Source organism: Haemaphysalis longicornis, unplaced genomic scaffold (assembly GCF_048455015.1).
Source record: "Haemaphysalis longicornis isolate Haplotype H1 unplaced genomic scaffold, Haemaphysalis longicornis Haplotype H1 scaffold_9, whole genome shotgun sequence".
Lineage (NCBI taxonomy): Eukaryota > Metazoa > Arthropoda > Arachnida > Ixodida > Ixodidae > Haemaphysalis > Haemaphysalis longicornis.
The window spans coordinates 164,231,875-164,303,963 of record NW_027526460.1 but is presented as its reverse complement, the minus strand read 5'-3'; the positions used below and the strand labels follow the sequence as shown (position 1 = coordinate 164,303,963).

General features: G+C 48.3%; 1 protein-coding gene and 1 long non-coding RNA gene across 2 annotated transcripts; both read right to left on the bottom strand.

Annotated features, from left to right (window-relative positions):
* Positions 1–20,225: 20,225 nt before the first annotated feature.
* LOC144151821 (uncharacterized) lies at positions 20,226–69,726 on the bottom strand. Its single transcript, XM_077682961.1, has 2 exons — positions 69,671–69,726; positions 20,226–20,546 (listed from the first exon to the last, which is right to left on the bottom strand). Exons 1-2 carry the CDS (start codon positions 69,722–69,724, stop codon positions 20,250–20,252), a joined length of 351 nt encoding a protein of 116 aa, XP_077539087.1. The 5' UTR covers positions 69,725–69,726; the 3' UTR covers positions 20,226–20,249.
* Positions 52,549–58,202, bottom strand: LOC144152110 (uncharacterized). The gene is made up of 3 exons (XR_013319059.1): positions 57,739–58,202; positions 54,192–54,367; positions 52,549–52,676 (listed from the first exon to the last, which is right to left on the bottom strand). It is a non-coding gene; the product is annotated as an uncharacterized LOC144152110 (long non-coding RNA).
* Positions 69,727–72,089: the final 2,363 nt, after the last annotated feature.

The following is a 72,089-nucleotide window of genomic DNA, read 5'->3' as shown; positions in this document are numbered from 1 at the left end:
CCATTGAGAAAGCCGACGGCGCCGCCGAATTCCAGGAACGTCGAGGAGGTGGAGGGATTACCGGCGTCTCCATTGTTGTCGCGCCCTGGTCAGCATGACGCACTGTCGCCGTCTTTCGTTTTGACCCCGCGGGGTCGCTCGAACCTGCTCATCTGCGGGCTTGCCGTTGACCAGGAGGTGACGGCGCCTCAATGAATATTCCGTGGCGTGCTAAGTGACAGCTGCCTACGTGTATTTGGGCACGCCCATACGCGTGTACGAACGCTACAGGGGCGTTCCCGAGAGAGTGTGATCTCGAGGTTATATAAGGCCGAACTTGGCCGTTGGAAATGGTTCTCGTCTGAGCGCTGAGCTGGCAGTTCCCGGCGAGACAAGGAGTCTCGACCGTTAACGCTAGGTTGGGATTTGTGAGCCCCCTAGTCGAGGTTAAGATCGCGTCGGACGTTAAGGGTGCAGCGCCGCACCGGGCAACTAGACGGATCTTGCGGCGAGACAGAGTCTCGGCCGTGGTTTCTCGAGCGGTTTGTGTACGCTTCGAGAGTAGGAGAGTTAGACGAAGTTCAGGAGCTCGAGTGATTTGTGCGCACTCGGAGCTAGCGTCTAGCTGAAGTTTGAAGTTTTTCTTTTTATTTCTCATGTACCCAGTTTTCATACTGTAAATAGCTGTACATAAACGTCCGTTTCACTTAATCAACTTCAACGCCTCGAGTTCGTCAATTCGACCGCCGTCTTCAAGAACTTCAACACCATCGCCCAGCCAGCCTCCTGCCAAATCAACCGGAGCCCGGGCGATTGGGTTCCTGATCGACACCGGACTTCGGGGGAATCAATCTTCACTGTGAGTCTCAGCCCACGCTGATTTACATCCTTAATAGGAATTTTCACTGTCCATAGCCAACACCCGTATACACCCTAGCAATAATACAAAACAGGTGTTTTGCTAGGGTGTAAGGGTGTCATAAACAGCGAAAATTCAGACTGAAGGGCGTAAAGCATTTTACAGCGCCCGTGCACCTTATGAAAATGAGGGCATTTCATGCAGCCAAAGGGGACTTGGAGACGCCGTGAAGGCGAAATAAAAGATTAATTTGTCAAAAAGACTGCTTTGTCCCGATAGCAACCGTACCAACTTCACCGCAACGTTCAGACAAACAAGGGGGGATATTAGGAAGTTGTTGCATTCGGGGTGCCGGGGCAGTTTGGGATTATGCGGTGGGAGAAATTCATAGGAGGATGGTGTTATTTCAGTATGAGCATTGGTCTGGAGTCGCCCCCAAATGCGTGCATCCACCACACCAAGGGATGGACGTGGGGCCCGTAGCGCTTTTCGAGAAGCTCGGTAGCGATGGAGGATGTCGGAGTAGTCTTCTGAATGGGCCTGCAGTGAAGGAACGAAGGGCACTGGTCCGTCTTCTTCCCCTTCTGTGAATGCCCGCTGGATAGCGTGGAGGCCTGTGGCGTGCACCACCTTTCCCAGTTAGGGGTGTGTGGCCCGGGGTCCGTACAATGTCTCTCTGCAGCTGGATGAAAAAGAATACCTTGGGCAGACTTATCGTGTACCAAACATCACTCTTATATCCCAAAATATACATTTTGTTCAGTATTGCCAAATGAATGAATGAATTTATTTAGAAGGGAGAGGTCGCACGCCTCGTGCAGGGGAAGGGGAGGAAGAGGAGGGGAAATAATCCAGCGGGGGTATTGGGTTCAATCACAACGCATGTCCGCCCCGCACACGGACCACTTAATTCAGGTCATTTTCACGAGACCTGTACGTTCAGCAAATGCCCACAGGGTCAGTAAAGTCTCTTTCACGTCGCTCGAAGGCGTTATCCATTCTTGAAGGGAAGTGACGTGAGGAGGTAGACACCTACGCCGTTCCTCGGAGAGTCCGGCACAGTCCCAGAAAAGGTGGTGTATGGTGGGTTGGTCGGCACTGCACAGGGGGCAGGCAAGGGTAGGAGGGGGAACAGGTGTGGAGCCATCTGGTCTTTTTCTGCCGAAACGCCGGTACCAGGTCCATCCGTCGCGGACGTCAGGAGTGACCGCTGTGCAGGAGCGGGCCTTGTGTAGAAGGACCTGGAGGCCTCGCGGGATGTCCTCGGGAACTGGTGGGTCTGGACTTGGGGTCGTTTCCTTGAGGTGACGGCGTCGCCGCATTTTTCGGATACGGCGTTCAACGACGTGGTTGTTGAGGGCAGGTTCGGGAAGCGGGGCGGGCGTCGCATGAGAGTTCTGGGAGGTACGAAGTGACACAGATGCCATGCGATGGGCCGTCTCGTTCCCTGGGTTGGACTGGTGGCCGGGGGTCCATTCTATAAGAATTGTGGTGTCATTCATTTCGGCAAGGCTGTCGATGGTTCGTCTAATTGCATTGGAGATGTAGTCATGCGGATCTGGAGAGTGCATTGTGCTGATTGCCTCTGCATTGTCAGTATATAGGACGACTTTAGAGGGATTGTGTTTTGTCTTGATGGACGGGAGATCCCTCTTAAGTAGGGCGGTGGCCAGTAGAATGGCTTTAAGTTCTGCTGTAAGTGGGTCGATTTCGGATTTCGTAGAGAACGTCATGTACTCTGTCAAGCTCGGATCGTTGACGTGGTGTATCCCGCACGTAAATCGGTCAGATGCTAGTGCGGCATCAGTGTAGATGGCATATGTGCCAGGTTCTAGTAGGTGCTGGATGCGAGATAAGGTGTTTCTTTGATGCTTGTGCCTTTTGCGCTCTTTTGTCGATCTTGGTTTGTGATTTACCGGTTGTGTCCATTGCCAAGGCGGGTTTCGGGTCAAAGAAGGTTCTGCTGACGGGCCAGGTGTAAAAAAGTTCGTGTGTCATCGTAGGCGATGAGATGACGGCCCTGAACGGTGAGTTCGCGACGGTCGGCTCATCAATTCAGCTCGACCAGGCCCGCCACCAGGACCACTATTGCCAAATCGTGTGTTTGATCGTATATTGCATGTATCGAACTTTCTTCTTGTCCTTGCCCCCTTACGTAGTACTTTGACAGGAAATGTAAGGATGATTCACTCTTAATGATTCACTCCAGCAGCCTCAACACAACCTGGGTAGGGCAGTGAGCAGCGGTCATTTCGGCTAACACTGCCTCAGGCTACATGTCACCAAGCGACCAGGCGATTTAAACTCTTAGGCAAACAGGACAAACAGTTCGTCCTTTGGGGGACTAGCAGCCTCTGCCGCAATCATTACTCACTTTGGGGAATAACTGCTAGAGGACGAACAGTTATTCCCCGACTAGGATGGTCCGTTCCGATGCGCCCCAAGGACGAACTGCTGAGAATCGCAGAAACAGAAAAAACGTTGGCACCAGCACGGACCGAACCACCGACGCCCGGAAATACATGCGAGGAACCCGACGCGCTACCGCTGGACCACGCCGCCTCTTTTTTTTTCTTTATTGTCTGCTTGGCGACAACACAAAACACACTGCCCAGTACACAAATTAGTAGCTCCAGGCACCAATCGGCTGAAGGGAGTGGCTTAAAACATCTTAAATTGCGCTAGAACATCCAGAATGCGTAACCACTCAGGTTCTTCTGGCATGACTCTATAAACTTCTCTTATATAAGCAACGCTTTCAATAAAGTACTCTCTCACTGTGCGAGCATCCTCTTCGGCATTTTGAACCGCCATGCGAGTTTTCCACACAGAATGCAGAATAAGGGCCATGAACATATGATAGGGCACACCTCCCTCATTGTTTACCGGCAAAAAGCGAATGTCATAAGGCGTTAATGGTAAGACTTTTTCAAGGTTCGTTGGAGGATATCCCATTGGAACACCGCATCCCAATAGTCCAGAAAGATGTGCTCAGTTGTTTCAAGCTTTTGCCATAATCTACAGTTAAGTCACTGTCCATGTGTGTACATATAGTCCTTTTTCCTGCAGCCAGGGTTTTACCGGTAGCTTGCCGCTATGAAGTTTAGAGAAAAAGATTTAAAAGATAAACGCACTGGCATTCATTTCACTCTTTTTAGAGCATCTTTTCCTGAACCCACTGCATACAACTGACGATAAACCGGAACAGGTAGACACACATCAATCATATCTTTGTACAAACGTTTCCGCGGTACACTACTCAAATACTTCGAGGAAAACCTAACCCTTAAAATCCTAAAAGCGTCCACAACTTCGCGCAAGAACTCACGCACACGTACACATCGCATTTCATAAGTTGAAACTGCATAGTCTGGATAACATCACGTAGTCAGGTTTGTACCACAGTACGTAGAAAGCAATCTCTCTGATCTCTCAGAAACATAAACCTAGAAACTATTTGTCGGATAAACAAATGTGTCAGTCCCAATTCACCACTTTTCACCGAGCGAAACAAATTAGTTCGACTCATGCTCTCCCAACTTGAGCCCCACAAAAACACCGCGAACACTCTGTGGAGCTTTTGAACCTTTCTTCTTGACATATAAAATCACCTGTAGGACATACCATACCTTGGCAACGGCAAACACATTACATACTGATGCACGGGCAAACATGGACAGATCCCTTCCCCCCCATTGTGTCATTTTTTCTCTTTACCTCTATCAGTTACCTCATCCCAGTACTCTCTAGCGTCCTGGTAGTTTTCAAGTGGGATGCCCAGATACCTGGAAGGAGTTGTCCAAGGCACGTTCTCGAAAAACATTGGCCTACTTTGCCAGTCACCGTGCCAAAATCCTGTGCACTTGTTCCAGTTAACTGCACTGGCAGACAACTCGCAAAATCGCTTTGGATCATTCACCACCTCACTCACACTTTTTCTATCACTACAAAAAACAGCGATGTCATCGGCATATGACAAAACCTAACTTCACTGCAGTGCAAACAAAATTCATGTATATTTTCATTTTGAAGAATCTTTGAATAAAAGGGCTCAAGATAAATCGCAAACAACAAGGGACTCAAGGAGCACCCCTGCCTCACCGACGACAGTATATGAAAACTTCCTCCCAATTTTTTGTTTACAATAACACTAGCTGAGCACTGAGTGTACGACATCTTTACACCTTCGAGGATGACGGATCCTACGTTAACGTGTTCTAAAACTGAGAAAAGAATGTTATGCGCAACACGGTCAAAAGCCTTCTGAAAATCAATTTGGAGTATCGCTACGTGGCTCCCTAGAGCGTCACAACACTCTAATACACTTCTTGCGACGTGAATATTGGTAAAAAGAGATCGCCCCTGAATTCCACATGTATGATGAGTTCCAACAATTGTTTTTATCACTCCTTGCAATCTTCTATCCAAATCCTTTGTGAAAATTTTGTAATGAACATTCGTTAGGCTGATTGGCCGATATGAATCTACCGCCAGCAGCTTTTCAGGGTCATAAGTTTTAGGAATTAACACAATATGGCTTTTCCGGAACGAAGGCGGAACGAATCTCATGGATTCGTACGTTTCCATTATTACCCTGTACAAAATTACTGCTATATCTTCTTCGAAGAACTTGTAAAACTCGGTTCCCAATCCATCTGGCGCCGGCGACTTCCCTATGGATAATTCGTCAATAGCTTTATTTATCTCCTGCAGACTGATCGGCGCCTCCATGCTTGCTCTGTCATCATCACTTAACTTTGGCACTGACGGCAAGAAATTTAGCTTGTAATCTTTACTGCCTTGCTTTTCAGTTCCCAGCAGCTCCTTATAATGTTCAAAAAACGCGCACTCAACGACTTCGGAGTCCCTAGAAACCACATTATTGTATCGCATAGCTTTAATGTCATTCTTTTGCGCACAATCCTTTCGTCACTCAAGGAACGTTTGGTTGGCGTTTCGCCCAACCAGAGTCGCTCTGCGCGTGCGCGCACTATGGCACCCCTGTACTTCTCGATGTCAATGACCTCCAACTTATTTTTAACCTGTCTTAACTCTTTTGTAAAAGTTCCAGGCTGTTGAGCCTCAATGCCTAGCAACAAGTGCAACTGGCTTTGCAGTTGTTTTTCCTCCTCCTTTTCTTTATGACGTATGATGGACGATCTTTCTATTGCACTTATCTTAACGTCACTCTTTAGCTGTTCCCAGACAGTGATAATTGACCCACTTTCTGTTCCGATTGCCTGCTCTAATCTCTTCTTTACACCAGTTATGAATGGTTCATGATTTACCAGTTCGACATTAAATTTCCAGGTATTCCAGCTAAAGCGAGTTTTTCTTTGCTTCTGACCTATTGTAAACGTCACCATGCTGTGGTCGCTGAAGGACAGCGGTTTCACGTTGTAGGCCTCACACAGAGGCACAAGACCCCATGATACGTAAACTCTGTTCAATCTTGCGTGACGTTCACGTTGGAAATGTGTGTACTGTGGTGCATTCATATTTGACAGAACACACGCGACGTCCTCCAGGCCAAACTCATGCCCTAGGCTATTTAAAACCATCGCACTCAAATCATGTGTCGGTGGTTTTCTTGCTCTATCAGCGCTGGAACAGACGCAGTTGAAATCGCCAAGAAACACTACGTGCCTTTCGCTGTTTAAATACACTTTCAAACTTTCAAAAAAAAGGCGGCGATCCACTTCCTTATTTGGCGCATATACACAAATCACTCTGCATGCCTTTTCCGAGTACAAAAAATCGCACACAAAAAAAGCGGCCGCGTTCGCAAACACTGACACTTTCATCAATAATTCCCACATAAGTACGCAGAAAAAGCGCACATCCAGCCGACGCCCCTACCGAGTGGGACACGCAAGCGTTATATCGTGCTCTGAAAGTTTGCACCATCCGGTCCGTTTGCTCCTGACTTACAATTTTCGTCTCTTGAACGGCGATTATGTCGATATCGTCTTCCAGAACAAGGTGGTTAGGCTGATACTGTCTCCATTTGACGACAAACCCCTGACGTTAATTGTTGCCACCTTAAGTGCTGAAAGGAGATTCGCTGCCATTCACGTTAATGAGCGTGCGGACATGATGGTGCTTTTATTAATGCCAGAAAGAGTAGCGGACCGCTGTAGTCAGCCAAGTGCACAGTCGAAATGACATAGAAGCTGTCATGTGCCCCATACCAATTTATGGCACCTGTGCCGACCTCTACAATATCCTTACGTAGTCCTGCCCCCCCATACGCTACAGACAGCACCACGGGTACGGGGCGCGGGTTCAAAAGTAGCGCAGAATAAACGACTGCATTACGGGACAGGAGTCGCAAAGACACAAGGATGACCGGCGCTGGCGCACTTGCACACTGGCGCACACCACTCGCGCGACTACGTCGGCGTCTTCCCCGGCGTCGACGCTGTCGCCCTCGTGTCCGGTGGAACGCTACGCTTGGGCTTCTGTGTGGAACGCCGCCCCGGCACCGCTTTCCAAGGCGGTTCGTCGGAAGCCACGTTGTCGCCTTCTGTCATTTCGGCGTTGCTCTCGCGGCCACGCTTTCCGTAGGTGCTGCTATCGAGGTCCTTACTCGTGTCCATATCGATGGTGTCATCGTCAGGCTCCTCCCTACCGTCCGCTTTGTTGGTTTCCAGGATGGCTCCTCCTTGGGCAGCTTGGTTCACTGGTGGCAGTGATACGTCATCCGTGTTGAGGCCCGGCCGGTCATTTTCTTTTCCCAGGGCCTCTTTGCCATCTTGTACGGCGGGTGACTTGGACGTCGGCAGGTCCTTGAGCTCATGCGTCGACGCTGGCTCCTCTCCCCCTCCTCCAGTGGCGACTTTTTCCGCCTCAGCTTCATCCATGAGGTGCTCAGACTTGTCACACCCCCCTGCTCCGGCGACAGTAGCCTAAGTTAGCACTCACTGTGAGGCCTCATGGCCAAAACGGCTACAACGAGTGCAGCGCGGGACACGACACTCCCGTCGAACGTGGCCAGAACGTTCGCTGACACCGCAGGCAAAGCGGCAGACGCCCCGGAACGACTACGAGTGCGTTGTCTCCTGCGATTCGGATCGGGTGGGGCACGTCGTCGGGGGTGACGCCTGCCTTGAGTTTCAGCGATACTAGGCGCGTTGTCGAGCCCTTGTCGCCGCACCAAGACACACGCCACCGATCTCTTGCGACGTCAGTCACCACGCCGTACTTCGCAAACGCGGCTCACAACATGTCGTCGGGCACACCATTAAGAACCCAGTGCACTTTAACTCGCAGCACCTGGTTGTTCGGGTCAATGATCATGCAGCGAAGATCTTTTCCTTTTACGTCGCGAAAATTAACCAACTTTTTGGCATTTTCTGCGTCCTTGAATGTTACTGCCCACACGTGATTCATTTGGAACGCTCCCAACGCTATCACGTCGGGGAGCAGTTGCAAGCGTGCGAGCGCGTCTCAAAAATCTTTTACTCGATAAGGCCTCACTGTGAAGTCAACGTGCAAGAATACTGTGTTCAAAACGAACCGACCTCGGGCCCTATTCTCGAGTGCACAAAGTGCCGGCATTTCGCCCATGTTTTTTTGCGTAAGCACGACGTAAGCAATCAGTGACGTGCTGCACCTATAGCTATGACGACATGCAGTGTAATTTGACGAGTCACTCATAAAGATTGCTACCAAGGTATCAAATATTATGCAAGAAAGATATAAAAACACTTGGCATGTACTATAAACATTAAGACGGTAGCTGAGGCTGACAAGAAAAACACATTTCTGGAGGTCAAATTTGGCGCCAACACCACAAGGCGATCGAGTAACGTTGATCCAAAAGCGAGCGAAAGGCGGATGTCGAGCTAACGAACATCACACAATTTTTTTACCGTATCTGTTTATTTCTTTCAATCTCTTCTATTAACATAGCTGGGCTCTCTGCTTCAATGCAAGCTTTGTTGCGTTATAACCTTCGCTGCCGCCACCGCCGCCACGCCATCGTCTGCTGCTATGTTACAAGTTTATGGCGTGATCACAGAAAAAGACGGCCGCGACCATCGTTTCTATGACACATAAGAGCAGCGAAGCGCTGCGCCTGATAACCGCGCAGCGCACCGATGTCGCCGATTCACTCATTCGTCAAGCTCGACTGCAATCAGCGCTGTAATGAACTAAATAGTCACTTTTCATTGTTATTTTAAGTGCGAATGCACTTCTTAAGCCAGCCTGAAGCGTCCGCCGCCGTCCGCATAGCAACAGCTGCGGGTGCGCGCGCTGCTCGTCTTCCTTGGCAACGGGGGGAGATGGGCGCGCGCTGCCTGGCCGCTGACATGGCACATACCCACGTGGGGGATTGGCCAGGAATCTCCTCGTCTTCCTTGGCAATGGGGGGAGATGGGCGCGCGCTGCCTGGCCGCTGACATGGCACATACCCACGTGGGGGATTGGCCAGGAATCGGGCGTGAGAAGGGCTAATGCACCCGCTTAAAGGAGTACTGACACGAAATTTCAAAGCTGAGATCCGCTCTTGCAATCAAGTACAACGACAACACAAATAGGTGTCTGTGAATAAATGCATCTTTCTTTCTTTGTAGTTGTGTGTGTGTGTGTGATCTCTCTTTCGCGAACATTACCGAACCGCGCAAATTCAACTCGTGCATTCGCACTTTCACATTCTTCCCCTCGGGGAAATGCGGGGAATTTTTTTCTCTTGAGTTCGATCATGTGATCCAACAGCTTACTAGGACAAGTATGGACAAATGCCATGCATTGGGTTCTCTTTGTCATGGAGAGGCTTGTACTGCCCTCTTATGTTGCGGTTACGCCAAACAAATAATTTTTATTTCATTGGCAAACATAAACGCAAAATACTGCATTTTATTTGTATGTTCCATGATCGCTGACTTGGAAGCAGTTGAAACTATAATTTGTTTCGGTAGGAAACAGGCTTTAAACAGCGCGCATGCGAAACTGCGGCGGCTGCAAATTGCCGCACATTTCGCGGCGCCGTAAGCCGGGGCAATAGTTTGCCCTATTTTGCTTGTATTTTGCGACAAAAACAGCCGCCATTTTCAAGCTGTTACGTAGCATTACGTCACTTTTACGCAGCCTGAAGTTGTCAATGCATGACGTAATCGTTCCCGCCAAGTGTTTAAATTACGTCATGCCTTCTCAGACAATCACAGAGGGGGTGTGTATTACGAGCAGTATTGTTGTTGAATAGCAAAGACAGGCTTACGTTGTCATGTCCGCTGTATTTAGTGTGGTTTTTCATTGCCGGCCAAGAATTATGCCCCTTTAGTAACGAGAAAAAAGGCAAACTTTAGAACTGGTGTCCGTAAACGACATGAAACGTCAAAATGACGACAGCACACACAACCGCTTTGTCAACCGGAAGCACGTGACCAAAATTGAAAGCGAATCAAGAAAGACTTCCGGAAAATTTCCTGAATTGCCGGCAATTTGTGCAGTCGAGAATAGGGCCCCTGATGGCAGTTGAGGCAGAATTATCTGGTAGCCCTGAGCTTCGTTTTCCGTTGTCCTGTTTCCGCAGCCCGAAGCCGCAACGACCGCTCCAACTGGGGAGCTCGACATCTTGCGTCCGCTCGCTAGCGCTACCGGAAGCACTCTGGACCACGCCTCCCGGTGGAAGTAGCGGTAAATAAAATTCAAGTCTACAGCGTGTAGCTCTGTGCATAACGCGACAGATCCACTGCAACTGGTGTCCGAATTTCTATCCGTGCAAGCGAACGTCACCGCGATTGGCGCTTAGCGCTTTGCTAACTTTAGGGACTATTGCTCAGTTTGATTTTAAGTACAGCCTCACAAGCATAGTTTTTTCTCGTAAATAACACTCAACTCGTCGTCGCCTAGTTGAGGAAGGTAGCTGGGTGATCGGACGACTCATTTGTTTGCGCACAAATTAGCGCAAACTAGGTGTATTCTTAGTGTTCGATACATATGCTGAGTGCTTTATGTAACGTATGTGAAAGGTGTCGTCTGTGTGAGTGTCAAAATAGGAAAAGAGACCATATTTTCCTGTATCGGCGAAACCAAATTCGGTGTTGCTTAGCCTGAATTGTTCAAGTTCGCGTCGCTAGACGATTGCGACTGAGAAATGCAAGCGGGTTTTACAGCAGTTGCAGCATTGTCATAGATTTGGTGCACTAGGTAATTATGCACCGAGTGCAAAAGATAACTTTGAGACGCTTACCTGTAGCGAAACGTTTTAGGCGCGAAGCTCCTAAAGCCATGGGTCTGTCCATCCCTTGTTTCTCGTGGTACGTGACCGCCGTATGCTTTCGGAGATGTCGCAAAGTGGGCCGCGTTACACGCGCAAGAACCGGCTGCAACCGGCAGCGCAAACTCGGCACCGGGAGCGCGAGCTTGTCTGTGTTCGGCAACGAAGGCGCGAGCGCACGTGCACTGCGAGGAGATCACGCAAGAGATCACGCCACGAACGCAGGTAGTCGTTCTCGGAGATCGAACGAGACGCAAGGACCTTTGCTCGTTTCCTCTCGTCTTGTTCGGGCACAAGTTCGCCCTAAATAAAAGTTCTTTCTTTACCGTTGTGTCCCATCCTACGTGACAAATTGTGGTAGAGGTGCGGGGTAGTCCTCGATGGCGCGGGGTCTTTCACCAGGTCTGGGCCTGGGAGCATTGACTCCGAAAATAAAAGTTGATTTGTTCAATGTACGCACAGAGTCTTACGTCTTTCTTAATGATGTAATGGGTGAACTTTCACGGGAGAGTTACGGTTACCGATGATCTCCCCCTCTCGAGCTTCGCCCCACTTATCATCATTCATTCCGTGGATATGGCGTTATTTTTTATTTTACAGTTGTCATCAGCAACTACTTCGTTTTTTCTCGTCTGTTAAACATATACATATTCATTACGCTTAGGAATTCCCGTTTGCTGTTGTCACTAATTTTTTTGTTACTGTTGACGCGCTTGAAAGCTTTCATTGGACGTTATTAGGTACCTCGCACGAATCGTATGCATAACCTCACCGACAAGCGTCTGGCCATCACGCTTCGCCGCTCCTTGCCACTACCTGGCGCTCTATTAACCCTGAGCGATTTTCTTATAATTAACATCAATAACTTCCCCCGTGGCACCATCTAACGGACCCACTGACTGCAAAGACTTGTGTTTTGAAAATCTAAAACTGCTCACAGACATATGCGCGAAAGAGCAACGATGGCGCCATTACAGGGGATTAACGACGCAGCAAAGAGACTAACTGCATGCGTTTCGTCTTCCCCTTACTCCTTATCGATCGGCGGGGACGAACAGTTAGTCCGCATTTGTGCACACAGCACATACTCTGCCGCAGATACTCCCCTTGAAGATGAACGGTTGCCCCTGAAGACTAACGGCTTTTTCCTATTTTAGCCCTTTTTGACTAAGAGTGTAGGTTGAGATGCTTGACATAAAGAAATGGGCGTTTTCTTTTTCACTTCATTTCCGGTTTGGGCACAAGCCGCTCGAGAGGTCAAAAACACAGTAGAAGGTTACGAGGTAAGACTCCAGACGGGTCCTCCAATTACTATAGTTAAAGAAAAATGCAGAACAATTGCAGCTCGAAATGACTTATTAAAAACCGGCAAAGAAGCAATCCCTCAGCACAAAAAATAAATGAAAACAAACAGGATATACACACACCACTAACTGAAGGACTACCTAAGCAAAACAATGAACACAAGGTCAAAGTGTAGACTCACAAATGCAACAAAAGACGCGCGTTCGACGCTGTGGCGATAACCCGTTCCAAGATAACCGCAAGCTGGCCACTTTCATAGTGATGCAGAACGTTAATTGGACGCGTTGGCATGCTGCGCCCCGCCCCTAAACCAACCTGAAAATTAGTGCTACGCTCCACCGCTTATGCCACGTTCTCTTGGCTGAGTGGTCCACACCCTCCCGCATGGCTCAGCTGAAGAAGTAAAAGGGGATGCGGGAGCTGAGGTCTCGGGGAGAAGAGAAAGAAGCCGGGATTCTGTTCGTGTCGTACTCACCTTCTGCTTTGAGAGCATCGCCCTTGCCTAAATAAATCCTTCCCAGAAGTTACAGTTTGGTGAGGGTGCTGGGTACGCAACGACGACGGAACTCCAAGACTTGCGCTGAAGTCTACGTCTCACGGGCCTACAGCCAGAGCTCCGTACCATGTTCCACCTGGGGCCAGTCGCCTCCCCAACTAATGGCCAGCTGCTATCCCCAACGACAACCACGAACGTTCTCTAGGAACTTAAAGGAGTACTGACACGACATTTCAAAGCTTAGATAACTATGTAAAACGCTTCCTTTTTATCAGGAGATATCTCCCAGCAAGTTTCAACAGCAACCGTTCAGCGAAACATATTTAAAATCCACTTTAATCTTCGCCCGCACGAGAAAGCCGAGAGCGAGCCGACATGACATCATGTGCTACTTGCCCCAAACTGCCGACGTCGGGGCTCCCGTGACGAAGCCGACGAGCTGGCTGTGGTTGGCGCGCGCTGCTTGGGCGTGTGTATACGTCATGGTTTTTGGACTGACGTCATGCTGCCCGGGCCTGTGGGGATGGCGAAAACCTCGGCCGGTCTGGGCGCGCGCGTGCGCTCGCTCGCGCGCGCTTCCAGAGAGGCAGCGATGCGGCAAGAATGGTGACGCCATGTGATACATCCTGTCATGGCGGCCGCTCGGCGTTTTTTAGTCGAAACCGAAACTGGCACGAATAAACGACGCCGTAAATGAATGTTTACGCTGCGCTCGACCGTCTAATCTGTCATTCTATGATTAGAGGGCTGGTAGGCACGCATAGCAGCGACAAAAACGTAACACGAAAATTTCGTGTCAGTACTCCTTTAAGAGGGTGTACAGCGCGAAAAAAGAAGACGAAGGATAGAAAGAATGCACAAGGACAAAGCACTATTCCTCTCGGAACGCTGGGAACGTCTTCCTCCGGAAACGCTGAGGGAGACGTTCAAGAATGGCTCGCACACTACACGCGGGGAGCCGATACAACCCTGCTCATCTCGCCAACGTCGTGTTTTCCTTCAATGGAACAGCGCCAACCTGGTTCGAAAACCAGGAAGACATACTAACAACTTGGGAAAACTTGAAGTCGCTTCGGCGACTCCACCGCAAAAAAACAAAACAAGAGCAGGACGGACGCTGCTTCAGCGGGCACAAATTTCTGGCGAGACGAGTACCACCCACATCGAGGAAATAGTGAAGCTCTGCCGAGTCGTCAATCCGCAAATGGCAGAGGAAGACAAGGTAGGTCACCTGTTGGAAAAAACAGCAGAAGACCTTCTGATAGGAAGAGAGAAACTGGAGCCGGCAGCGGACGCCATTCACCGATGTCGTACATTCTCGGCAATGACGATCCGCCGCATGCTGCCAAAATTTGGCCGCATGGCGGCGGCGTAACTCCCATCGCCAGTGTAGACGCCAGCCCTGAGCCTGACTTGGCCGACACCATCCGCTGTATCGTGCGCGAAGAACCGGCGCGACACCAATATGCCGACCGCGGCCGTTAGCGCGAAGACTGCTTGATAGAAGAGGTGCAAACGAACACTCCTCGGCCCTCCAGCGCTGTCCTCAATGAAAGAAACTTTGCCACCCTGAATGAAAGTTCACGGCGTGGTAGTAGCCGCGAGTCAGCGGGATATAGCCCCCAAAATTTCCGTCACCGTCCCCAACAGTTCGATTATGCTCCACGTTTCGCGACGAGAATAACGAGTGCCTTACTGACTGCGTCTGCGAGCGCCCTGTTTACTACTTCTGTGGCTTTAGAGGCCACATCTCCCGCTACTGTCGTCGTCAACGCCAGGCAACAAGGTACGAGCCACCACGCACGTTCTAGCGCTCTGGGGCTGACGATTCCCGCTACAATGGCCAGTGGCTTAAAATCTCTTTTCCTGGAGGACAGCCGCCGTACTGTTGGAACTTTATTCCTATAGACGAGAAAGAAGTGATCGCAGAAGGTAGTAGAAGAGGACGATTTGGAATGATGGCGGCGATCGGACGTGTTTTGTGTGTATTCTAATGTAGATACAGTTCTTTTCCCGTAACTGAAGGCGTTGTGGTCGCGACATAGTGGTGCCGAAACCCCGCGGAATGAACGAACAACGGTATGTACGCAATGGTTGCGACCAATGCCTGAAAAGAAGTGACAGCGATTTCATCGGGACCGAATCGCGAACGAAGCCTAATAAAGATCAGCTATACCGCAAACGAAGTGTAGAACGCTCTACAATAACGACGCTGATTTATCAAGCGAAGGCTGCCATTTTGAACGCGCATACAACTGATGAAGAACTTTCCGCCATTACCGACCGCCTTAACTATGAGTCGATACAACCACGGAGCACCGACCGCAGAATCGAACCGTTTCAGATGCGAAGCAGCTTATGGTCGAGCCTGTTCCCTCCTCCGTTGTGTCGGTGCCGTTGTGCGGCGTCCACACCACCACTACGCATGCCTGTCCAGGCACCGCTGATGATGATTGTGGCAGGATGCCCCTAACGATTGGACAACCAAAGAATCCATCACCAGGTAGCTTCGCGTTCAACCACCGTCGTCATCTTCCCGTAGGAGAACCCTGAGTAGTATGCGAGGCATTTTTCCTCTCCGGCACTCCTCCTCTCCTCTCCGAAGCTCCTCTCCTCTCAGAGATTTTGCAACGAATGGCAACACCTGTGGCTCCGCGCGCGATAATTCGAAGCAGCTTTGGGCTAGAGACGTGACGGTAGGTAGCCGCTGCATACTCCGCTGGGGGCGCCACTGTAGCTCCGCGGTATAAATGACGCGCGCTCGCCCAGCTTCCCTCATTCTCCTCCCGCAACGCCGCGATAGAACTGAAAACTAATAGGAACTTGAGTCGACACCATGGCTGCTTCGCATTTTCACCTACTACTCAGGGTTCCCCTACGAAAAGATGGTGAAATTTTTTTTACTGGTGCCCACGCTGAGCAACACTTTATGGACACTTTCGAGTTCCAAGACGTCATCGTGGCATGGCAGTCAATCTTAAAGCAAGCGATGCAGTTCCCAAGAAGCGAAGTTTATGGTGCTTGTCTGCGATATGGCGATGTCGCGTCGCAGCTTCTCGCCCGCACAGACTCACGCAACTTCAATTGCCACGGTAGCGCATCAGCGGCCAACACACCTCTGGAGATTCAACCAGCTCTCTGGCTGCCTCCATCCGTATCGAGGACTCGTGCAAGGACAAGAGCGTTGGCTCATCAAAGCAGGACTTATCTACGATGACGCTGACTACGTTGACAGAAGAAAAGAAGGCGAGGCATGAGAATGCGATTTACACGAAGCACAAGCGGGGGTTTCAATTTCGCTCAAACCTGGAAGACCAACGCGAACGAGACCTCTTCGTCGCACAAGCCCTTCCTGGCGGACAACGGCGTCATCGGCGCGACCAAGACAATGTCCAGTCTTGGATAAAAGATAATACAAACGACGACTTTAGAAGCAATGGTTTCCCTACACTTCGTCATTTTTTAGAAGTTCCAGCGCAAAAACAGTCAATGAGGCTGCCGCACTCGCGGAACGACAGGGACAGGACCACATGGAAACCTCGCCGCTGCTGGAAGTATACGCGCAAAGACCGGAGCAACGGCAGTCCGCTACGCGTCCTCCGTCTGTTTTTCGCCGCGGGGGAAGGTTGTTGGAACTTTATTCCCTAGATGAGAAAGAAGTGATCGCAGATGGTAGTAGAAGAGGACGATGAGGAATGATGGCGGCGATCGGACGTGTTCTGTGTGTATTCTAATGTAGATACAGTTCTTTTCCCCTAACTGAAGGCGTTGTGGTCGCGACACCGCACGCCATAATTTACCGGTTTCGGACCGCAGTGTTACATCCCCCCTTTCCGCCAGCAACGTGCGCATTCGCTGATGCTTGAACTCGGGCGGTTCGCGCCAAAACCCAGGATGAATAGCGGAGCGGCAGTGCCTCAAAAAAATTAGCAGGAGTGTTCAAGGCGAAGCGGCAGATGTCGCTGGGTGCGCACCATGAGACATATTGTAACGGAGTGCAAGAGTATCTGTCCAGTCCTCAGTGAGGGAGCCATCCAGCTTCCAGAAACCCTTGTCCTTACGGTTAACGAAAAAGTGAATTGGAACGCAGTGGAGATAGGTAAACGAAGGCTAGGATGTTGTTGGGAAATGAGTAGAGAGCAATCTGGGAAGACATGCGAACAATGTCAGACTAGCACGAAAATTTCATAAATGTATTTTCTTTTTATTTTTTTTTATTTCGTTATTTTTGAATTTTTTTGTCAAGGTGATTGTACAGTGATGTTACGACTAAGGTCGCTGCGGAACGCCACCCCGTTCCAAAGGGGAAGCTGCTAAGCATCATCAAGCATCATCATCGCCAAGTGCGGGGCTGGGGCCCGGAATGTCGTCGCGTGCCTCCCATCGCCGTGTACAAGATACTCGTTATTTCCACCCCCCTTTCCTGCTTGTGCTTTTTATTATGCATTATTTGTTTTCCAGCCGCAAATGTATTTTACATGTTGGGTGGAAATTCAGATTTCAGTCAGCACTGTGGATTACCCTCATTTCCAGTCGTGCGCGTGATTAAAGGACCCATGAAGAGAAAATGCAAGTTGGTTTTATTCGAAAGATTTCGTGTTTTATAGTGCCCCCAGCGCTTGTCCGGATACAAACGGTGCTTTATTCACTGAGAAATTAAACATCTTAGGTTAAAATTTTGATTTTCCCGCTCAATCGTGCGTTTTCGTGGTCCCAAATGACATCACAGCAACCGACCGCTCTGCAGCCTAGAATACCTTCATCCACGCATCCGCAGTACAGGGTAGAGACACGTATACGCTGGCGCCGCCATTTTCGGTTGCTCGCTCGCCGCCGAAGCAAGTCATTGTGTCAAAACCGCGCTAAAATTATCACCGCAACGTGGTTTACTGAAGAAGTTTGAATCATATTGGCTGTTTCGCGTTGCTAGGTCTCGTGGGAAACGAAAAGAATAACGCGTTGAGCCCGTTGGCCCAATTTCGGCGGCACGGGACCATTCAAAGGTTGTCTCCACCCTGTACAGCGGTGTTGGTTTGTTCCCGCGTTTCTTTACGTTCCGTAACCTAGATGGCGCCACCATACCATGGGAAGCGTTTGGTTTGTTTTTGCCCGCATTTAAACCTGGCTTGTTTTTGTTCTGGGAGAAAATATTCGTTCCCTCAAACAGTGCTCGCTCGACAAATGGGGTCATGTAAGACACCGTTGCTTGCGTCAATCGGCCAGAGTCGTCTGAGACAACCCCAAGCCCCGTAGTGCTGTGCAGCTAAACCAAGCATGCTGTGCGCAGTACGAACAGCAGAACGCATCAGTACTTCTATGTTTACATGTGCTTTCGTAACTTCCACTGTTTGTCCCATCATTCTTATTGCTTTGTAAAGAATGTGCCCTAAATTTAAGCGCAAATCGCTCGTTCGTCTAGTTTGTAGGCTCTACCTAATTTGCGTCTGCTTCTGCCAGCCTCCGCCAATCGCAGAGCTTAGCTCATGTGACATCACAGGTTCTGTTGAGGGAAATGAGCTGGTGGGTCGCATGACCATTCTCGTTTTTTCTAATTATGTAGCTTATTTGAGCGAAGTTTACGTTAAAAGTGGTGTCAGTATGATTCTAACGAGACAATCTTTTGAATGAACCAAACTTGTGTTTTCTCTTCATGGCTCCTTTAAAGGCCAACTGCACTCAAGTTTCACCTTGGCCAAATTTACTCTGAACGTACAGTACGTACCACCTATCCGACTGGGACAACTAGCAATGGTCTGCGACGGAGTTAGTTTTAACTAACAACACCTGCGACGCTGTTAGTTATTACAGCGTCGCCAGCGACGCAGCTGGGTTTAAATGTTTCTATAAAAAGGTTTAAAACAGCTCTGTTTAACACAACTCCGTTCAAACTTTTCTATAGAAACGTTTAAAACAGCTCCGTCGCAGGCAACGCTGCACCTGCGGGAGGATCGCGGCAACAGCCATGAGCGGAGGTGACATTGCGGCCGGCCCTGCGCTTTTTCCTACGGCCAGCCTAGAGAACCGGTCGAGCTCCGCTGGGCCGGAGGCTGGGCGCGCTTCTCCTGGGGCTCGACGAAGGTGAGGCGTTGTGTGCGGCCGCTCGCTCACCGACTGCGCCGGCTGGACCGTCAGTTCAGCTTGGCCGTAATGGCCGCCCTCGTCTTGATCTCAGTTTCAAAATCTGCGAGTTTTGATGGTCGTTTGCGGCGCGTATACGCGCATTTCAGGCGTCATATTTTACATCTTGCAGTCTTTTTGGGCATAGGATACGCAAATAACGTTTTAAAGGGTTGAAATTTTGAGTGCAGTTGGCCTTTATTGTGTGTATCTGTGGTAGTTGGACAAATGCTACGGATGTCTCTGGTCTGTGCTGCATCCGAATTCTGCCGATTCCGCTGCTGATTGGAGAATGAGTGCTATTGCATTCATTATTCGCTTGCAATTCTATTCCCGCACGACAAGTAGCTGATAGAGACGGCGAACCTATAGACGAAACACGACGCAGCACTGAGTTGTTTTTCACCTTACCCGCCGCGGTGGCTCAGTGGCTAAGGTGTTGCGCTGCTGAGCACGAGGTCGCGGGTTCGATTCCCGCCCGCGGCGGCCGCTTTTCTGATGGAGGCGAAAAGCAAAAAAAACGCCCGTGTGTACGAGATTTCGGCGCACGATAAAGATCCCCAGGTGGTCAAAATTAATCCGCATCCCTCCACTACGGCGCGCCTCATCGCCTGCGTTGCGTCGGCGCGTTAAACCCCAGAATCAATCAATGTTTTTCACCTTCGTCGCCCGCTGTTTATCTCACCAATTTGCATCGACCGCATCGACATAACTGTGTTCTGCAGTAAGCCGTAATGCAAGCACCGTGCCGAAATCTGTGAGCCGAAAAAAATTACCGTTGACAGGAGTTTCAACCACGAACACGCCGCGTATGAACAGGCCTTTTACACTACAATTTATGTTGCTGTCTGATTGCTTGATTTTGTGTTCATACAGCGCGCGCGCACAGCTGCGTCATCAGCCAAACTGAACTCCTCCGCTGCACAGCACTACTACATCGAGAGCACGAACGCATGCCTCGTAAAGCGCGTAGTAATTTTTATAATTGCAAAATGGAACCCCAAATCCAAACCAACCAACACCACCCTCTCCCCCCCCCCCCCGCCCCCCCAACCAGCTGAAAAACTTAATGTGCACTTGATATTTAATTTGTGGTTTCACCACGCCATCGATGTACAGCAATGGCGCTCGTCGTGAACGCGCCAAGCAAATCGTCAAGGTCTCACACGAAGCCAAGCTCCTCACGAAAACGCGCCCATTCGGTGTCCGCGGGAGCCGCCTCTTGACACCAGGGAGCACGTAATGGCGCGCCCAAGTAGGGCTGTCCGTCATGGCACCTCCTTGTTGGCGACGACCGCGGCGGCCGATTCGGCGTCCGCGCCCATCGTGCCGCTGCTGGACGAGCGGCGCGGCCTCACCATCTTGACACCCGGCGGCACCGTGGGCAGGCTCGTCTGGCTGGGCGCCACCGTGAACTCGCTGGCGGTCGACAGCCGCTTGCCGTCCAAGCCGTCCAGCGCCGAGAACAGGGTGCCGCTGCTGCTACTGCTGCTGCTGGGATCATTACGGGCGCCAGGGGAAGGCGACCGAACTTCGGTGCCCGACGGCTCAGCTGCCGCCGCTTCCTGCCGATGAAGTTATTGTCAAGAAAGTCATAGTGACAATCGAGCATTACTGGTTGTATAATGTAAAAAAAAAACTTTACCATCCCTTCATAAGAAAGCTGATGGCAGCGCGAAAGCGTTCTCACCTCAAAACAGCGTCAAAACCTCCGCTGTAAGTGTGTCGATCCTGCGCAGAAAGTGCGTCTAATCGAACCTTAAATCTTCAAGGTCCCAAATCGCAAACGAAGAACGAACCCATGCGACGATTTTTCGCGTGGTAAGTAAACAAATCTACGAACGAACTAAATGTATACCAATACGTCGTTTAATTTAAGAGATAAAGGTATTGGCGGTGAGCGCGACCACGGGCGGCGCTGCGAAGCCCGCCTCTGTGACGTCAGCTTACGGGCCCTTGAATTTGTCGTCTGCTTCACTCGGGCTCGCTCTCCGTGGTGTTTCTTTGCGCTCGGTTGACTTTTGATGTTTGCTCGCACCAGATTTGGTTTGTGCGTAACTTTTATCATAATATAAAACTTCAAATCACATACGCTAGCTCAGAACCTGATTTTAAAGTACAGTTTTTATACCGCTCCGGAAGAAACATCGCCGGCGTCACCCCATTCCTTGCGAAGCCGGTCCTGTTCGGAGCGCAAAGAGTCCGAGCCATGCGTCAGCTCCTGTATCCAGCAATCTTTCAAACACAGGGAAACGTCAGCTGCTAATAACCGGCAACAGCGAAAATGCAAGGCGAAAACGAATTCCGAGGCCTTCGAGGCTGTCGGCTTGGGCACAAGGCATTGCGATTTGCGGTAATCGTATGTACGTTAAAACAGTTTTTTCAGCATTGCCAAACGCTCGAAAGTGTTGTATCGGGTCAGTTTACGCTGTCATGGCATGAAAGTATGCCGAAATGCACTATGGGCCACTAAAAATTTAGGTTGAGTTGCAGAAAACCTATAGACCTTATGCAAAAGTGCCGCCATCTACCGGGAGAAAAACGAAACGAGCCCTGGACGCCACGTTGGGGGCCGGCGGTCGTGGGATTGCTTGGGACGGAGCGTGTGAGGGGCTTTGTGGGCTTGGCGGTCCTTTTATATTCAGATTTAAGCGCAGCACAATGAGTGAGGAGTGATGTGTGGACCTTTCTCCGTTGCCCACATTTGCGAGCGACTTCGTAAATACGCATTATGCATCGAAAAAACAGTCAGGGAGGCACCGGCAGGGAAGCTTTTGGAGGCTGTCGCGTTTCTTCTTCTTCTTCTTTTTGTTTTTTTTTTTATGTGAGAACACGAACATTGAAAGTACATCCGTATTAGTTCACATCCTACTGGTTTCTCAGGAGGTCGTTCCTGAAACGCTTCGAGCCGATGCGGGCTGCCCCGAGGTTGAAATGGGGGAGGGGGGCACTCCGCGATATAGCTATGCGCTAAGCGTCCTCTGGGACGCAGAGGAAACCTACAAAAAAAGTAAAATAAAATAAACTGCATACCCTGTATTTTTTAACAGCGGAGCTGTTGTAGCTGGCCGTAATGTATAGCACGTAACCTGTGTGGCGTGTAACGCGTTAAACATTGCCAATATATTACCAATATTTGCCAATGAATAATTAATCTAGCAATACATTGCCGAGCACTGGTGAGCGCGTGTCTCGCGGCGACCGCCGAGCATCCCCAGCACACGCAAAAGCTTTAGCAAAAAAAAAAAAAAAAAAGAAACTGCGAAAACCTTAGAGAGCGAGAAAATTCCGAGCGCTCGTGAGCGCGTGCGATCGCGGCGACAGCTGAGCGTCTCCTGCTCGCGCCCTGGACAACAAAACTGGGTGAACAATACCGCTTAGAAAAGTCCGCTCAAAAAATTTGATCTTGGGAAAATAGGCTACGGTCGAACTGCAGGCGACGAGCGGTAAATGACCGATACACGGTTTACTACGCACGTTACTTGCGCTACTCATGGCGCTACGTGAAGGTTGCAACTCTCGCGGATCCCTTATTTCCTGTAACGTTTGGCAAACGAAAGATTGCGTAGTACTTCCATAAAAGGCCACCGAACGTGTAGAATAAAAAGAAAACACGGGCGCGCAAAGCACGAACGGCAGACTCAAAACTCATCTCGATAATGTACGAGCTGCCCGACGCAGTGAGCCTTAACTACCAGCAGGCAGGACTGCTCGGTGGCAAATACAGGGCTAGAAAATAGCTAACTTTGGCACCTTTTTAGTCCTGCACAAATTATTCGTTTCGTGACTATTCATGTGATCTAGCTATAATATCACTGCGCTAAGAAGTCGACACCCGCAAGCGACTTCACGCAGGGCTCGAATTACGCTTCCGTTGACAAATAAAAAAAAGATCTGTACGCTTTTCCCGTGGTCGTCCTCGTACATCTTTGTGCACAGCAAGTTACACGGAACTACTTAAGCATCTTGGACAACGATAAATGCCGACGTGCGCGTCGCTAACCCCGGGCTATCATGTATACTGCGGTATCCGGAGATCCGGGAATCCCCCAACATGGCGGAAGGGCACGCTGTTCCCGCGAGAGGGCGCCAGTTTTTCCACAAGGTCTATAGTGTGTATACGCGCGTCCTGGTAGCAGGCTTCTAACCAGTACAGATCTCTATTGAGCAAAACGAGTCACGTGAACGGTAAAAATACAGTAACACTGTGTTTGTTCAGACCTGATGGCACATTTCGGTACACTTTCCCAAAGCCATATCCTCACAATATTCAGATATGCAGTATATTAAAGGAGCCATGAAGAGAAAACACAAGTTTGGTTCATTCGAAAGATTGCCTCGTTAGAACCATAACGACACCACTTATAACGCCAACTTCGCTCAAATAAGCTACATAATTAGGAAAAAAGGAAATGACCATGCGACCCACCAGCTCATTTTCCGCAACAAAACCTGTGATGTCACTTGGGAATGCTCTGCGATTGGCGGAGGCCGGCAAAAGCAAACGCATGTTAGGCAGGGCTTACAGTTTGCATAGCGAGCTAAATGCCCGTGAAACATACTGCACATTCTTTTTATGACAAAGAACGGTGGAGTAAACGGTTGAAGGTCCGAACGAACACGCAAGCGTGTGCGCCAATGCGTACGAAACTAGCGCCGGCTAAGCTCGACATCTCGCCGTCGCGCAGACGAATGTTCGGGTTGCGCAGACGAATGTTCGGGTTCGAGGCTCTTCGGGGCCAACGAACCGTTCCAGCACGCACAGCCGCGACCTTGCTTCGTATCGTAATCCCTTCACAGGAGGTTGGCCGTCATATCGCCAACCAGAAGGTAAAAATAGAAACGAGGGGAGTAAGGAACAGCAAGAAGCGACGAGATAGTGCCAGTCGTCGCGTAAGTTTCGAATGGTGTTGGCTTGCTGCTGTCGTTACGAGCTCGTTTCCAGTTTACAACCACTGAAAACTTCAGTTTGTTCGAGTACTTTACAATGAAATTTCGTTGCTGCATTTTGAAGTGCCTATGTAGTACGGGCAAATCGTCGAGGGAGTGCGACATCCCCGCCGGTGAGGAGATCTCCTTTCATGTGCTGCCCAACGACGAACCTAGGCGAAGCAAGTGGCTACGTTTTCTGAACTTTGCAAACGGAAGAGAAAGAGAGCTAAAGGAAGTACGAGTGTGCTCGCTTCATTTCCGAGGAAGTGATTACGGCAGGGACCCTTACGTTAGCTCACTCCTGGGACATGCTGGCGCTCGTCGCCGACTTCGTCAAATCGCTCTGACCTTGGGGAAAAAAATGCCGTAAACACCGCGCATTGACGCTCGTATCTTTCTGGTCGAACCAGAGAGCTCGCGCGAACGGCTTTCCATACACGACACCGGCCAACTGGCATAAGCGATACTACTACTGAAATTGAACTATTATTAACCGTAATCAAAATACGGCACATACGTACCAGTCTATATTCGTCCGTCGCGACGGGGCTGACGAGGCAGCGGTGCCGACGGCTGGGCGTTCGTCTGTTGTGGCTATCGCGAAATGGTCGCTTTCCAGTCCATCGCGTATCCCACAACTCTTGCCGCTCGTGCACTTGGAAGCATTGAGCGTTCAAGTGGTGTGAGGTTGTTAAATGCAAGCCCGAGCTCCTCGGCGAGAGTTTTGTTCTCCGGATCAGGCGATTCCATGACTAGGGCTGCGGGTGCACTAGGTTTTACCAGTATTTTTAAAATGGCCGCCGTCTCGATCGACTCCCGCGTGTGGGTGCTATATGGAGTCGACATACTAAGTATCTGTTTCATGGACCGGCTCTATGACGCCATTGTACACGTCACGAAATGTTCAATTTTAGCGGGAGATTTAAAATTTTGGCTTAAATTGCCTTATTTCTCAGTGAATAAAGCATCATTTGCTTCCGGGAAAGCGCTTGGGGTACTATGAAACACCTAATCTTTCGAATAAAACAAACTTTTGTTTTCTCTTCATGGCTCCTTTAAAACCGCATACAAACGGCGGAGGAGGAAGCGGAGGAGAAAACTTTATTTAGCTGTGAAATCGAGCTGATTAGTCGGCTGGGTCCTTAGTACAGGACAAGAGAGTAAGAGGAATTTTCTGCAATTGATAGAATGCCATTCCGAGTAGGACATGATTAGTTCATTAAGCCCGAAAGGCTTGGAAAACAATTAAGTGCTTGTACATATTCGTCGGTTTCTATTCTTGTTATACTGGAAACCGCAACGTATAGCATTTATTGCGTTCGTTAGTGAGTATATCAAGCCTTCAACAACGTAATCATGTCATAAATGTGCGGGTTGAGAGTCACGCAGCACCTTCACACCTTCGTGCACGCAGCCATAACGACAGCCAATTTGTGGAGAAGGTACTGTCTGCTTTGCAACCTGACGAAAATATCCACACGAGAGTTGTGAGCCTCCCAAACACCCCCAAACTTCCTAATAAGACATTTGTGACGGTGCAGAAATATAATACGTTGGGCACAGAAGAAAACATTGTTCTACTAGAAGTCAACAACAACAAAAAGAATAGAAGACAGCTGTTCTACTTCCCGCTGTGCGATGCGTGTGTAAGGGCCCGCTGCTTGGTGCGTAGCATTAGACTGTTGAGTATTCATAAAACCATCTCAAAAATACTTTAGGGAAGCCTACGCATTCGGATACTTATTGGCGGTGAGATGTTTCAGTGGCGCCCCCTTGCTTCGACATCAGCTTAGGGACTCGCGCCGCTGTCGTCTGCTACGCCCCGCTTGTGAGTGCAGCAGTGCCTTTCACGAATTATTGCATGAAAACCGCATTTCCATTGATTCAGTTATTTTTGCCAGCTTCTGACACCTCTGAATAATTTCAAGCTGTATCCTACACAAGTTTGCAACACACAAGAAGAGAGAGAGAACAACCTTCTTCAAAGCATCGGTCAGAAAATCGGCTGTAACTCGTCGTTATTAGCTTATTTGCGAGGTTCAGTGCTCAGAAATCCTCGATAAGTATTCAAAATGGGTAGGCTTCCCTACATTATTTTTGATATACTCTTATGAAGACTCAACAGTCCAATACTACGCACCATGCAGCGGGCCCCTACATGCCCATCACACAGCAGGACATAAAGCGGCTGTCTATTTCTTTTGTTGTTGTTGACTTGTATCAGATAAATGTTTTTTTTTTTTTTCTGTGCCTAATGCATTAATTTCTTAGCACCGTCCCAAACGTCTCACTAGAAGGTTCGGGGATGTTTGGGAGGCTCTCAAAGATAGTGTGGATATTTTCTTCGGGCTGTATGGCATACATTCCTTTCTTCACAAAGTGGCTTTTATGGCTGTGGCCAAGAATAGGCTTATGCTCAGTGTGCGTTGTTTATTCACATGCAAATACGATGAGAAGGTTTTTGCTACGCCCCCGCGATCGCGCATCAGACACCGTAGTCCGAGTACTCGAAGGGGGCTTTTGTGCTCCGTATTTGTATCGTAACCATCGTTATCATAACAAACTGACTCTCAATTTGAACAGTTATGGCATGATTACGGTGTTTAAGGTTTGATATACTCGGTAACTAACGAAATAAATAGTATACGCGCCTGTTTACAGTATCACAGGAATCGAAACCCACGAATATTTCCAAGCAGCTCTTTACTGTTTCCAACCCTTCAGGCGTAAAGAGCAAATCCTGGTCAGTTCGGGATGGCGTTCTATGAATTGAAGAAAATTACTCTTATTACTGGGCCGGGCATGCACTGAGGACCCGGCCCACTAATCAGCTCGATTTTACTGGTAAATAAAGTTTTCTCCTCCGCGCTCTCCTTCTCCTCCTGAGCGCTGTTTTACTATAACGCATATCTGAATATTGGGAAAATATGGCTGTGGGAAATCTACCAAAATATCTCCCCAGGTCTGAACGAACATAGTGTCACGGTATTTTTGCCGTAGACGTGACTAGTTTGGCCCAATAAACCTCCATACTGCTAATAAATCTGGTATAAAACCAGCACGCGCCTATACATACAGTAGGTTAGGTTATTTGAAATTTAACCTACAGTTTTTGCGGCCCATAGTGCATGTCGGCATACTTTCATGCCATGACAACGTAAAGTGATGTGATACAATAGGTTCGAGCGTTCGGCAAGGTTGCAAAAACTGTTTTACATTGCATACGATTACCAGGGATCGCGATGCTTCTGCCAAAGCCGGCAGCCCCGAGTGCCTGGAATTTGTTTTGGTCTTGCATTTTCGCTGTTTCTCTTTGTTCGCTGTTCTCTTTGTTCGAAAGACTGCTATATACAGAAGCTGACGCTTAGCTCCGACTCTTCGCGCTCCGCACAGGACCGGCTTCGCAAGGAATGGGGTGGCGCCGGCAATGTTTCTTCCATGAGTGAAACTTAAAGGAGCCACGAAGAGAAAATGCAAGTTGGTTTTATTCGAAAGATTTCGTGTTTTATAGTGCCCCCAGCGCTTGTCCGGATACAAACGGTGCTTTATTCACGGAGAAATTAAACAATCTAGGTTAAAATTTTGATTTTCCCGCTCAATCGTGCGTTTTCGTGGTCCCAAGTGACATCACGGGAACCGACCGCTCTGCAGCCTAGAGTACCTTCATTCACGCATCCGCCGTACAGGGTAGAGACACGTAACGCTGGCGCCGCCATGTTCGGTTGCTCGCTCGCCGCCGAAGCAAGTCATTGTGTCAAAACCGCGCTAAAATTATCGCCGCAACGCGGTTTACTGAAGAAGTTTGAATCATATTGTCTGTTTCGCGTTGCTAGGTCTCGTGGGAAACGAAAAGAATAACGCGTTGAGCCCGTTGGCCCAATTGCGGCGGCACGGGACCGTTCAAAGGTTGTCTCCACCCTGTAGCGGTGTTGGTTTGTTCCCACGTTTCTTTACGTTCCGTAACCTAGATGGCGCCACCATACCGTGGCAAGCGTTTGGTTTGTTTTTGCCCGCATTTAAACCTGGCTTGTTTTTGTTCTGGGAGAAAATATTCGTTCCCTGAAACAGTGCTCGCTCGACAAATGGGGTCACGTAAGACACCGTTGCTTGCGTCAATCGGCCAGTGTCGTCTGAGACAACCCCAAGCCCCATAGTGCTGTGCAGCTAAACCAAAGCATGCTGTGCGCAGTACGAACAGCAGAACGCATCAGTACTTCTATGTTTACATGTGCTTTCGTAACTTCCACTGTTTGTCCCATCATTCCTATTGCTTTGTAAAGAATGTGCCCTAAATTTAAGCGCAAATCGCTCGTTCGTCTAGTTTGTAAGCTCTACCTAATTTGCGTCTGCTTCTGCCAGCCTCCGCCAATCGCAGAGCTTAGCCCATGTGACATCACAGGTTCTGTTGCGGGAAATGAGCTGGTGGGTCGCATGACCATTCCCGTTTTTCCTAATTATGTAGCTTATTTGAGCGAAGTTTACGTTAAAAGTGGTGTCAGTATGATTCTAACGAGACAATCTTTTGAATGAACCAAACTTGTGTTTTCTCTTCATGGCTCCTTTAAGCGCAAAAGTTTTTCACAGGGACTAGAAAGGGAACGACACAGGCTACTATCGGACACAATAGTAGTTTTTAAGCACAGAGACCGTGCCACCAGGGAACTTGCAGAAGCCTTCCATATCCGGATTAAGGGTCCCAATTGTATAAGTCACCCGTCGCTGAGTATTTTAGATAAAGAAGTGCAACTTCTCAAGGAGAGGGGGTAGAGGATGAGGGGAAGGAGAAGAGAAACGAGAAGGGAATGGGGCGGTTCTCTTGTACGGCCGTACGCATGTGCGAAGGGCACACGTGCTGGGTTGTTCGGTCTGGGGGTGGTATAAATGTGTGTTCGTTTTCATTAAAACTTTCAGTTGATAGTAAGCGCCTGTGTTGTTCCCTTTCTAGTCCCTGTGAAAAACTTTTGCGCTTAAGTTTCACTCATGGAAATTGCGAACCAACTAGCTCGTCTCTCCATTTGCTTCAATGTTTCTTCGGCAGCGGTGTACCGAAAACTATACTTTAAATCACACCTTGAGCTTGTGTATGCTATTGTAAGCCTATTATTATGATAAAAAGTCACGCCCACGCAAAATCTGGCGCGTACAAGCATCAGGCGTTAACCGAGCGCAAAAAAAAAAAAAGCAGGGAGAGCGAGCCCGAGTGAAGCAGACGACAAATGCGAAAATCCCTAAGCGGACGTCACGGAGGCGCGCTCCGCAGCGCCGCCTGTGGTCGAGCTCACCGCCAATAGCGGAGGTCTGAGCACTGAACCTCGAAAATTAGCTAGAAAGGGTGAGTTACACACGATCATCTGACCAATGCTCTTAAGAAAATTGTTCTCTCTCCTTGTGCGCTGCAAACTTGTGCGGAATACATCTTCAAATTATTCAGAGGTATCAGAAGCTGGCAAAATAACTTAATTAATGGAAATTCGCTTTTTAATGCACGAAAGAATCTAAGCGGGTGATTTCTAGCAGAGGCACTGTTTCCCCGCACAACCGGAGTGTAGCAGACGACAGCGCCGCGAGTCCCTAAGCTGACGTCAGAGCCAGGGGGCGCCACTCAAACATCTCACCGCCAATAGGGACCGGGCGACCGCGGTGTCGCACCAGTCACTTCAGCTCAGTAAGATCCCTGAAATTACTAAAGTACCGCCAACTGCTCCCTCCTTCTCCGCTGCCCTCCTCTTTTTTCTCTCTCCTCACCCGCGGCGCCACGGCCCCTTTAACTCCGCGGCGGGGCCGCCATTTTTGTTGGCTTCCTCAGAGCAGACGCCCTCGCAACGCTTCGGGCCGCTCGCTTCAGTTTTTCGTGCAGTTTGCTCTTGTTTTCGTGCCGCAATCGCTCTTTGGTAGCATTAATAGTATTTCTAGAGCCCCGTTTGACCAACACGCATTAAGTGAGGCTGTTTTGTTGTATATTTTTGTGTAGTAGGGGATATTTGCGGGATGGATGCCGCTGGCGCATACGGACAGCGCGGTGTTTGTTTACGTGTGCGGCATGCTCAGGATAGTTCGTGAACGCGAAAGGTTCGAACGTGGACGTTTCAAATTGCTCATTTACAGTAATTCTCTTCTTTCATTTGCGTGATTAAGTTTTGGTCGTGCAAGCGCTGCACAGAGGGCTAGCGCATGCTTCGCGGTGACCTTGGTTCGCGGCAGTTCGAGCGCTGCGCTGACTTTTTTGCGTTCGCGTTTTTTGCGTTAGTTGTAGATCATTAAGCAGCGCTCAGTATGCGTCCCGCATTAGCTACTGACATTCATGCCACCTTTATTCCGTGAACTGTCCGGTGCTTTGACGCTGTTGCAAAATATATGTCACCTTCACGTCATTATAGGCTGCCGTCAGGGTCAAAGTTCTCGCGTCTCCTCGTTGGCCTCGCCCATGACGACTGTACTTTTGGCAGTGCGTCCGTGGCATCCGTGGCATAGCAATGTTCGTGCGATTGGCGTTCACAATTACTTCCAGTAAGGCCCTGTAGGGCATATCTGGAAAAGGCTGGCACAAAGAACGCGCAGTTAAAGAATGCGCTTAGCTTACAATTAGCTGTAGTGCCCAGTTCTATAATAACTACCGTATTCCAAGGCCAGAAGCGTGCTAACAAGCGCAATTGTGAATCCTTTTTATGCTGTACAGCTAACATTGATTCATGTGTGGGCATTGATAAATTACAGCTTGCTACAGCCGAGCTGGCTGTGACTGCACTGACCTTATTCGAGCAGCCGAAGGCCCAACTCGGCATCGCGAAGCTACATAAAGTGACGCCGACGCAAGACTTGTTTGAAACGAGCAGCTGACTCTTCGGTTGTTATCGGTTGTTATACGCTGGCGGCTTCGATAAGGCCTGCTCCGAGGCAGCTGAGCCTAAAATGGTGAATTTAAATGGACAGTGGCGGCGAAGAGAAGAAAAAACAAACAATGGGGGGACGAGGTACTACGTCACTGGCCGTTGGCCAATGGCGCGCGGCGTTCGCCGGCGAAAAAGAAAATGGCAAAAAACGAAAGAGGAAAGGAGCGCGGGCGAGGGCGAAAGGCGGCGAGATCTAAAGATGGCGCTACCTTAGTAATTTCAGGGACCTTACAGCTCAACAAACAGCGCCGCCCGTGGCGAACCATCAGAGGAATGCCGGTGGCGGTCAGCGCAGCGTACTTGTGCATGGATTCTTACAATGCGTAGATAACCACAAGGATTTGTTCAGACCGGTAAATCTTAAACACGTGTATGATTAGCCCCATAATCAGTAATTGCAGATCGCAGGCGACGCTCAAAGCGCCAAGATGGAAGTCTAGCTGGCAGCGCAATTCCTCTCTTTCGTGTAAATGCAGTATTGTTTCCTGCGTGCAGTTTGGCGCATCGAGGAATATATTGCAGCGAAATTCTCCAGGCGTGGGCAGCCGATTCAAGAATGCTTAGGGACGACGCTACTTAACTTTATTACCTAGTGTAGAAATGTGGTTAATTTCACAGAAATACGTCAAGAGCAGCCATCGGGAATCGTTTCCAGAATAAATATCCCATGATAGAAAGTTATTGCTTTTTCACAGAAAAGCTTTGCTTTATGCCTGCAATAAGAATTGGTTGCTGGCTAATGGTTTGAGGGTTTTTCAAAAAACATTTGCTGCGTGGCTGAATGACGGGAAACAGGAGGGTGCCAAAAACCTGACATCAGTTTTACAAGTGGATGCTGTGGTCGGGTTTTAGCCCAAACTGCTCCCTAGGCTTGATTAAACAGAAACTGCGTCGCCAGCGCTGCACTGAAACCGCTATAACAAGTTGTAGGACCAAACAAAGCTCACAGCATAAAAAGTTGCCGAAATTGCGAGAATTGTCTATTAATGTGAAAAACTCTTATGTGGTTTTTCTTCGTTTCAGCAAGCTTGCATATCCGGGCAGCTAATCACGTGAGAGTGCTCAGGATCGGAAAACACGTTGATTTCGTCAGTTCGTCCCCAGTTCTTTTAGATATTACACATGCATGAAAGCACGCGATTACGTAGAACTATGACTCATTATGTTCAATATATCTTTTTTTAATTTTCGCGTGTTTCCTGCAACGGACGATATATTCCAGATTTTCCAGATTAGGCTGTCACTGTCCAAACGAGGTGACTTTTTTTTTTGGGCCATTTGGTTATATTTTAGTTTTTTTTTTCTATCAATGAGTTACATATACTATTAACACGATAAGTGTATTGACAAGGCATTACAAGGTTTGCATTGAGGTGCTTGTCAAAGAATGCTTACTCATTGAAAACACTGGTTGACATTACCGCTCTGCCACATTTTTAACGCTGGCCGTCTATCGATGCCAGCCTTTACTTCATTCAGGTGGTAAAATGAGAAGGGGGGGGGGGGGGTTAAGGTAGCTTGGGCTGTTGGAGGGTTGAGTCACTTTGACTATCGTTGAAAGGACCAGTACAAACTCGGTAGTTGAGCTTCAGCTCTCAGGCTCCCATGCTGTCACTCATTGAAACTTAAGGCGCAAAGCTCGCGGTTACCGAAAAATGGTACATTTCCGCGACATTTAGAGGGCCACACGGTAATTGAACTCGTACGTAAGTAACCTTATTTTCAAAGAACACGTGTCGAGGTATCCCAAGATTAAGGCTGGTGTGTAAACCGCAGCCATTCAAAGCAGTGAAAACGATTTAAGCTGGTAGATTTGAATACTAATGCTAACAATTTTTTTTATTATTAGCATTATGACCCTTATTTATTATTATGAGCCAGGCGTACAGCGCCGCAAAAAGCGCCCACATCAATGAGGCCAATTCCAATCTTTAGAAGCGTCTGACATGTTTACGCAGCACTTACTCCGTCCAAGAACCCAACACATCTACCTAGACTTCGTTTCGCCGCACATATCCGCTCACAACACCACCAGAACATTCAAAGCACCAAACCAAAAACGAAGCAATTGCTCCGGCCCATTCCAGTAAGAAGGGGAGCGCAGAGCGGTAGCGCCACCCGTTTTTATGGTACTTTCAAATCAAAGTTTTTTTTTATTTTCATGAAAAGTATACAAATAAATCGGGGTAATACAAAAGGGGGTCCCAGAGTGAAGCACTGTCCCCTCAGCAGTGTTCCACTCCTTCGTCATGAACGATGCGTGTAGTATTGTGTCATCTAGAGCTGTTCCTTTTCTATGATAGAGTTTCGCACTAATATAAACTAAAGGGAAATCTGCCGCTGCAGTGGCGGGTCGTCGTGGGCGGCGCCATTGCCGCTAGCGACGTTCCTCGCCTACTTGGCTTAGCTGGCCATACGGCTTCTTTTTTTGTCTCGAAGCCAAAATCAACAAAAGAGGATGACATTTTTGTTCTTGTTCATCGTACAAGAAGCGTCTAAATAATTACTGACAAGTTAATCTTTTTGGTGGTTCAATTTTATAATAACAAAACAAATTTCATGAACCTTCTGCAGTAATATTGTTGCTTTTTTCAGCCAGAGACAACTTTTCAGCCTTTTCATGAGCCACGCCAAGGACAAGTGGAACGTGCCTGCCCGGTACGTGACGGAACGCTCGCTGAAGCGCGGCTCCCCTAGACAGTGGCGCCAGATTTTTCTCTAGTGTATATTAGTACGAAACTCTATGTTTTCTAGTAACTGTTGTGACACCATGGAGCAAAGAAAAGTTATGAGACAGCACGACGTCATGTAGCAGCCTTCGCAAGCCCAGCTCCGTTGACGCCGATCCCGCCCTGTTTTCCTTTCCCGAGCCGCCGGAATCGTCCCTGGCACGTGACCCATGAAACGCATTTGCTTGTACGTAGCTCCATGCCGGTGTTTGTTCGGCTGGAGCAGGCACGATCTCGCACGGCGGCATCACGTGGCAGAGTGACGCCCGGGAACGGCCCGATTTTGCTTTTGGGGGGCGAAGAACCTTAGGGACTCGGGCTGTCGGCGTCTCATGTGGTCACGGTATACTAAAATTGCGCGATACTCGCTGACCAACGCCTCGCACTAGAAAGTAACGCGTACTAAAAGAACACAACAAGGCATTCGTTTTCCAATGCCTCGTGCTGGAATGTTTTATCTCTGTGCGCATACACTTGCAACGACGCGCTTCTGAGCACAAGGACGCGGGTTCGATTCCGAGCCGCGGCCGCCGCTTTTCTGATGGAGGCGAAAAGGAAAAACACCCGTTTGTACGTGATTTCGGCGCACGTTAAAGATCCCAGGAGGTCAAAATTAATCCGGAGTGCCTCACCGCCTCATCGTCTACGTTGCGTCGGCCCGTCCAACACCACAATCAATCAAAATCAATCCACAGGGCGCTTTCTGTGTTTTTGCAAGGAGTAATAGAGCCTTCACTCTAATAAGCAGTGTCGCTCCTGTTACTCCGGTGTTTCCCAGTTTCTATAACGTCTTCTGTGAAGGAATTCGTGCAGAATTCGTGCAGAAATTCGTGCAGAACTGCTCGACTTGTCGCAACGGCGCACACCTGCAAGTTTTTCACTTTTTCACAAATTTTATCACCACCCATTGCTCCATGACGATTTCTTTTTTTCACCAGCTTCCATTCTTCCCAGACACGACATCCTTTCAAAGTGAAGCGTTTACCATGTCATACATTGCACTATTCTCGGTCGCTCGTTCCGCGTACAATCACTGACTGGAACGCATTGCCATCCCACATAGCCACCGTCATTGATGCTGTTGAATTTAATAAACTATTACTCACGGAAGTTGTGAATTGAAAACAAAACTATCGCTTTTTATTGTATAACTTCTGACAGATTGTTCTTTTTCTAAAAAGTTTTGTTTGTGGTTGCTTCTACCGAGTTTATTTTTTAGGCATTATTTCGAGCTAACATTACATTTATCATATTTGTGTTCGCACATGCGTTGTCCTTTATATGTTCTATTTCTCCCAGTGTATATATTTTTGTTAGTATGTTTTTTTCTGCTGCATTGACTACTCCCTATGTAATACCCTCCTGCGTGAGGGCCTTTAGGGGTACTTGAATAAATATATAAATAAATAAATAAATAAATAAACATATGCCATACACCTCGATGCAGCCGTACGGGTAGAAAGAAAAGCTGTACAGCTTTCCAAGAAACTTCGCATTTGAAGAAAAATTCGGACCCGTGTTGGAGTCCAGCACCAAAACAAATTTTTCAACTGCGAAGTTTCTGAGAAAGCTGTACAGCTTTTCTTTGTATCCGTACGGCTACATCGAGGTGGATGTGATTTTTTTTTTCACATAAACATACCCCACGTCTGGCATTTCCCCTAAATCTGGTTGATTAACACCTGTCTTTCACTTCGAGTTGTTGATCAATTCACTCTCGCCCTACAAACGGCTAGCCTCCTAGTTAGCTTAGTTGGTAGAGCGACTGCCCTAGATAGGCGGTTTCCCTTGGAGGTTTTCCCTAAATCTGGTCGATTATAACGTCTTCCCTTTTTTATTAGGCACCAAACTTCGACAAAGCGTAACGCCGAGCCGTACTCCTAATATAGCAGAGCATCTGTACATGCGGAAACAGCTTTGATATGAGATCTCTATCGTGTAGCGTGTACACAGAAGTTGCGTGCATCCTTGATCATGATCTTTTGCATTCAGCCCCTACATGCAGCCGCGTTGAGCAATCATTTCGCCTCATCCTACCAGCTATTGCATATATTGCGTTCTTGCATATAGCGCGCATGTGTAAACCTGCAATTGAACCTAACGTGCCACTGCCCTTTGTTGCCCACACACTTTTAACACGAAAGTGTTTTATGCCGGGGTGCACCAAGATCTCACTGATGTCATATCCGTCACGGAAATGACGTATCCAGAAAAAGTGCCATTGAAGCGGCGCCGACCGGATTCGAGCCCACGAACTCTCTCGCCTCTCGCCGCAACGGGAGGTGTGAGGGGCTCTGCCAACTGGTTATAAACTCAGACGTAAACAGCTCTTATATCCTTCCGTACGACTCGTCCACATAGTGCTTCCGTCTAGGACAGGCGGAGCGAAGTAGCGCATCATAACGCTAATGAGCGCCGACAGTTAACGCCTCGATGCCAGCGCCTTCGTGTACGGGAGACGCGTGAATGGAGGCACCTTCCACTGCTTGCTACTTTGGGTGCGATGGCCCCTTGTAAAAAAAAAACTTGCATAAACGCTGCTGAAAGGCAACGACTCTGATGGGTGAATGTCGCGTTCGTGACTGCATTGGTGCGATGAGAAAGTCGCCAGCGGGAAGCAGAACGCGTTGATGCGTTCACGATCCAAACCACGAAGTGTGCCTCTCGCGTTCCATAAGCTGAGCTCGTCGCAACGGAAGCGTCTGCCGAACTCGTCACCACGGAGCAGGACCGAAGTGTTCACACTTTCGCCGAAGCATGGCCGCCAGCAAAACGTCGCTCGCCAAGCACACCCACAAGATAGCCACTGACCCGCAAATTATGCATCTTTCGCTGCAGATTTTGCTGTACATTTCACTTTCGTGTCTTACTGATTCCTATAACAGAGGAATCAACCACAGTTTTTTTTTTGTTGTCGCTATTCATGATATTTCACACATTACACTAATGACTGCAGCGGTGCTGCAACGAAAAAAAAATAAAAGACGCTGCGCATATTAGCAACACCCTAGTCTATGGCCCCTTCAATTTTCATTGCTAAATGAGGCTCAACAACGTGTATCTTAAACTGTTCCGACTCTGCGCTGATATAGCGAGCTGCAACTTGCGATTTTTTTTGTAAGCCGGAACACAAAATATGAATGGAGACGCTGCGCTCTTTTCCAAGGCTGTGTAAACATGGCAGCTTGCCGAACTGCGCTATTTTGTTATTGCTCTTGGTAGCCCCTATCACAGAGACATTTAAAGCAGCCATGAAGAGAAAATGCATGTTTGTTTTATTCAAAAAGATTTCGTGTTTAATAGTGACCAGGGCTTACGCGGCAGCAAATGATGCCGTAATCACTGAGAAATTAATCAATTTAGGTTAAAATTTTGATTCTCCCGCCAAATCGTGGGCTTTAGTGACTTCTACATTGAAGTCATAAGAGCTCGTGTATATAGGAACTTCCACCGCACCATTCGTCTCTGCAGCCTTGTTGCCGTCAAACCGCCCACATGGCGCTAGCATAATCCGCACTCCGCCGTTGCTTTGTTTTTGACCGTATTTACACCTGGCTTGTTTTTGTTACTGTAGAAAGTTATCGCTTCGTGAAACATGGGGTATGTTTGACAAACACGGTCACGTAAGGCTACGTCGCTTTCGCCAATCGGCCAGCGTTCTACAAGACAACTCCAAAGCGTCGGACTGATGTGCAGCCTACCAGCTAAGACGGGCGAAGCAGGCACGTTTTATATTTCTTTATCAACTCTTACATAATTATTAAAAAATAGACGTTTCAAAGTACGTTGAATATTCGCAACGCATAGTGCGCCTAGTACCAACAGCAGTGCGCATCGGTACTTCTTTGTTTCCGTGCTTTTTCGTAACTTTTGTTGTTTACCGCGCCATTCGCACTACTGTAAAGTGGATTTGCATGACATATGCATTAGACCAATATCTCTAACCAGCACGGCATGTAAACTGCTTGAACATATCATTCTAAAACATTTAACCGTTTTTCTTGAACAAGAAGGCATTCTGTCCATATAATATACCAGCATGGTTTTTGCCGGGGTTTATCCACCATAACGCAGTTAACCGAAGTAATACACGACGTCGCGCTAGACATTAACAATCACCGCCAAACCGACATAATCCTACTCGACTATTCAAAGCATTTGACTGCGTTTGTCATACAAAGCTAATAACTAAATTAAGAAGCCTTATCGGAGACGGAGAAATTATTCCTTGGGTTCGAGATTTCTTGTTTAATAGATCCCAGTATGTTATTTTCAAACATTTTGGATCAGACACAGTACCAGTGACATCAGGAGTGCCCCAGGGCTCCGCGCTTGGACCCTTGTTATTTCTCGTGTATATAAATGACATAACCACTAATGTAGATTGTAAAATAAAGTTATTTGCAGATGGCTATTATTTATAGGAAAATTAACAATGAACAAGATCACCACTCTCTTAAAGGGGCCCTGAAAGGCATTTTGAGCGAACTAAAGGAACTAGTGCAATCGTTAGATTGGGTCGTCAACGTCAGCTGTGCCAAGTATTACTCTTTTACGCGCAGCGGAAAGCTCACACTTTTGTTGCAAAGTTTGTCGCTTTTTTCTCACCCTTTCCTTCGTGTTTTTGGACGCCGCCATCTTCACATGTCTACATCATCGATTCCCAGATATTCGTCATGAGCTAGACATCCTGCTATTGGGCGGCTTTTTCACGCACTTCCGGCAAAGAGATGAGTCGTCTGCTCAGCGTCGGCTCGCCGGCTGATCTGCCAGCGGAGTGCCGGAGTGCTTTGACATTTTACGATAAACGAAACAAGTGTAAACAAACGCTTAACCGTTTGTATTGAATGCAACACGGCCATAACACGACGTGGATTTTATCTTACGTGAGTACGTACCATAAAGAAAGTCCCGTGGCACTTCTTTGGTGCAATCGCAGAAAATGCCCTGAGCCGAATGCCCGGGTTTGACGCGTACATTTTATTCAACTTCAAAACAATCCAAAGATGCGTTTCGAACGAACGCAACGTCAAAACATGCTTTGCAAGTCTGAACCGCGATTTACAGACGATGAGTTGCCTCCTCCTGCCCGTCGTAAATACGGCACTCACCTCACACCCGGTTTGCGGGGACGAGCAGCAAGTCACAACTCTGGCGCGCAAGCGAGAAGGCTTTTAGCCAGGCACACTGCACATACCCCATGCGAGGTTGAGTGGTACGTCGTTCGAGAAAGATAATCCAGACCATGGGAAGCACTATCCACCCGCAGAAGTACAATGTCGCATTTCATCGCGAAACGAACGCGTCCACAACACACAGAGGCGACGCACACACACACACACAGCTTCGGTCGCTGCATTGGCTTAGCTGCAAGCTTCGTTCGGACAATCAGCGATGCTACGACGATACAGAGCTGCGTGAGGACGACGTGCTAACCACTTCACGTATTTAAAAACACCGGGGCAAAGAACTAGGTTCATCGGAAGCAAAAAATCTTTCCTCCATTATAGTGCCTGAAATATACTGGCTAGTGTGCCGAGGGCGGGCTCCAGGCGGGCGCCGGGAGCGATGTACGCGGCCGTCTGCCGCTTGGGGCGCTGCCGTGCGGGAGTGTGCGCGTTCATCCGGGCCGAGCAGATCGCGCGGTTACCTCCGAGCTGCGTAGCAGACGGCAACGGCAGAACTTTCCATTCCCGCTTGCGACGAAAGCGAGCGAAAGCGAGCGAAAGCGACGGGAATTCTGTCGCGCAACCAAAATTTGTCCCGACCATTCGACAAAAACGATCGTCGCGCGACAAAGCGACGGAATTCCTGCCGCTCTCACTCGCTTTCGTCGCAAGTGCGAACGGGCCTTTATGCGCAATCTCCGCCCCACATAAAACAAGCTCTTGCTTGTCGCCTGAGCATACGGTTGATATCTGACTACGTTACACTGTGCTTGCCAGTGTATTTAAACGATGTCACTAGGTTTGAAACGTACGCGCTCGGCGTGCAGCTTTGTAAACGCAAGCGGTTTCACGCACGCTATTTTGCTGCTAATAGAGTTTTAGTACAGCGTTTGTGGCCTTTGCATACGCTAAACGCTAAATTTTTGCGTCCCGCTACGTGACACCGCGATGGGAGTTTTAGTAGATCGTCTCATCAGTTTTGCGTAGCGACACACTAATGCATACGGCGCCATCTGTCAAATGTTTTCCGAAATGTCTCGCCGGCTGATCTGCTAGCGGAGTGCCGGAGTGTTTGGACATTTTACGACTATCCAAACAAGTGCAAACAAACGCTTTCCCGTCAGTGTTGAATGCAACACATGGGTGCAGCTTGTCAGAACACGGGTTCTCGCTGATCGAGTGCAGCGTTGGTTTGCTCTTCGCCTTCACGTTCATCGCCGCTGATAAAGCGATCCGATCCGGCGCGTTTTGTGCACGGGTTCTGTGTGGGTTGAAAATGTCTTTTTTCACATGCCGCCGGTAGTAGGAATTACAACCACCGCAAAATAACACCCGGCACCAGCGGGGCCACATCTGAGACCGCGCTTTTTGGATAAACAGTGCGCGGTGCACCAAAGGGAACGAGCGCACGATTCTCCCCACGCGGCTGCGAGTTCGCCGCCGATACCAACTGCAGCTATAGTACACCGCAAAAGGGCAAGGCCAGGCCGCACACATGCGGCCAGGTCATTCGTTCGCTTTTCCAGCCTGTGTCCATGGTGTCTACAGAGATGAAAAAGCCGAAAGAGCTGGCCCGGAGCAGACGGCAGGCTGTGGGAGCGCAATACCGGAAGTACGTCACCGCTGAGGAGCGGAGCATCATGGGAGGGGAGGCCAAAAGCGAAGAAACAGTTGAAAGGAGGAGGAAATACGGGCCGACGATAATTCGCGGTTTTTTATTTACGATTTCTCAGCTAATACTCATCGCTTTAACAAAATTCTTGCAGGAGGAGATTGCTAATACATTGCTTTATTTGGTTACATGTACATCCATGCATCGGCGGAAGGCATTTCAGGACCCCTTTAACAAGTCTCTCAACACCATTGCAGAATGGTGCTCACATTGGCAGATGACAACCAACGTAAAAAATCGGCATGAATGACGATAACACGGAAAAAAGAACCCTCTAACTTACGCTATAACATAAATGGCACTGCTCTCACAAATGTACAGAGACATAAATATCTGGGCTTAACAATAACATCAGATCTAATGTGGGACGCGCACATTGATAATGTTACAACTTCTTCCATGCAAAAACTATTTTTTATTCGCAGATCGCTTCATCCTGCACCCACCTCAACAAAACTACGAGCCTATAAAACATTCATTAGGCCGATCCTTGAATATGGATATACTGTATGATTCACTCATGCCGTGACTAACATAAAGAAAATAGAAAAGGTACAAAGAAGGCCATGAGATTGATACACAACAAATTTAAACTGGACGACTCACCCGCTGCCCTTCTAGCTGTTTCTGGGCTTCCCACGCTCGAAACACGGGCGAAGCAGGCACGTTTTATATTTTCTTATCAACTCTTACATAATTATTACAAAATAGACGTTTCAAAGTACGTTGAATATTCGCAAACACGAGCTACCCGGCACAAACATACAAATACTCTATTAGAATATAAATGTAACAATGATGCGTTTAAATACTCCTTTTTCCCAGTTGCCATCCACGAATGGAATTTGTTAACCCCTTTCACCACTAATTCCAATCATTGTGAGATTTGTTATCAAGAATTGAAAATAACGTCCCTTAGCGTCCTTAATATGTCTGCTTTTCTGTGACATGCAAACCAGCATGCACTCGTACTTGGTGTAGACAGTTGTGCATATAGTGCCTTATGTTAAACTACCATTGTAATTTGTTTCATGAAAATTAGCTTGTACTTGTAGCACTTTGTGTATGGTATGCATAATTGCTGTTTATAAACTTCAAAGTTGCTGATTTTTATTTTTCACGTATTATTTACCTATTTACCTATTTACGATCCTTAAAGTGTTAAGGGTTCTTTGTAACTGTATATTGTAGTGCCCACCTGCTATGGTCTCTTTGGGGCCTGGCAGTATTGTAAATAGATAAATAAATTTAGGCTCAAATAGCTCGTTCGGCAAACTTATAAGCTCTGCCTAATTTGCGTTCGCTTTTGCCGGCCCCCGCCAATCGCACAGCAGACTGGTATTACATCACAGGTTCTGTTGCAAGAAATGAGCTAGTGGGTCGCATGGCCATTCCAGTTTCTCCACACATTATGTAGCTAATTTGAGCGAAGTTTACGTTAAAAGTGGTTAGCGAGGCAATCTTTTGAATGAGCCAAAGTTGTGTTTTGCCTTCATGGCTCCTTTAACATAAGGCTAGCATCCTGGGCACGTTGGTACTCCGTAATTGCACCGAATAATTGCGCAAAAATGGGGGACACGGACCAAATGAGGAGGGACACACACTCCGCTGTGTGTGTTCCTCCTCACTTCGTCCGTGCACCCTACCCCCACGTTTTTCCCACAATAATTTGGTGTAACATTTAACAAACCCTACCGAAACCCCTATATTTCCCGAAGTCAGGGAGCACAAGCCCCACGACAATTTTGGCCAAACGTTTCGTCTACAAGCGATTCAGTAGCTACGTGAAACATATTTGCGAATATATTAACCTCATCCCTATCTTTACTGTGACTTGGTTCTTTTGCAAGCCTTATAGTGGAGCGTTGGGGCTAGTCGGTTCATTGCGTGGATTGAGCCGCGCTACGACGGGACAAAGTGAAGAGTAACGAGCAGCTTGTTATTTGTTAGTTATTCTTCACTTCACCAGTCTCAGCGCTGTTCAATTCCATTAAATGGCTTCAATGGTGTTGAACGGCATTAAAGGCTTCTTAACTGCTTGTCAGTTAGCAATCCCGAAGTACTAGTTTACGAAGTACTAGTACTAGGTACTAGACGAGGATTTCTGGCAGGGATTTGACACCTTCTACAACTACCACGAAATGACAAGTCAAGTAGGCAGGTATCCGTGTCTTCACGCGTGCGAGCGCAGTGCGTGAGAGAAAAGGGCAGATCCCCATCGCGCGCCTTAAGCCCGTTCTACATGGAGCGAATTTCGCCTGCGAATCCGCTGGAACGAACATTCGCACTTGCGAAGTTCGCAATGCCTGGAATTGTCGTCTACATGGGGCCTGCGAACGCCGCGATTTTCGCATTCCAGATGCGCCTTGTTTGCAGACTGAATTAAGTTTGCCGCCAGCAAAGGTTGTTGTGATTTTAACAAGGGTGGTTTTATTTTACTTTCTTGGCAAGTTGTTTCTGCCTGGTTTGCGGTAAATATAAGTTTATTTGCGGTTTTATATAAGAATCGCCAATTCTTTATCACACACAGCAGAGAAGACAAACGTTTTGGTGTGCCCGCGCTTTTGTCGCGCTCATACAAGCAACGCCATCTGGTTTTCAAGCGTGCATGTGGTGCCGAGCTGTGCTCGTATTGGCAGCAGGTCCGGCCCCTCTACGCCGCACACGCCGCACGAGCGGCGTTTGCTCGACCGCTTCAAATGTTTGGCACTTTGCCGCAGCAACGAAAAAAGGTTGTTTTGGCGCACGAGCGGCGCCGCATCAGCGAATTCGCAGGCGAAATCGCTCCATGTAGTACGGGCTTTAGGACCGCAGCTAGTCATTCTATCAGATGGCCTGCTCAACGGGCGCAGTAGCCCTCAAGGCTTGGTATAAACTTAAGGGGCCGCGAATACAAGCTATAATCTCGGTTCATTAAAAAGGCTGTGTTTTTCCCGATAACCACCCCACCCATTTCATCGCAAACTTAAAAAGTACAAAAGATTGCTTGCACCGACATCCTCGTAGCTGCCATGCTGGTGCAGCTACCGGGTGAAGGGCTGCGAATTTGCCTACTGCCCTTCTCTCGAGCTGTGCGGGGAGGCTGAGAGCAGTGCACAGGAAAGAGGTGTGTGGAGATCACTTAGAGATATTAAATAAAAAATATGAAGCCACTTTCCGGGCATTTACCTATGACGTCACAGAATATTGGCTGTGCGATGGGCGGCCGCCTATCTGAGCCACCCGCAAAAACATGACTGGGTGATTGTAGTGGGGCCTCTAGTTCCGTTTGACCGTATCGCGTGAATGCGAACGCGAGGTTAAAACACTGATCGAAATGTTTTTAGCGCTCGCTTATAATACGTCACCCCTGCCCGCTATACGCTACTGCTGCGCGAAATTTGAATGATGTTTAAATTTATGCCTTTTTTTGTTAAAACACCTCTTTCCTGGCTGGAATGGTCCTGAGTTACAAAAAGTTATTTCTTTCAAATTGAACAAAATTGCATTTTGTCATCATGGCCCCTTTATGGACTTTGTTGAAACAAACACGAAAACATGGCTAAGGCCTTGTAACAAGACTGGCAGCATTTGTTTTAAAAAATTGGCTCCAACCCACGGTGTGAACGTGACTGGAAAGCAAAACTGCAAACAACACCCACAACAATTGCCCGTGCGACGTCACTTGAATTCACGCACGTGGCTCTACAAACACTAAAACCAGAGATTATGTCTGCCGTTACCTAGAATTCGCTGAGGCGGTGTCACGAACGCGTCGGCCACGGCCGAGCTAGAGCGGCGGACGCCGCCGCTGTAGCCCGGCCGTGTGTCGGCAGAAAAAATACCGAGAGGACGGTCTTTCGAAGGGTGAGACAGCGGAACCTCCTGATGTGCTAACTCGGGAATACACCACTGTGCGACACAAGCGCAGACACGGAAACAATGCCGCATGTGAGCTCAGTGATTCCCATTTATACCAATTTAAACTAATTAGCTTAGTAAGTTTGAAAATTGCGAGAAACCTGAAGGAACTCTAATAATCGCTATTTATCAGAACCAGTTGCTCCTTTCGCCTTTTGTAATACCTGTTAAAAGACAACCGAATTGGTCTTTACCAATTTATAAAACGGAGTCCCATTCGTGGAAAGCAGTGCGAAAAAGGTAGTGTTTGTCTAGCGGTCAGATGTCTGCATGTGGTCTCTACATTCTGTATTCCCACCCTGCAAACCAATTTTTAGCGTATCTTTGCCGTACGACCACTTAATTCCGTCGTGTCCGGGTTACCCAGGACGCGCTATCCAACGAATCAAGCCCTGTGAAGCAAGCATTAAATGGACACGCGCCTAAACAGGCCCAAATAACCATCGCTAAAGCAGACGACAAAGCCGGGTAGCGCCGACGTGCCCGCCGGCGTCAGCGCGCGGGGAACTCTGGGTAAATTCGCCGCTCCGTCCACACTGTGCTGCGTGCATGGAGGAAAAAAAAAGTTAGGAGACGGCATGACGTCACGCAGCTAGCCTTCGCAAGCCCAGGTCCGTTGAAGCCGCTCCCTCCGCCGTTTCCCTTTCTCAAGCCGCCGCAGTCGGCCCTCCAAGGTCGGTGGGCCGGCGGCGGCGGCGGTCTCCGACTCCGGGGCATCTCTCGTGTTTCGTTGGCGGTAGCTGTTCCCCGTCCTTCCTGCATTTGTCTGCTCGGCGATCTCATGCCCGTGTGCGGGCAGGAGTGCCGCGTACGTGCGGAAGACAAAAGCCGTGGAAAAAAAAAAACATATAGCAGGCTTCGCGACAACGGGCCGCAGAGCAGTTTCGAGCAGACGAAATTGAAGAGCGCGGCGGCCCATACAGAGGCGGTGCGGTGGGGTCACGTGGTGCAGTGACGCCTGGGCCGACTTCGATTTTACTTTTTATGTATAGGCTTCACGTTTCTCCGGCGGCGCGGTCTCCTAACTTTTTCTTCCTCCATGGCTGCGTGAGTGAAAACCGCCCTCCCCTTCCGCAGCCGCAGACCCGCACGCCAGGAAAGAACCGTTGGCTGGTACAGGTAGAAAGCTTTGCTTGAATAATGATTCCGTGGTCCAGCGCCCCTCAGTGCTCAAGTGCACGCGAAAGATCCTCTTCTCCCGTGACCACTGACTCCGCCGCTCTCCGGCAACTCCGGTTCCCTCTTTGGCTGCAACCTGTGACCGCTGCAGGAAAGAAGCGTTCCGCTGGGCGACCGGGTCCCGCTTCCCTTTCGCTCCCCGCATTAGTTGGTATGAGCACCATGATGACGATGACGATGATTCGGCTGCGACTTACGATCGTATACTCCCCACAGGACATAGTTCTTGCACGGCGCCGGCCATTCATCTCATCACAAGATAACATGGCCGTTCTCGCATGGATCCAGAGCAACTGGATCACTACCTTTTAGATGCGACGCTCAGAGCATCTCTTGTCGGCGGCCCTGTCCTTCCTGCGTGCGTCCGTTCTTGTCCGCGTGCGTCCGTTGTTGTCCGCAGCCACTCTCCTGCTCTCCTCTCCGATAGCAAGCATGGCTTGCTTGGCATGGCTTGGATTGGCTTGGCTTGACTTGGATTGGATTAGATTGGATTGGACTAAAGTGGATTGTGTTGGATTGTGTTGCGTCATAGCCGCGGCAGACCCACTGACGCCGGCGCGTGCCCAGGTGAGTGCGTGTGCGGCCCAGTGCGCTCTCACTCCGCCGGTGGGCGGCGCTGCGCGCGGTGCTGCGCATGTGCAGTACTCTCTCTCTCCGCGGTCTCCTCTCCTTCGGGCTCGCTGCGCATATAACCGGTGTGCCGCTCTCCGGCGGCCTTTCGGTCGACGGTTGCTCTCCGCTTGCGCTTGAACCCCCCTCAGCGTAGCATCACACCAGGGTTCCCGCGAGGGGAGGTGGGCGTAATTTTTTGTGATCACAGAAGGTCTGCCTTAGAACGCTTTCCAGTATATTTGAGAGCGTGGTTTGTGGGGCGAGTTAGTGATTCATGACAAGAAAAGCGTTGGGAGGAACGAACACAGCAAGAAGACGGGACACTACACTGCCCCGTCTTCTTGCTGCATGTTCGTCCCCTCCGCTCCTCTGCCCCCCCCCCCCAGCGCTTTTCTCGCCATGTTCCATTACCTACACGTGTTGATATTCGCATATCTACTAACAACTGTCACGCGTCTCACGCGGCAGAGAAATGAGGCTCGGTTTGAAGCATTCGATTTCCACACAATATATTTACAACACCAACACCTCAAACGAACGCGATCAACAAACTCACAAGCATATCACACTATACACAAAAAAATAACCACAACCCCACACTATGAAAAATCTACTCCTAAAGTCACTATAACACCTCAACTGTCTATGCCAAATTCAACCACATCCTACCGCTGCTACCGCGATGAACCAGGTGTGATGCCGATGACGTGGCCCAGTGGGTAGGCTTCCGCGTTGCCGAACGTCGCAGCACGTCGCGATGGCCCGTGCTGGTCGTCAATGGTCCAGATGCCCGCTGTGTGATGCCACGGCTTCGCTGAGCACTGCGGCTCAGCAGGAGGCCAGCAGTGCGAAGCTGCTGGTAATAGGTGGTCCCGAGCTGCCCGCTGCCAGACGGTGCGATGCCGACGGGCGCTGCAGGAGGCCAGCAGAGCGAAGCCGCTGGTAATAGGTGGTTCTGAGCTGCCCGTTGCCAAACGGCGCCACGCCGCTGGTGCGTTTTGGGGCACGGCCCGAACTTTCCAGCGTTCCTCCCAAGACCTCGTTCCACTCTGTCTCCTCCAACTTCGTTGCCTCCTCCTCACCTCGCATTCTATCGTGTGAGGCTCCCACTTGCTGGTCCAGCCAACCTCTTCCTCCTCTTAATCACTCTGTGTATGTTCTTCATTGGACACTTCCAAATACATCTCGCCATCTCAAACTCTGATTCTTCTTTCTCTTCGTCTTTTCTTTCATCTTCTCGGGACAATCCCCCTTCGGGTATGGGCTCTTTTCTCACATGACAATGACCTAGGCCGTTATTCCGAGAGTGCACTCAATAACGCTAAATACACGCTAAATACCTCCTATATGCGCCATCAGAAACGCCGTCATTAATAAAACAATTTCTTCGTACAAAAGTAATCGGCCGCGTTAGCATCAACCACCTATCCAGGTCATCATCATCTACTGCTTGTTATCTGCTCCACTTTTCTGATGGAGGCGAAAAGCAAAAACGCCCGTGTGTACGAGATTTCGGCGCACGATAAAGATCCCCAGGTTGTCAAAATTAATCCGGAGCCCTCCACTCCGGCGCGCCTCATCGCCTGCGTTGCGTCGGCACGCATAAACCCCACAATCAATCAATCAATCAATCTGCTCCAAGACAAAACCCTCTAGCCCTGGTATCCACATGACTTTGGTCTGGTGTTATCCCTGTCTGTTATATTCCTCCAATCATACAATGTGAGGGGTGCCTGGCTCCGAGCAAAATATTTTCTTCATGCGCACGTACATTACGGCATCATCACCACCAGCAGTGTTATCAGCGTCATCACAGTGAAGAGACCGGTGAAAGCACCCGTTCACTGATTCTGAAGAGCCAAAGGCTGAAAACATGGAGCTGAAGGCGTCAAACGCTAAGCTTGAGGCCACATGCGCTGATCTTGCTTAAGAGGTGGAAGAGCACGACAGCAGACCTCTACACGTTGAGCAGTACTATCGTAATTCAAATGCAGACACCGACAACGGCACACAAACCCCACAGATACGGTGATCAAAAGTAGAGAGCAAGTAGGTGTACCACTTGTTGAAGACGATTTTAAGTCTGTGCATAGACTCAGTCCTACCACACTCAGATCCGATATTTTTGAAACGTGTAAATCGCTGTTAACATTTGTACATATTGCCGCGAACCAGACACGGGTTTGTTTATTTGTTGTTTGTTTTTAATGCCCGGCCGCGACCGGATCTGTTATCTGTGTCCCATGCGAAGTGCGTGTTCTATTCTTTATTTTTATTCCGCATGGGCTATCTCATTCAGATAAGCAGAGTGTTTCGCCCTAACGCCGCTAGCCCAGAATATTCTTCTGTGATCTACGATGTTCTGGATGTGAATCGACGGTTCCAGAAACTCTCGCGCCGAAAGATGAAAGCCTGTACAGCAGACGCCGCGGCATTCGATTCTGCTACGCTCGCCGACGCGCGTCACTTTGTTGAGCGCTGCCTCGCCGCCTCTGTATTCTTTTGAGTTGTTAGGGGAGCACAAGTTCGCTCCAATAAACTTGTTTCTTTTCCAAAACAACTGCGTCGTCCTTGGCTTCGTGACATCTGGTAGAGGTGCTGGGTACTCACCCTTCATGCCCACTTCAACCTCTGGAAGCCGCCAAGCCAGTCCAACAAGAGCCAGCCCCCGCCAGCAAGATTTACCACCCAGTTTGGTCTACTACCGGAGAAAGCGAAGAAGAAAGACGTCGCGACCAGCACCATGGTCAACCAAGCCAATCCTCCCGTCGTTCTGCAGCAGCCACGGGAACCGCCATCATTCTGAGGAGCCCCCGCAGAAGACCCAGAAGAATGGTTGGAGAAACTGGAGGGCGTCCGGAAATTCAACAGGTGGGACGACGCAGAAATGTTCCGGCATGTTTTCTTTTACTTGGAAGATTCGGCTCGCACTTGGTTCGAGAATCACGAGAGCTCCTTGACAGACTGGGCTCAGTTCAAAAACGAGTTCACTAAGACCTTTACTACCGTAGTCAGAAAAGAACGCGCAGCGCTTTTGCTTGAAACTCGAACGCAGCACCCCAACGAAGGGGTCATGATCTTCGTCGAGGAGATGAAACAACTTTTTCGTCGTGCGGACCCAGAAATGACGGAGGAAAAGAAACTAAGGTTTCTGATGGGAGGAGTAAAGCAAGAACTCTTTGCTTGCCTTGCCCGCAACCCCCCTAAAACGGTGGCCGAATTCGCGTATGAAGCTGCCGCAATGGAGAAGACGCTAGAAATTCAAACAAGGCAGTACGACCGCCTTGTCAACGCACTGTTCTCCGAGACCATCGGTGCCACCACTGGAAACTCCGATACATTGCGCGAGACCATCCGAGCAGTGGTCAGGGAGGAGCTTCGGAAGCTTTTTTCCAACGACGCCGCAACCTCAAGTGGCTTCCCTGACCGACGTAATCAGAGAAGAAGTCCAAAACGCACTGGGAACTTCTACACCGTCAGAAGCACCCCGCGTACAACAAGTGATGACCTATTCCACGGCTGTTCGTCGACCCCGCCACGAACCAACACGTCGTCAAGAGGTCCCACCCTACCGCCGCCCACTGTCGCCCGCCCGACCCCCTGTAGTGCGCAACCAGACGCCGAGGAACACTGACGTATGGCGAACACCGGATAATCGTCCTCTGTGCTACCACTGCGGAGAAGCCGACCACATCTACCGTCGCTGCCCATACAAGAGACTCGGACTGCGTGGTTTCTCCGTCGACGCACCTCGCCCTCTCCCTGGTCAACGACCACGTGAGATCGACGAGTATCTATCTGAAACCAGCCGTGGTCCAGCGCGTTTCAACCGTTCGCCGTCGCCCTGCCTATACCAATCGCCGAACCGCCGTAGCAACGCTAACTACGCCCGTGGGAGGTCCCCCAGCCCACGCGGGGGAAACTACAAGCACCAACGTCTGGAGGTGAAGTTGCTTTACGGCGAAAAACCGGAAACCCTCCAACGACGCGAGGACGCGCCGAAGATAGCGATTCACGACATGCCCTCATCCCGACGACCCGACCTAACCCTGACGAGACTCCCGAACACGACGACAGCTGTACGGCGCGACGCGTACCCGACCTCACCGAGACGTCCGCTGAGAAGACGTCGACAACGACGACGCACAGTGCCCGACCGTCAACACGCACAAGCCCAGATGCGACGCCCCGACGCACCCGGAACTCGAGGAAGGCGGCATCCGACGTCAAGGTGTCCATCGACGGCTTTGATGTAGTCGCCCTCGTAGACATGGGAGCCGACTACTCCGTAATGAGCGGACCATTTGCCCCTGTCACACGGGCACTTTCAATCGCGATTGAAGTGAATCGCGATCGAGTTTTCGAGCGCGCTCGACGTACTGCCGCTGCTACACGGCACGTTTCAATCGCGATTGAGAAGTTGCACGGGTTGCGCTCGTGTTCGCCAGATGGCGCTAACCATGTACTTGCGGCTGGCGTCTGGTAACTTCGCGCGGTCGTAGGTATACGTAACTATGTAAATATTACCTCACGCTTATTTGGGTCAAGTTATTTGACACAATTTGTGGCGTTAGTTGAAGTTGTCGTTGAAGTTGTCACATTCTGTGCCATTACTGAGCGCGGACGAGAGTATCGCCGCTTTCGTTCGATCGCGCTTGGAAGCCTCGATCGCGCTTGAGAAACGAGGATTGAGTTCGAGCGGGATCGAGCTCGATCGCGATTGAAACTGCCGTGTAGCAGGTGCCCGATCCGGATTGAGCTCGATCCGGATCGACTCGATCGCGATTGAAAGTGCCCGTGTGACAGGGGTATAAGCTGAAGAAAGTTATGACCAGATGGGACGGTCCGCACATACGCACAGCAGGGGGCCACCTCGTGACGCCAAGTGGAACGTGCACATCGCGCGTCACCATAGACGGCATGACGTACCCTGCAGTGTTCGTCGTTTTGCCCAACTGCTCCTCCGACGTAATTCTCGGAATGGGCTTTTTGACAGACAACGGCGCAATAATTGATCTGCAGACCAAGTCGATAACGTTTTCCCCCGATCACTCTATGACGCCGGAACCGAACCCCGAACACCGTAAGGATCGCCGATGATCATGTCACCCTGCCACCCCGCGCAAGCTTCATAATCACCGTCTACTGTGAAGGTGCTGCTCCTGATGCCGACGCTGTCATGGAGAGTGACCAAAGGTTGATTCTCGACCGCGGTGTGTCTGTCGCAAGAGGCATTGTGCGGTTTAAGCAACGCAAATCCCACGTTTTGTTCACCAATTTCACCGAGGAGTACCAGCATTTAAACAAGGGCGCTGCAATTGCATTCCTCGAAGAAACGCAACAAGCAAGCTACGTGATCACAGTCGCCGAATTTGAACGCGCACCCGAAGATACCTTCAAGTTTCCGCATTCCTTCGACGTGAATCCGGCGCTACCGCAAGAACAACGGAACAAACTGCTGCGTCGCTACAGCGAGTGTTTTTCGTCGGACTCGAAACTACGTCAGACACCTCTAGCGAAGCATCGAATAATAACCGAAGATGGAGCCCGACCTACCCGACAGTCACCGTACCGCGTCTCTTCCCACGAGCGGGAAGCCATCCGGACTCAAGTCGACGACATGCTCAGCGACGACATAATACAGCCATCGAAAAGTCCGTGGGCTGCGCCGGTCGTACTCGTGAAGAAAAAGGACGGCAATTTAAGGTTCTGCGTTGACTACCGGAGACTGAACAAAATCACCAAAAAGGACGTGTACCCCCTGCCACGAATCGATGACGCCCACGACCACCTCTGCCACGCGAAGTACTTCTCATCGATGGATCTGAAGACCGGCTACTGGCAAATTGAAGTGGACGAGAGAGACCGAGAGAAGACTGCATTTATAACCCCCGACGGTCTGTACGAGTTCAAGGTGATGCCGTTTGGGCTGTGCACGGCGCCAGCAACGTTTCAAAGAGTCATGGACACTGTGCTAGCTGGCCTGAAGTGGCACACCTGCCTCGTCTACCTCGACGACGTTGTGGTATTCGCCCGGACCCAGACAACACAAACACATCCTGAGCACATCCCGAGGACGTTCTATTGAGGACATCATGATGTCCTCAGTATGTCCTCGTCTGATACTCAATTGGTACTGAAAAGGTCCTATTGTCCGGCCTCAGCACATCCTCAGAACATCCTCAAGATGCAGCCAAGGATGATTACAGTACATTCGCAGGACTACTGTACGACGTCAGGACATTTTGAGGACTACTTTCTAGCCATGCTTTTTTTGCTAGGTGTTATGCACAGGGTGTTTGAGAAAGGAGGGGCCTGGGCTTGATACTGCCATCCCTGAGGTATTTGTGCAATTGACTCTTTGCCAAGGTATGTCACTTTGTGTACCCCTGGAATCTCCACTGGGTACAGCCTTTATGTGTAGCATTAATCTAAAACTAGTACTGCCCAAGCGTCCTCATTATGACACAAGTATGCAAAATATGCTGGAGATAATGATTTATTGCACAAGCAAATGCATCGTAGTGCAATGTGAGGCGACACATGCTGTGAATCGTCACCGGAGTCCACTGGAGAGCCTAGTAGTCACTGGAGTCCAACTGCCCCAACGACCCTAGAAAAATGATACAAGCAGAACAAATTAGCAAAGCATATACACAAGAATTTTCTCTGAACTGGACCCCACCATTTTGTAATTAATGATGATCCAGCTTTTGGGCATTTCTTGGGGACTACGGGGCGAGCAGACGATAGCGCAATCACACCCTGTTGCGCTGTGGCGTCCTTGGTTATCAGACATCCCAGCGGCATCGAAACTCGGTGTCACTTATTCGGTATGTCAACAGCGTGAACTTTAACAGTGCTTAAGGGGAACGTTTAAAGCGACGGGGAGCAGCCAGCTTTGCCCATTAATTCCGTTCTCAACCCGCTAAGGCAGCAAGCGTGCACCCTACGTGTGCTGTCGTGATGGGGGTTGCCTGTGAGGATATGTTTTGCTGTGCCAGCAGGACGAATGCCCAACTTTTTATCACCAATTGACGTTTACTTTCTTCATTGTGGGCAGGTTTCCGTCATTGACTTAACTTGGCAATGCACAGCAGCCACCCGTCCGGGCGTCATTACGCCGTTGTTCGCTGAACAAACTATCGGCATAAGCGCAAAGTGCTCACACAAGAAACGTGTTAAGTGCACCACGACAAAAGAAGTGTCTGCATGTGTGGAGTCTATTCACTTCACAAATTTCCTGCATCCCTCGAGAGCCGCCGCGAATGGGTCGTCGTTCTGAATCGGAAAGTGTTTGAACCTAGCAAATTTGTGAGAGAAGGTACGGTCCTACGCTGCTCTGTAAGCACTGTTTATTTACTGTCATGCTAAATCCTTATCGCATGTGTCTGTGCTCTGGAGGTATTCTCTGTTCATTTCATCCACGGGAAAGTGGTAAAAATCAACCCTACACCTTTGCTGCAGCTAGGGTACGCGAAAACGGCAAGCTGAAAGCGAAATAGGAGTGTCGCGGTGGCGAAGCATGCCCGGTCGTTTCGGTAAATCACTAAAACGCAAAACCTCTTTAAACGTGCAATAAGTGTTTAGCATGAAGGTGAATAAACAGTGCTCCCAAAGTAGAGTACGACGGCATTTACTCTCACAAATTTGCTACTTTTGAAGTCTTTCCGCTTCAGCACAACGACCCTTCGCGGCGGGACTCGAGGGGTGCAGGAAATTTGTGCAGCAAATAGACTCCCCACACGCCGACACTTTCTTTGCTGTGGTGCAATTGACACGTTTCTTGTATGAGCACTTTGCGCTTACGCGGATTGTTGGTGCAGCCAACAATGGCATAATGACACTCAGACGGATAGCTTCTGTACATTTCCAAGTAAAGGCAATGACTGCAACCTGCCCTAAATGAAGAAAAAATAAATATCAATTGGTGATAAAAGGTTGGGTGTACGACCTGCTGGTGCAGCGAAATGTAGCCTCACAGGCAACCCCCATCAGGACAAAGCGCGCGTAGGGGGGCACGCTAGCTTAGTGGGTTGAGAACGTAATTAATGGGCAAAGCTGATAGCTGTCCAACGCTTCAAACGTCCCCCTTTAGGCACTGTTAAACTTCACGCTGCTAACATACCGAATAAGTGACACTTGCCGATTTTCCATGCTGCTGGGACGTCTGATAACCACGCACGGTACGGCCCAACAGTGTGTGTGACTGCGGCGTCGTCTGTTGGCCCCGCAGTCCCCAAGAAATGCTCGCCAGGTGGTGCATCGGTCGCCAGAAAATGGCCAACCCGGCAAAATTCTTGTCTATAAAAAATGAGCATTGCAACTTCGTTGCATTATTACAGACTTTGACAACCTGACTAAAATGCTAAAAAATTTGCTCACCCAGCTGCACGGCTATATTTTCAAAGTTCTAAAGGGGAAGTATTGCCGGTCATGGTGCAGTGCCTTTCAAGGTGTGCTGAATGAGTAGTAGCAATTATTTAATTACCTTTATCCAACTAGCTTAGAATGCAGAATGCATAGACCACGCTCCAAATGTTTCTCTAAAATTTTAAGCTATTTTCTTCCCAAGGTATTGACAGTGCCCTTTCCCTCACACCATCCTCCATGCCAATTAGATCTATCAACATACTCGCAATTCACAGGTGGGCTAAATTTAAATTTAAGTGGATCGCTATTCCTGATCCTGTTAAGCAAAAAGTCGATACTGACCGTGAAGTGTATTACAATAACATTTTAGAAGCTTCAGGTAGCACGAAAACACATTGAAAACCGGTAGCATGAAAACCCATCACTGAGCAGGCACCAGCTGTTCCTTGCAACAACTCCAAGAACCACAATTCCGGGACCCATCACTTTCTTAAACTCTGGGTCCTGATAGGGAGCAACAAGTGGTCCAGAATCATGTGCAATGGACAAACAAGGGCACCTTGTAGGCTTTTGAGGTTTTTCAGATTTATATCCTTTTCCGCCAACCTACAGCACAGTTGCACTAGGGGATACTGGGGCTTACGCACCACCCTCTTTAGTGTCGACATGGTTCTCAAATGGAAACGCACTCCATGCGTCCAAGGGGCCCAAATGCTCAACATCAGATGCCAAATTGCACAATCCATGCACACTGTGCGTGACATTGTGCTCACCATAGACAGCAGCAAAGCCCTTAACAAAATACCTCAAAAGTCTATTTGCATACAGCACATCGCATGCAGGCGTACAAGATGTTGTAAGGATTAGGATAACCACATAGAAAGTGAGAAAGTTCTGGTACAAGTTTTCAGGTAATGCTGTGGAAAGGACTACAGGCCCTTCGTACAGCAAACAAAGCGTAGTTCAGCAGCTTTCGAGTGATCCAGTTCTGGAAGACTTCGTAGCCTCCTATTGAAGTCACACGGAACAAATTCAGCTAATTCAAAGTTTCCTTCTGAAACCTCATTGGTTACAAGTGTCCACAGGTTTTGTCGTGGCTCCCGAAACCACAGAGCAAGTAGTTTGCACATAACACCAAGACAAACATGTTGCATGTAATCAAGGGGAACGCTCTCAATAAGGTCTATAGGTATACCCGCGTGCTGTTCTTCCTGTGCCTTATCACGAAAGCTCTGATCTGTGCGTAACTCCTGTATGATATCTGGGTAACACACCCTGTTCTCATGTTTGCCTTTCACAATGCACTTTGAGCAGCAGAAGAAGTCTGGATGGCCTTTTGTGCACAAAACAAATGCTTTAGCAGGAGTATCACATACTAATGCATGCAGCATCATAAAAAGGGGTTTGTGATCTAACAGTTATGCCATCACCAAACAACACTTTCATTTCATCAACAAAACCTGACAGCGAATCATTCGCGTCACTGGGCTTGCTACGGCCGAAGAAGCACTCACATCAAATAGCTCCTTCTCAACATTGTTCACATGGCCAAGAGTGACCCAAAAGGTAGTTCTCGTGCTTTTACATATTTCTAGGCCGTCTATATTGAAGGAAAGGCTAAGTTCTGCAGGGAGCTCTGGACAATCCTGAAGTATTTTACACAGTCCTGCCTTTACACTGAAGTGCTGGTACAGTTGAAAGCTTTATTACAGTAAACACGGAAGCGAATGCCGCTCAATACATGCAGAGCGCTCTGGTGAGAGGATGGCGTGCTCTCACAGTTTGCGCGATTGGCGGATGCACTCCCTGAAACGCCTTATCGCATGCCTGCCTGCTGCATCAGTTAGTCACGGAGGATAACATTTTTTTATCACCCAATTAGGAAGCGAAAAGAAAACGTTTTAATCCATTCGCGCCGTTTCGCGCTTGATAAAAAGCCCTTCATTGGCACATGTATTCTATGGAATCATGCCAAGGTATCTAACATAGCTACTGCAGCAGCGCAATCAACCGTTGCCAGGGGGTGGATCCGCCAAATGTACGAGCTGCGACAGTTCGCCATCCCATCACTAGACCTCTCTGCATGTACTGAGCGACACACGCTCCCGTGTTTACTGTACAGGGTGTTGCGACGATAATTGGAACACTTTAAAAAAATTTCCTGAGGTAACCACCGCTGTGTTCGCACTGAAACTTACCACGAAGGTCGCATTTTGTGGTCTATTTTGTTTTATACCGCGAACAACGACGGTACTTACCTTTGTATTCTGAAAATAAATAAAAACAATTTTAGCCTACGGCAAACTGGCGGCTGATTTGGACGTGCGAGCCAGCGCAAGTTGATGTTGGAACGACGGAACCACCGGGGGCATGCAGAGCGAAACGCACGTTTGGGATTCAAGGTAGGAAGGAGCCAAATGGAGCAGCAGACGATCAGAAAATGCAACTAGGAATGAACTAGCAGACGATCAGAAAACCCTGTTTTCGGGCTCGCACGCCCAAATCAGCGCCATTTTTGTACAGGTGAAAATCGTTTTTATTTATTTTCCGGATAAACAGGTAAGTACCGTCGTTGTTCACGGTGTCAAACAAAATAGACCACAAAATGCGACCTTCGTGTGAAGTTCGAGAGCGAACCGAGTGGCGGTTCGCTCAAGAAAAATTTTTAGTGTTCCAATTATCGTTGCAACACCCGGTATAAAGCTTTCGAGTGTACTTTCCCCCTGAACGTTGCGAAGTACCATTGGACCTTGGTGTGTGCAGCAGGGCCCTTCCAGACGATGGCAGTGAGGAAAAACACGTGTGGCTGCGCAACACACCAAGCACTGATGTAACTGCGGCAAGGGTCGATTTAGAGTTTACCGCCCTCTCCTGCAGTTTGTGCCGAAACGCCAACGTGGTGTCTCCATCGTCTTCGTTAACAAAACTGTGGTCTGACAACTCGTGATCTCCGCTGGACAGGGGCCACGCAACGCGACTCTCGATGTGGCGGCGGTTTATTACAGACACAGCAGTATGTCACGAACTTTGCTGCTGGTGGTTGCTCGGACTGGGATTACGCCTACAACTCGAGCGTGTGCTAGCATCTAATTAAGTTGCTTCTAAACAAAGCCCACGTTGTTGCGATGTCGACGGCTTGGGCACAAAGTCGATTTGCGCGCTGCCAACTAACGCGGAAAATGCATCGACGTGGTGCTTCCGTTCCCGCCTGAGCTGCCGCTCGCTGCTTTCTGACATTTGGAATCCAGTAAAATTATACAGAGAGCTCACGTTTGTTATTTGCACCCACGACAGGTACTTACCTCCGTGCGTGGCGGCCATCTTTCTCAAGCCGACTGGCTCGTCTTCAACTTTCAACTTGGCTTGACTAGAATAAGTACTTGCGCATGGTGGCCAGCAACAAAATAGAAGTGCTGAAAAATTGTTTCACACAGAACGCATGCACGTACTGAACATTTTCTCTTTTGCATCATTTTTAATTTTAAAATTTGCAGAAGATGTTTGTATTCTTCTGAATGTTGAAAAGGTACCCAGCCAGTAAATTAGAGGCGCTATTTTTTTACCTGTATTACAAACAAACAATGTGGACGAGAACGCTAATCACTATCTGTGTGAAATACCTGCGCATGAAAACTATATTAGCGAGCGTTCCCATTGTCTTCTAGTGACCAAAATTAGCACATCCTGAGAAAGTCCTCAAATAAACGTTTGTAGGACACCAAGCGCACTGACGTACTGAGGATCTCCTGAGGACATAGCAAAATCAGTGAGGACGTTTGGACCTTTTGAGGACGTCCTGAGGACCTTGTGTGTTGTCTGGGGACTTTCGATGAACACCTTGCAAGGTTGGAGTCTGTACTCGAGGCTATTCGCTCGTCGGGGTTAACGCTGAAGCCCGAAAAGTGCCGCTTCGCTTACGAGGAACTCAAGTTTTTGGGACACGTCGTCAACGCCGCGGAAGTCCTGCCTGACCCAGCGAAAACATTAGCCATAGCGAACTTCCCAAGACCCAAAGACAAAAAGAGCGTGCGAAGATTTCTCGGACTGTGCGCATACTGCCGGCGCTTCGTCGCAAGCTTCGCACGCATCGCAGAGCCACTCACGTGCCTGACAAAAGATAGCACCCCTTTCGCCTGGGAAAACGCTCCAGAAAAAGCATTCTGCGAGCTGAAACAACACCTGCAAAACCCGCCCGTGCTCGCTCATTTCGACGAAAACGCCAAAACAGAAATGCACAAGGACGCCAGCGATATATCTATAGGTTTGGGGGCCGACCTAGTCCAAAAGCAAAGCGGGTGCGAAAAGGTAATCGCCTATGCAAGCCGTGGTCTGTCGAAGAAGGAGAAAAACTACTCTGCCTCCGAAAAAAAGTGCCTTGCAATCATATGGGCCATTTCAAAATTTCGCCCATACGTGTATGGTAGACCGTTCAAGGTTGTGACAGACCACCATGCGCTGTGCTGGCTCGCCAATTTGAAGGACCCCTCTGGCCGTCTTGGGCGGTGGAGTTTGCTCCTGGAGGAGTTCGACGTTACAATCGTCTACAAATCCAGCAGGAAACACTCCGACGCCGACTGCCTGTCCCGCGCCCCTGTCGACCCACCACCACAAGACTCCGATGAAGACAGCGCGTTTTTCGGGGTTGTTACGGAGAGCGACCTAACCGCCCAGCAGCGTGCCGACCCCGACTTGCGCGTAATGATCGACTACCTCGAAGGACGAAACGTCGCCGTGCCTAGAGCGTTCAAGCGGAACTTACCAGCATTCAGCTTCAAAAACTCCGTCCTCGTGAAGAAGAATTTCAGCCCCGGAACGGGAACGAATTATCTACTTGTGATCCCCGCAGACCTTCGTGACGAAATTTTGGAAGCGTCCTATGACGACCCGTCTTCCGGACATCTCGGCGCAGCTCGCACTATTGCAAAACTTAAGGCGAAGTACTTCTGGGCCCGCCTTACATCCGACGTCACCCACTACGTTCGGAGTTGCCGTGACTGCCAGCGACGAAAAACGCCGCCGACAAGACCCGCCGGATTTCTGCAACCGATCGCCGTCCCGTCGAGGCTCTTTCAACAGATTGGAATGGACCTTCTAGGCCCGTTCACTACGTCACGATCAGAGAACAAGTGGATTGTCGTAGCGACAGACTACATGACGCACTACGCAGAGACCGGCGGTCTTCCGAGGGGGACTACACAAGAAGTCGCCAAGTTCTTTATAAACCAAGTTGTGCTGCAAAATGGAGCCCCTGAAGACCTAATCACGGACCGCGGAACGGCCTTTAGGGCGGAGCTGATGCAAGGAATCTTACGCTACAGCAACACGGATCACCGAAGAACGACGGCGTACCACCCCCAAGCGAACGGTTGATTGATTGATTGAGGGTAGGGTTTAACGCACCGACGCAACGTAGGTGATGAGGCGCGCCGTAGTGGAGGGCTCCGGATTAATTTTGACCACCTGGGGATCTTTAACGTGCGCCGAAATCTCGTACACACGGGCGTTTTTGCTTTTCGCCTCCATCAGAAAAGCTGCTGCCGCGGCCGGGAATCGAACCAGCGACTTCGTGCTCAGCAGCGCAACGCCTTAGCCACTGAGCCACCCCGGCGGGTCAACGAACAGACTAACGGAACGTCTGAACAAGACGATTACGGATATGCTGTCCATGTACGTCGACGTTGAACATAAGACTTGGGACGAAGTCCTCCCGTATGTCACGTTTGAGTACAATACAGCGACGCAGGAAACTACGCAGATGACACCGTTCGAGCTTATCTAGGGAAGACGGCCGACTACGATGCTCGATGCCATGCTTCCGCATGTAGAAGACGACGACCTCAACGCCGATGTCCAAAGATACCTTCAACGTGCGGAGGACGCCTGCCAGCTCGCTCGAGTTCGTATAATAGAACAGCAGCTGGTGGATGCCGGCCGCTACAACCTCCGACGCGGAGTACCAACCAGGGGATCGTGTGTGGGTTTGGACTCCCATTCGACGACGCGGACTCAGTGAAAAGCTTCTGCGACGGTATTTCGGACCCTACCGGATTCTACGACGTGTTGGCCAATTAACCTACGAAGTGATCCCCAGTGGTGATTCCGGCACATCACGACGACGCAAGCGACCCGGAGTCGTCCACGTGGTTCGCCTCACACCGTACTTCGCAAGATGACGAACTTTTTTGTTTTTTTTTGTTGTTGCTATTTGTTCGGACTGTTGTTTTATTTTAGCATCGGGTCGATGCACTCTTAGAGGGGGGGTAATGCCGCGAATCATATACGGGTTTGTTTATTTATCGTTTGTTTTAATGCCCGGCCGCGCCCGGATCTGTTATCTGTGTCCCATGCAAAGCGCGTGTTCCATTCTTTATTTTTATGCCGCACGGGCTATCTCATTCAGATAAGCAGAGTGTTTCGCCCTAACGCTGCTAGCCCAGAATAATCTTCTGTGATCTACGATGTTCTGGATGTGAATCGACGGTTCCAGAAACTCTCGCGCCGAAAGATAAATGCCTGCACAGCAGACGCCGCGGCATTCGATTCTGCTACGCTCGCCGACGCGCTTCACTTTATTGAGCGCTGCCTCGCCTACTCTGTATTCTTTTGAGTTGTTAGGGGAGCACAACTTCGCTCCAATAAACTTGTTTCTTTTCCAAAACAACTGCGTCATCCTTGGCTTCGTGACAATATGAATATGCAGCCAGCACGCCAAAAATAAGATGACATGTATTTTTATAAACGAGTTGGGGTTTTCCTTCTCGGTACGATGCTGACTACACTGATCATGACGTCATACATTTAAACGGTTATTGAGCCGTTGCTTGGAACAGGAAATTGAAACGGGATGGCGGTGCTTATAGTTTAAAAATCAGGGCTTCACCTGCGGCTTCATCGATTACTTTTCTCGGTTCACAACGGACATTGAGGTAACTTGTGCAAAAGCGACAATTTTGCGTTCGCTGTAGTGTAATAATAATAATAATAATAATAATAATAATAATAATCAATCGTTTATAATGTGCCCAGCAACAGCCGGAGGGCCTTTGTGCTGGCGCACGAAGAGAAAAAACAGGCAATGTAAGATGCCCACACCTGACAAGTAATGCAAGTAAAGGACAGCGATACTGAACCACGCACACAAAAACTACATAATGTCGTACTCCAGAATATACATGCACCCACAGAAAACACAAACACACACATACACGCAAAAACAAGTACAGTGCCTTGCAGAAGGCATGTGACGTCACGCCAGTGGTCGTCATACACAGATAATTTCAAAAATATACATAAATGTTAACAAAGTTTAGTTGCACGGAAGCGGAATGAATCAAGTTAGCTTATAAATTAGAAAAGGAGCATGGAAGGAATGTACATGTAGACAAAACCAGACATGGAATAAGGGGAATATATAAAAAAGAAAGTCTTGTATTGTCATCACTTCATGATCAAGTGACCGCGTGTGAACAGAGGATAAAAAAGGTGACTTACATGACAAGCTCACAGACATGTTTGCGGAACTGTATCGAGGAATTATTAAACATGTCTAAATATTCGTTGTACTGATTGTACGTACACTGGAGGCGAAACATGGGGCTGAAGCCTCGCAGACAGCTCGAATTAAAAAATGTGTCGTGTCTTCTGGTGGATTTTTGCAGCACATGGAGTGGAACATGTTGCAGCATTTCATCACAAGGCACTGTGCCGTGAATGATTTTGAATAGGAAAAGCAGATAGGCCTTAATACGTCTGGAGTTTAGGCACTCTATCATCGGTACAGAGAATGACCCATAATTGTTATGGCTAGCAAAGCGATGATTGAAGATATAGATAAACTTTTTTCTGGACACTTTCAATATGCATACAGAGTGTTTTTCATTCGCTATTACATACCACGGAAGCATACTCGAGCTGCAGACGACAAATAGTCGTGTACAGCTTGAGAAAAGAGCCCGGCTCCTTGAACTCCTAGGCGACATATAACGCCAAGAGATCGAAGGGCCCACCGAAAGACCTCCTGGATTACGGGGAGAAGCTCAATTTACTGTTGAAATTAATACCAAGATCCTTAACCTCCCCAACTCGTGCTAGTGCTTCACCGTTAATGTTATAGGAGAACAATATGCTGTCAGTTTTTCTAGTGTAGGTCTTAGTTTTTGATGTATTAATAAGAAGTTTCTTGCGTGAGCACCAATCTAAAAAAGACGTGATCGCTAGCTGGAGAACGGAACAGCTTGGGTTGTTTTAAACAGCCTGAAATATTTTGACATCAGCATATAAGAGAAAGTGACCAGCATGAATTACTGAGGAATCGTCATTTGTAAAAATTGAAAAAAAAAGTGGCCCCAGAACAGATCCCTGAGGGACACCACTTGTGGCCTCAAAGGAGAGGGAAGGGAAGACTTCCAGTTTGCATGCACGAAGCATGACCTATCCGATAAATAATTACATAAAAGGGATGTGATGGATGGTTCTAGACACAGCTTTCTAAATATTATATCATGGCAGACGACATTAAAACCTTGCTCAAATAGAAGTAGACGACGTCGAGTTGTCCTCTTGCCTGCACAGCTTCCGAAGCATGCAGCATAAAACTTACAAGATAAGTGGTGGTCGATCACCCAGCGAGAAAGCCGTGTTGCTGAGGTAATAATATAGTTTTTACGCTGAAAATGAGTAGTGTATCTAGTACAGTCTCAAAGAGTTTTGAAGCAGCGCAGAGAATAGAAATCGGGCGGTAGTTTGTGGGGTCTAACTTTGACCCAGACTTAAATATAGGAACAACCCGCGCAATCTTCCAACGAGTGGGGATTTTACCGGTATTGAGTGACGTTCGAAATACACGCGCCAAGACCGGAACAAGAAGATCCCCGAACGCCTTCAGTACTGCCGAAGGAATGCCATCAGGGCCGCCCGACAATGACGGCTTAACTCGCTTTAGAGCTCTTGATAGAAGACTTTCCGAAATAAAACATTCTGAGCTTTTATCATACCCCGGAAACACTCTAGTAGGGGGGGGGTGGGGCAGGCTGCTCTTTTCTTGCCGAATACTGAACTGAATTGTTGAGCAAAGGCATTAGGAACATCGGGAATGCTGTCACCCCTCTTGTCAATGAGGTTAATATCTCCTGGGTTGTTTTTGGAAGTTTGTGCACGGACATGACCCCAGAAAGCTTTAGCATTGCGTGGCGCATCAGCTTCAACCACGGCAATGTAACTGGACCGATCGCGTTTAAGGAGATTTTTACATTGCAACCTGAATTGACGAAACTCGCTCTGCCACCTCTCTTGGACAGTTTTTTTTTTTTGCTTGTTTGTGAGCTCGATTCTTTCTACCAAGGGCCTTTCTTAGTTCAGATGAATACCAGTATGGATAATTGCTACTTTTTGTAGTTTTTTAGGTACAAATCTGCTTAAGCCATCGTGAAGAACTTCGGTGAAAAAATCAGTCATTTCGTCAGCGCCCTTGAGGGTGTCCAATGGTGACCAATCCGTCTCAGCAAGGAAGTGAAACAATCCAATATAGTCCCCACGAGCGACGTTGTAACCACATACACCTGGTGTGTTGACGGGAGGACTGTGGTGGGCAAGGGATACATTAGAAATTGAAATGAGTAAGGGGGCGTGAAACCTCTCAGGCTTTACGAGGTCAGTATAACTACGCGACACCTCAACGTGTTCTATGTTAGTAAAAGACCAGTTCAAAACGTTTCCACGCAGATGCCTAATGAAGTTTCATTGCTGTAACGAAGTGAAAGAAATAAAATCTAGCAAAATTTCACACTTCTGTGATATCGGATGGGACGCCCGATCAACCAACTGAGTTTCCCATGCAATGCCGGGTGCGTTAAAGTCGCTAGTTATCAGGAAATTGTGATCACTGTTAGAGGTTACAACATTTTCTATTGAATTTAAGTTATGTTTGAAGTCGGTGGCGTTTGTCTCGGGTGGTATGTAGTAAGTGCATAGTAAGAGGCGTTTACCCCGAGAGCAAAGCACCTCTAACCAGATAGACTCGGTTTCCAATTCGAGGTCCAGGCGCTGTTTACATTTAATCGAATCGTGTAGGGCAACCAATACGCCACCTCCCCGTTGTTTGCCGCACGAAGGGTCACGGTCATGCCGAAAGACTTGGTAGTTTGGGGGAAAGAAGGAATTAGAGCTAATGTCCGGGCACAGCCAGGTTTCTGTAAGAATTATTTCTGGAAAGCAAGATACATGGTTCGTACACGCTTCAAAGACAAAAATTCAAGGATTTTCAAGGACTTTCAAGGACCAGAAAATGCATTTTCAAGGACCCCATCTAATGGTCTATCTGGGATTATTTATAATATAACTTTTTCAACACAATGCAAAAGTTCTTTTTTGCACAACACCTAAGAACATTAGTTGAAATAAGTGTAACGAGTTGTTGAAAGCACCCCACCCTTTTTTTTAGGTTGGTGTTTAGAAATAGTTTTTTTTTTGTTTTTCCTGTTTTTCTCAGGCGGTTTCGTTTCACAATGCATGCCATGTTGCTTGTATCACATGCTTTGTCAGCAAAGGTGTCAGCTAAGGTAATAAATAAGCAACCGTTGCAATCATGTTGTCAATCTAATCTTTGAGAATACGTCTTTTTGTCTGAATTTTTTTTTGCAAGCTGCTCTTTTTTTCAGATTCAAGATTTTGGAACATTGATTTGTTTTGATATATGTCATAATTAGTGCATTCAACAAGCAGGATGACGCAAGCCGCTTTTCTATATCTCCCGCTGAGTGGACCAAGAATATCATGGCAGATTTTACGAGGGCAGGTTGAATTAACAAGTCCACGCTCCTAATATTGCCTCGTTCTAAAAATATGCTAAATGTGTTGTAAAGTTGTGCGATAACACTGAGACTGGATTGTTACAATATTTTTGCATTAGCTAAAACCTACAATCCACAATAAACACTTTACATGGTTAGTACATGCTCCAAAAGCAAAAATTCAAGAGTTTTTAAGGACTTTCAACGACCAGAAAACAAATTTTCAAGGTCCCCGTCTAATGTATTATCAGGGATTATTTTATAACTTTTTCTACACAATGGAAAAGTTTCTTATTGCACAATACCTAAGCACATTAGTGCACATTTAGATAGGTGCTAACGGGTTCGTGAATTCTCCCCCAGCTCTATTTTTTATTTCATGGTTGGTAGTTAAAGGTTTTTTTTTCTTGGTGTGTTGCTCAGGCTGTCTGAATTCAAAAGTTCGTTAATGTTACCTGCATCTCCTGCTTTGTCAGCAAAGTATCAGTTGAAATGAAACCCGCAAGTGTTGCTGCAAGGCAGGATGAACAATGTGCACGTCCACAATTTGCACGTAAAAGCAAATGCAGATGCAGCGTATGAGGCACACCAAACATGCAAGGAGCGAGCGTCCACAGACTAGATGGAAGATGCAAGATAGAGAACAGAAGCTGGCTTTCACTGGATTGTATACTGACAAGGATTGGATTGACAAGTGCCTGCTCTCAGTTGCCTTGTAATAAAAAAAATCCACCAAACTTGTCATTTCACGCAATACACTTAATCTTGGTTGTTATAATGTTTCTTTACATTAGTTAGCACCTGAAATCCGCGACAAACACTTTAAATTCTTGTGAAAAGACAGGGCCATTGATTCTCTCTGGAAAAATCAAGGGTTTTCAAGGACCATGTAAAAATTCCAGGACTTTCCAGGCCTTGAAATTGGCACTTCTAAATTCAAGGGGTTTCAAGGTTTTCAAGGATCTTGACCGATTCAACCGATTTCGTACGTAGCCCACGGACATTTTGGTAGAAAAAATCAAAACTGCAGTTACTCGCAATCGAAGCGCTGCTCCTCGACATAGAGCATTTGTTCAGACAACTCACCGCAGAAGGGTTTAAACGGGCAATGCCGCGGCCAAAGCGCAGGGTCTCTCAGTTTATCGAAATGCACGTCGTCCACGGCGACGTAGAAGGAAGCGTACGAGTCGTGCATATCTTTTTTGCGACAAGCCCACCGACTCGATCGGGGGGGAGGAAGCGGGGGGGGGGGGAGGGGGGGCTTTCCTTTGCTGGATATAAAAGCAAGAAGAGCACATGTAACACTGAGTGATCTTATCTCGCCGTGAAATCGGCCTCCTCCTCCTCCACCTCCGAGTTGGTTCCCACAGATCCGCCTCCCGCCTACACAGGCTGGGCCTCGCAGACAAGGCTAGCTGTCACAACTGCACAGCTGAAGGGACGCTGCCACATCTTCTAGAATACCCGCAATACTCTGGCCCACGCTCTCAACTTCTGGCAACATTCGTCTCATTACGCCTGAATCACACAACGCCCACGGATCTCCTATTTCCCAAGGCCCACCCCTCAGTACAAGAAAAATTTCTCCGGTCCCTCATCACTTTCCTAACGAAAACGCCCCTACATACCATCCTCTAATACACCCCCTCCACCCCCCTCCTCATTCCTTTCTAACTATCCTATCCTTTACTTCTCTCTCGCCATTTTCCTTTCCTATGCTCTCATTCTTCTCCTCCCGGTTGATGTGTCATCTTATGATAGACAGTTAATGGGAGGTTTACTTTCCTCTTCACTTATATATGTATATATATATATTCAGTAAGTGTGTACTACTCCCTGTACTGCTTTCATCCCATGGGTTTTCTTGATAAATTTATTTGTTTTCAAAGTGAATTGACTGTTTGTGTTGAATGCTGCGCGCTCCGCCGATTCACATTGCCACGCGTAGCTGCTGCCCTGACCACACCCTTATTTTAGGGTGTTAAGCAACCTTAAACCCTTTTGTTAGGGTGTTCACACGAACACCCATTTGTCATCCGTACACCTTTTTTTCGCTAAAACACTTTTTAAAGGTTTTCGCCATGGGACAAGATTCGCACACCCTTTTCGGCCGAAAAGGGTGTAAGAACGTTTAGTGAGAATGTTGCGAAAATTTTAAGGCAAGCTAAACGCAACTATTGCTTTACTATTTTCAGCGACATGATTCATGCCAAACAAATGTGACAAACACTAAAGACAGTTATATCTTCAAGTAGACGAGCGCTCGGCGTTTACGAAGTTACCATTGATAACTATAAATAGAGAAAAGCATTAGCCAATTAATTTATTGGCTACTTTAAGGCGTTGTCAGATATTACTTATGAGGGAAATGCGTTGCGTTATTTACAAACACCCACAGCCCCCTCGCTATTCATTAACCGTACAGAACAAATCCGAGTAACAAAAGTTTTTGTTTGTTATGCTAAGATAGGACATTGATGGCATAAAAATGGAACCCGTTAGTTTTGCTATTGATCTGTTAGTACCCTGTCTGGCCCACATGTGTAATATTGTTTTAAGCACAGGTTTTTTCCCACAGCGGATGAAAAAAGCTGAAGTCGCCGCACTTTACAAAAGTGGCAACAAAAACGTCATGAGTAATCACCGTTCAATACCGGTATGGCCAATATTTTCAAGGCTCTAGAAAAAAGAATTTTCACTGGACTGTATAAAGTTTTGGACTTGCATTCTTTAATTAAAACGCGCAATACGAGTTCAGATCTGGTGTGTCGACAGAGGCAGCACTATTACATCAAAAAGATTTCATACTCGGCAACATTGAAGCAAGAAAGCTAACATTAGGCGTATTCGTAGACTTTAAAAAGGCGTTTGGCGTGATTTACCACCGAACTTTGTTAAAAAAATTGTCTTATTATGGTGTTAGAGGTATACCGCGCCTAGTTTAATAGGTAGGAGCTACCTTAGTGATCGGTACCACTGTGCGTCCATAAACAGGTAAACATTTACTCCCAGTTAATTCAGACATGGTGTAGCGCAGTGAAGCATATTAGGAAATCTATTTTTACCATTTATATTATGACATTTTTGAAGTGGGTCCATCAATAACGTACTTTATTTACGCGAATGACACGGGCTTATGTTGCACGGGAAAGAATGTTGACGATTTGATACAAGCAGCTAATTAAACATCAGATAAATTATAGAAATGGTCTTGTCGTAATTCGTTACAAATCAACAGACCTAAAACCAAGGCCGTTCTTTTCCGCGCAAGTGTAGTACGCACACACAAAAAATGTTGCTAAACTATTTTGAAATTTAACTTTAAGAGAGTGCCAATAACTGAAAGTGCCATCTTTAATAGACATATGTTCTGTAATAACAATTATGTATTTAGGCTATAGAAGCCTTTGGCATGCAAATGAGGCGTCAGTCGTTTCTGTCAGTCCACCAGAAACTTCTAATTCTCAATACGCTTTTTTGCTCTGGCCTACCTTACTGCCAATTGTATGAGCATCTCGTACTCAGGCACCAAAACAAATGTATGCATCTCAAAAAGCGCATTGCGGGATGTGGCAGATTTAGGGTGCCGAGACCATACATTCCGTTTGTTTTTTAGGTTTAACGTTATAAAATTTTGTGTAACGTACGAACACAAAATCCTAATGCCTCTGAGGTGTCAAATTCGATTAAATAGTGTAAACCTGAGAGGCTTAGCGCATTTACAGGCCAACATTTAGTTGCGTCACCAGTGAAGCTCTGAACACCTCCACATCCCCGTATCACGAACAAATTATTGACTTTAAATTCTAAAATTCTCCGTTCCACACGTTCAAGCACGCAGAACAGCATTTACGGCTGCTTACAGGTACTTACTTATTTAACATGTTCATATAATGCACTACAAGCCTAGAGACATTCCATCCAGTCCTTGCCAATGCATGACGATATCAACAATGTACCCCTTTCTATTATAGTGTCTTATTATTATGGTTGTCATTTCTGGTGTTTTAGTTATTTATTCATCATTGTTTTTGTACCTGTAGTGACCGAAGTATGCATGTATATATTGGAACTTGGAAATAACCTCTGGACTGTTAGTTTTTTTTTTTTCATTTCAATCGTACGTTAAGACCGCATGAGGTTTGTTATGCCGTCGCTCTGCTGCCTTGTACAAAAACGAGGTGGGAATAGTCAAGCTGCACAAGCACAGCTTCTTTCCCACTTTCCAAGCCACAACTCTTTTTTCAAACACACTGTGTGTAGTGGTGAAACAAACTTCCAACGAAGTGGATCATTCGTGGGCTCTCTGCCAGACTGACAATCCCCACGAGAGTCTCTCACCTACGTGTCGGTTTTGTGTTGCGGGAAGAATGTCGGTGCCTGTCTTGCACAACAGCGCGGGAATGAGGCGTACAATGACAGGAGGGAAAAGAAGAGGTTCACAAACCTGCCCAGGTAGTGGGGAGGGTGCTGTCCCGTATTCCTCCATCGTCACGTCCATGACCAACTGCAGAGACGAACATGTTGTTCCTTCTGAGTGTCTCGTAGTCATTCACTGTTCGAGCACAGCAGAGCACAGCACACAGCACACAGCACACAGCACACAGACAGCACACAGCACACAGTTCGAGCACAGCACACCAAGATTGTACAAAGGGGCGTGAAATGGATATATCTGAAGCGTATACCTTCTACCGCTAACATCTTATTTAAGTTACGTGTTCTTGCTCCATTCGTGCGTTTGGTCTCCTGTAAAAAGTTGGCTCCGAACGCTATTCGGCACATCTGAGAAAACTACACCCAAGTACAAGTCAGTGAAAAAACGCATTGAAATCCGGCAAATTCCTGGTGAATTGGAAATGGTTACCGGGAAAACGGATGGGCTCCGCATAACGGTATTCTGGTTCAACCATCCTCCCTCCTCTTTTTCCCTGTTCCCTCCCCAGTCGAGTCACGTGATGAGAATGATGACCTTTATTACCCCTCCCTCATCAGCCTCATTAGCCGCATTGAAGTGCGAGCCATACCAAAGGGAGTTCAATCTTTGCGAGATCGCAGGGACATTCCAGGGTCCCATAGGCATGAATGATTTGAAACAGCCTGTCAGGAGTTGTGAACGCGGACAGACAAAATTAACCTAAAGACCTCTTAACCCCGTACACACAACTCATGCAACCAACACTTCCTTTTGTTCTGCTTTACTCTAAATCCGGTTTCATAAACGTCGAGTAAACTCCGGCTTAGAATAGGGATTACAAGGACAGATAAAATTCGTTTTCGATGCATTTTTGAATCGCGATATCTTTCTATACGTCTGAAAAGCTCGATTTAAAACTGATCGTCGGAATACTGTTTAAATTCGTTTGTTGACGTGTTCAATCTGCACTTAAGTCGCATCACTCACATCCTTACAAAGTTGACGTGTTCTATAGTTCTATAAATTACTTCTTTCTTCCGTTTGCGAACTGATGCAAAGATTTTCAATCTGAGATAAGTTAGTTCCTCCCATTTCTGAAACTTGTTATCGTTATCCGCTTTGTTTAACTTATTTGTTTTCCCTAAAAGATGTCTGTATTTAGTTGTGGACTTCGCCCACCTCCTACTGCTGTTGCGATATATGTAACTGTGATGCATTCGGCATTTTAGTTCTTAAATCATCCAATTTTGGTTTCCCGGAAATTTCAATGTGCCTGTATTTTTAGTCAGAGTTGATTTCTTACCTGCCACTATTTCAATTTTCTCTTTCTTCTCTCACAAGAAAAGCTTGGGTTTTAACGGGCAATTATAAATCACCAATCGACTAACATCAGTGATATTAGCAGTATTGGTGGTGTCGTTGTTTTACGCATGCAGTACGCCTGAATTCTGTCAATAAAAATTTAAATACCCAGACCCGTCAATAGCGCTCCAATTTTCTATTACGAGACTTCATTAACAATCCGCATCAGCTGAGCGGGACGGAACGTGCCATTGCTCCTGTGCCAATTGTCTATGTATAGCATTTCCACTTTCATCACAAAGTTCCTCTGTATATGCCTACAGCACTGGCTATTTCGTATCTGCTAATGACCACAAATCTGCTGCACTATTTAACGGCTGCTGTGCTTCAGATATGCGCTAGGCCACGATTGCTGGATTTTGAATAGAGCATCACCATCATCATCATCATCATCATCATCATCCTATCTACGCCCACTGCAGGGTAAAGGCCTCTACCATGGATCTCCAATTATCCCGGTCCTGTGCTAACTGCGACCAATTTGTCCCCGCAAACTTGATTGATTGTGGGGGTTTAACGCGCCGACGCAACGCAGGCGATGAGGCGCGCCGTAGTGGAGGGCTCCGGATTAATTTTGACCACCTGGGGATCTTTATCGTGCGCCGAAATCTCGTACACACGGGCGTTTTTGCTTTTCGCCTCCATCAGAAAAGCGGCCGCCGCGGCCGGGAATCGAACCCGCGACCTCGTGCTCAGCAGCGCAACGCCTTAGCCACTGAGCCACCGCGGCGGGTTCCCCGCAAACTTCTTGATCTCGTCTGCCCATCTAACTTTCTGCCGCCCCTACCACGCTTGACTTCTCTAGGGATCCACTCTGCTACCCTTAATAACATGTTACTACTGTTCTTGCCACACGCCTGCTCCGTGTTTTCTTCCAGACCCTTCTAGACCAGCTAACGTAATGACGATTTCAACGCAAAAGCGCCACTTGATAACGTTGGCGAAATCACACAAAATACGCGCCCGGCTGCTGTGTACCGAAGCTGTCCCCGAAGCAGCTATCCCACGGCCTTAAATGGACATGTGCCTGCGGGCGCTTCCGGTACTGTTGGCGGCTCGCACTTGCACAGGCGAAAGCTTGATGCGT

Excerpts from the sequence above, each read along its gene's own strand:
- LOC144151821 (XM_077682961.1), bottom strand. The coding sequence starts at position 69,724 with ATGGACGTGACGATGGAGGAATACGGGACAGCACCCTCCCCACTACCT. Across the intron at positions 20,547-69,670 it reads CCTCCCCACTACCTGGGCAG|GAAGCGGCGGCAGCTGAGCC; the intron begins GTTTGTGAACCT and ends CTTCATCGGCAG.